The sequence below is a fragment of the Sus scrofa genome, chromosome 2, assembly GCF_054392235.1.
Source record: "Sus scrofa isolate SSC_HxYL_T2T_F1_AM1 chromosome 2, Sscrofa_HxYL_maternal_Yorkshire_Landrace_v2.0, whole genome shotgun sequence".
NCBI classification, from domain to species: Eukaryota; Metazoa; Chordata; class Mammalia; order Artiodactyla; family Suidae; genus Sus; species Sus scrofa.
The window spans coordinates 70,978,046-71,037,716 of record NC_139384.1 but is presented as its reverse complement, the minus strand read 5'-3'; the positions used below and the strand labels follow the sequence as shown (position 1 = coordinate 71,037,716).

The 59,671-nt window shown below is 45.5% G+C and overlaps 2 protein-coding genes across 24 annotated transcripts in view; both read left to right on the top strand.

Annotated features, from left to right (window-relative positions):
- Nucleotides 1-16,073: 16,073 nt before the first annotated feature.
- On the top strand, nucleotides 16,074-43,834 carry LOC110255237 (cytochrome P450 4F3). 5 transcript variants are annotated; one of them, XM_085012577.1, is made up of 13 exons: nucleotides 16,074-16,198; nucleotides 16,488-16,686; nucleotides 22,081-22,225; nucleotides 23,828-23,881; nucleotides 23,978-24,105; nucleotides 27,227-27,348; nucleotides 28,091-28,361; nucleotides 28,704-28,770; nucleotides 28,981-29,110; nucleotides 38,321-38,454; nucleotides 38,535-38,599; nucleotides 38,721-38,803; nucleotides 43,432-43,834. In XM_085012577.1, exons 2-13 carry the CDS (start codon nucleotides 16,489-16,491, stop codon nucleotides 43,433-43,435), a joined length of 1,401 nt encoding a protein of 466 aa, XP_084868703.1. In that variant the 5' UTR covers nucleotides 16,074-16,198; nucleotide 16,488; the 3' UTR covers nucleotides 43,436-43,834. The 5 variants fall into 5 exon arrangements, with proteins under 5 accessions (XP_084868703.1, XP_020939262.2, XP_084868706.1 ...); XM_021083603.2 differs by lacking the exon at nucleotides 43,432-43,834 and adding an exon at nucleotides 39,013-39,706; XM_085012579.1 differs by lacking the exons at nucleotides 22,081-22,225; nucleotides 43,432-43,834 and adding an exon at nucleotides 39,013-39,706 and having other exon boundaries at nucleotides 16,087-16,198.
- Nucleotides 43,835-49,011: 5,177 nt separating this feature from the next.
- The window catches only part of LOC110259329 (cytochrome P450 4F3), a 20,089-nt gene continuing 9,429 nt past the window's right edge, over nucleotides 49,012-59,671 (top strand). For 4 of the 19 annotated variants that reach the window (XR_014837489.1, XM_021083609.2, XM_021083606.2 and 1 more), the window contains exons 1-9: nucleotides 49,012-49,176; nucleotides 49,443-49,641; nucleotides 53,292-53,436; nucleotides 54,491-54,544; nucleotides 54,636-54,763; nucleotides 56,876-56,997; nucleotides 57,788-58,058; nucleotides 58,750-58,816; nucleotides 59,000-59,129. Coding sequence is in view for 15 of the 19 variants with exons in the window: in XM_021083609.2 (XP_020939268.1) it covers nucleotides 49,142-49,176; nucleotides 49,443-49,641; nucleotides 53,292-53,436; nucleotides 54,491-54,544; nucleotides 54,636-54,763; nucleotides 56,876-56,997; nucleotides 57,788-58,058; nucleotides 58,750-58,816; nucleotides 59,000-59,129 (1,151 nt within the window). In the remaining 4 variants the exon portion in view is untranslated. Of the gene's footprint in view, nucleotides 49,177-49,442; nucleotides 49,642-53,291; nucleotides 53,851-53,994; nucleotides 54,545-54,635; nucleotides 54,764-56,875; nucleotides 56,998-57,787; nucleotides 58,059-58,749; nucleotides 58,817-58,999; nucleotides 59,130-59,671 lie in introns of all 19 variants that reach the window. The other 15 variants (XR_014837491.1, XR_014837492.1, XR_014837490.1 and 12 more) reach the window with 10 other exon arrangements.

The window sequence follows — 59,671 nt, the reverse complement described above, 5'->3', positions numbered from 1 at the left end:
GGGCAGGGACCAAACCCCTAACCTCATGGTTCCTAGTCGGATTCATTAACCACTGTGCCACGACGGGAACTCCTAAAAACTTTTTTAAATGTTATTTTTCAATGCAATTTTTTCTACCGTACAGCATGGCGACCCAGTTACATATACATGTATACATTCTTTTTTCTCGCATTATCATGCTCCTTCCTAAGTGACTAGACATAGTTCCCAGTGCTCCACAGCAGGATCTCATTGCTAATCCATTCCAAAAGCAAGAGTTTGCGTCTATTAACCCCAAACTCCCAGTCCTTCCCACTCTCTCCCCCTCCCCCTTGGCAACCAGAAGTCTCTTCTCCAAGTCCATGATTTTCTTTTCTTTTCTGTGCCATATATTAGATTACAGATATAAATGATATCAAACAGCATTTGTCTTTCTCTTTCTGACTAACTTCACTCAGGATGAGAGTCTCTAGTTCCATCCATGTTGTTGCAAATGGTATTAGTTTGTTCTTTTTTTATATTACTCAATGGATCTATTACCTTTATAGTTGTACAATGATTATCACAACCCAATTTTACAGCATTTCGGTCCCAAGCCCCCAGCACATCTTCCACCCTCAACCTGTCTCCTTTGGAAACCATAGGTTTTTCAAAGTCTGTGAGTCAGTCAGTATCTGTACTGCAAAGAAGTTCATTGTGTATTTTATTCAGATTCCACATGTAAGTGATATTGTATTTGATATTGGTGTCTCATTGTCTGACTGACTTCACCTAGCATGGTAATTTCTAGGTCCATCCATGTTGCTAAAAGTGTCGTTATTTTGTTCCTTCTATTTATTTATTTAGTCTTTTTTTTTGCCTTTTCTAGGGCCACTACCCGTGGTGTATGGAGGTTTCCAGGCTAGGGGTGGACTTGGAACTGCAGCCACCGGCCTACCCCAGAGCCATAGCACCGCGGGATCCGAGCCGTGTCTGCAACCTACACCACAGCTCACGGCAACGCCGGATCCTTAATCCACTGAGCAAGGCCAGGGATAGAACCCACAACCTCATGGTTCCTAGTCAGATTTGTTAACCACTGCACCACAATGGGAACTCCCTTTTGTTCCTTTTAATGGCTGAGTGATATTCCACTGTGTATATGTACCACATCTTCTTGATCCACTCCTCTATTGATGGACATGTAGGTTGTTTCCATGTCTTGGCTATTGCAAATAGTGCTGCAATGAACACTGGAGTACACGTGTCTTTTTGAGTCATGGTTTTCTCTGACACGAGTGGGATTGCTGGATCAAATAGTAGTTCTATCTTTAGTTTTCTGAGGATTCTCCATACCGTTTTCCACAGTGGTGGCACCAACTTACAATCCCACCAACAGTGCAGGAGGGTCCCCTTTTCTCCACACCCTCTGCAGCATTTATTGTTTGTAGACATTTTGATGATGGCCGTTCTGCCTGGTGTAAGGTGGTAGGTACCTCATAGAGCGTTTGATTTGCATTTCTCTAATGATGAGGGATGTTGAACATCTTTTCATGTGTGTTTTGGCTATCTGTATATCTGTACGTCTTCTTTGGAGAATTGTATGTTTAGATCTTCTGCCCATTTTTTGATGGGGTTATTTGCTTTTTTGGTATGGAGCTGCAGAAGGTGTTTGTAAATTTTGGAGATTAATCCCGTGTCAGTCGATTCCTTTGCAAATATTTTCCTCCCGTTGTGTGGGTTGTATTTTCATTTTGTTTAGGGTTTCTTTTGCTATGCAGAAACTTTTAAGTTTAATTAGGTCCCACTTGTTTATTCTTGTTTTTATCATCATTGCTCTAGGAGGTGGATCTGAGAAGATGTTGCTGTCATTTATGTTGGAGAGTGTTTGGCCTATGTTTTCCTCTGAGAGTTTTATAGTATTTGGTCTTATAGCTATGTCTTTAATCCATTTTGAGTTTATTTTTGTGTACGGTGTAAGGGAGTGTTCTAAAATTTCATTCTTTTACATGTGGCCGTCCAGTTTCCCCCCAGTGTTTTATTTTTGCTTTGATTTCTGTTGCTTTGGGAGACTGACCTGAGAAAACATTTGTAAGGTTGATGTCAGAGAGTGTTTTGCCTCTGTTCTCGTCCAGGAGTTTGATGGTGTCTTGTCTTATATTTAAGTCTTTAAGCCATTTTGAGTTTATTTTGTGCATGGTGTGAGGGTGTGCTCTAGTTTCATTGACTTGCGTGCTGCTGTTCGGGTTTCCCAGCACCACTTTCAGAAAAGACCGTCTTTCCCCCATTTTCTAATCTTGCCTCCTTTGTCAAAGATTAATTGACTGTAGGTGTCTGGGTTTGTTTCTGGGTTCTCTGTCCTGTTCCATGGGTGTGTATGTCTGTGTTGGTACCAGTACCACCCTGTCTTGATGACTGTGGCTTTGTCATATTGCCTGAAGTCTGGAAGAGCTATGCCTCCTGCTTGGTTTTTGTTCCTCAGAATTGCTTTGGCAGTTCTGGGTCTTTTGTGGTTCCATGTAAGTTTTTGGATGATTCGTTCTAGTTCTGTGAAAAATGTCATGGGTCATTTGATGGGGATTGCATTGACTCTGTAGATTGCTTTGGGCAGTATGGCCATTTTAACAATATTAATTCTTCCAACTCAGGAGCATGGAATATCTTTCTGTTACTTTACATCTTCTTTAATTTCCTTGATTAATATTTTATAGTTCTCAGCACATAAGTCTTTCACCTCCTTTGTCCTGTTTATTGCAGGTATTTGATTTTTTGGGGTGCAATTTTAAAAGGTATTGAATTTTTGTATTCCTCTTCTAACAATTCCTTGTTAGTGTACAGAAATGTGACCGTTTGCTGAATGTTAATCTTATATCCTGCTCCTTTGCTGAATCTGTTGATCAGTTCGAGTAGATTTTGGGTTGAGTCCTTAGGGTTTTCTATGTATAGCATCATGTCATCTGCACAGAGTGACAATTTTACCTCTTCTCTTCCATTTTGGATACCTTTTATTTCTTTTGTTTGTCTGATTGCTGTGGCTAGGACTTCCAGTACTCTGTTGGATACAAGTGTTGATGGTGGGCGTCCTTGTCTTGTTCCAGATTTTAGTGGGAAGGCTTTCATCTTTTCTCCACTGAGTATTATGTTTGCTGTGGGTTTGTCATAAATGGCTTTGATTATGTTAAGGTATGTTTCCTCTATACCCGCTTTGGTAAGCGTTTTGATCATGAATGGATGTGGACCTTGTCAAATGCTTTTGGCTAAAATTTTGTTGAGAATTTTTGCATCTATATTCATCAAAGATATTGGGTGATAGTTTTCTTTTTTGGTGGTATCATTGTCTGGTTTTGGAATTAGGGTGATGGTGGCATCATAGAATGTCATTGGGAGTGTTCCGTCTTCTTCAACCTTTTGAAAAAGTTTAAGGAGTTTGGGTATAAGTTCCTCTTTGTATGTTTGGTAGAATTTGCCTGTGAAGCCATCTGGTTCTGGACTTTTATTTATAGGAAGTGTTTTTTTATGACATATTCGTTTTCATTTCTAGTGATTGGTCTGTTCCGTTGATCCATTTCTTCTTGATTCAGTTTTGGCAGGCTGTAAGTTTCTAGAAAGTTGTCCGTTTCTTCTAGGGTGTCCAAAGTGTCGGCACACAGTTGTTTGTAGTATTCTCTTATGGGTTTTTGTGTTTCTGCAGTATCCATTGTGATGTCTCCTTTTTCATTTCTTATTTTGTTTACCTGGGTTTTTTCTCTCCTCTTCTTGGTGAGTCTGGCCAGAGGTGTGTCAATTTTGCTTACCTTTTCAAAGAACCAGCTCTTGGTTTTGTTGATTTCTTCCATTGTTTTTTGAATCTCTGTTTTGTTGATTTCCTCTCTGAGCTTTGTGATTTCCTTCCTTCTGATGACTTTAGGTTTTGTGTGTTCTTTTTCTAAATCATTTAGGTGGTGGGTTAAGTCGTCGTTTTGAGATTTTTCTTCTTTTTTGAGGAAGGCCTGTATTGTTGTGAATTTCCCTCCGAGCCCTGCGTTTGCAACATCCCATAGATTTTGAGTGGTTTTTGTCTTCGTTATCGTTTGTCTCGAGGTATGTTTTAATTTCCTTCTTGATTTGCTCATTGACCCATTGGTTTTTTTTTTAGTAGCATGTGGTTTAGTCTCCATGTGGTTAGTTTTTTTCTCATTTCTTTTCCTGCGGTCGATTTCTAGTTTCATGCCGTTACGGTCAGAGAAGATACTTGAAATAATTTCTATACTCTTAAATTTGTTGAGGTTTAGCTTTGTGCCACAGAATGTGACCGATCCTTGAGAATGTTCCAGGTGTGTTTGAGAAGAATGTATATTCTGATTTTTCTGGATGTAATGTCCTGAAAATGTCGATTAAGTTTAAGTTTTCTATTGTGTCATTTAGGATCTCTGTTGCCTTATTGGTTTTCTGTCTAGAGGATCTGTCCATTGATGTGAGTGGGGTGTTAAAGTCTCCTACTGTGATTGTTTCCCATCAATTTCTCCTTTTATGTCTGTTAGTATTTGTTGTAGGTATTTGGTTGCTCCCATATTAGGGGCATATATATTGACGATTGTAATATCCTCTTCTTGAATGGATCCTTTTACCGTTAAATAGTGTCCTTCGTTGTCTTTCTTCATGGCCTTCATTTTAAAGTCTATTTTGTCTGATATGGTATTGCAACTCCTGCTTTCCTGCCTGGTTCACTGGCATGAAATATCTCTTCCCATCCCTTCACTTTCAATCTATATGTGTCTTTTGCCCTAAGGTGAGTCTCCTGTAGACAGCAGACTGTAGGTTTTGGCTTTTGTAATCCAATCTGCCACTCTGTGTCGTTTGGTTGGAGCATTCCGTCCATTGACGTTTAAGGTAATTATTGATAAATATGTACCTATTGCCATTTTAAACCTTGTTTTCCAGTTGATTGTGTGTTTCTCCTTCCTTCCTTCCTTTTTTTGGTTGGATGTTTTCCATTTATTTTATGCTTGAGTTCTTTTCTTTTCTTTTTTCTTTCCTTTTCTTTTCTCTCCTTGTCTTTTCCTTTTTAGGGCTGCGCTTGCAGGTGGCATGTGGAAGTTCCCAGGCTAGGGGTAGATTCAGAGCAGTGGCTGCTGGCCTACGCCACAGCCACATCAATGCAGGATCCGAGCCGCGTCTGCAACCTACACCACAGCTCATGGCAATGCTGGATCCTTAACTCACGGAGTGAGGCGAGGGATGGAACCCACAACCTTATGGTTCCTAGTTGGATTTGTTTCCAGTGCACCACGCTGGGAGCTCCTGCTTCTTCATCTTGCTTATGTTTTTCTTTTTCTGTGAGTTTAGGGAAGCCAACCTGTAGTCTTGGACGACTACTTCTATGCAATAGCACCCCTTTGTATTTTGTGTGTGTGTGGGGTTACTATTTATTTTTGGTGTGGGAGTTTGAGTATTTGCTGTCTCTTTCTTTGGTGTGAGCAGGCCATTATCCCCAGGGTGCTGAGTGTGTTTCTAGGGAGAAGGAGGCAGTGGGTGGGGCTAGTAGTCAGTGCCTGGTTGCTGGTCTCTTAATAGCAGCAAGGACATGCAGGAAGGTGGCACAGACTCCTCCTAGTTGCAGGACCCTGGGAAGTGGTAAGGAGCCTCAGGCAGATTTATAAGGTGCCTAGAGCATTTGGCAGTGGGAGCAGCAGGGTTTGTGTTTTACCAGTGGGGTGAGAACAACAACAGGTAGTTTTCAACTGCAATGCCCTCCTCTGAGGTGAATGGAGCCCCAAGTGGTTCCTGTTCAGGGACCCCTAGTGGTATCGGGCCACACCCACCTCTGGAATCAGTGATACCTGCGGTGGTTTGCCTGTGCCAGCTGCAGAAGCACCCCGACTCACTTAGCCCACACAGGAAGTGCTGCACGGGCTGCTCCTAGTTGCAGCATCCTGGGAAGTGACAGAAATCAAGAATGTGGACACTGCCCAGAGCATTTGGCAGTGGCAGCAGCAGGGCCAGTGTGCTCCCAGGGGTGTGAGAGCAACAACCAGTGGTGTTCAATCACAGTGCCCTCCTCTGTGGTGCCCTTGAGGTGACTGGGGCCCCAAGCGGCACCTGACCATGGACGCCTAGTGGTGGCGGGCCACACCTGCCTCTGGAGTCAGAGATAACTGTAGTGGTTTATCCCCGCTACCTGTAGACCATGCAAGAAGCACCTTGTCCCGGTTAGCCCTCACAGGAGGTGCTGCACCGGCTGCTCCTAGTTGTAAATTCCTGGGAAGGAAGAGTGATCAAGCATCCGGGAAGTGCCCAGAGCATTTGGCAGTGGCAGCAGTAGGGCCAGTGTGCTCCCAGGGGAGAGAGAGCAAAAACAGGTGGCATTCCATCACAATGTCTTCCTCTGAAGTGTCCTCTGAGGTGGTTGGGGCTGCAAGTGGTTCTTGTTCAGGAATCCACAGTGGCAGTGGGCCATGCCCACCTCTGGAGTCAGAGATAACTGCAGTGGTGTGCCCCCACCACCTGCAGGCCATTCAAGAGGGACCTCATCCCGCTTAGCCAGTGCAGGAGGTGCTGTACCAGCTGATCCTAATTGTAGGGTCTTGGGAATGGACAGTGATCAAGCAGGTGGGGGCTGCCCAGAGCATTTGGCAATGGCAGCTGCAGGGTGGTTGTATTCCCAGGGGGGTGAGAGCAATAACGTGTGTTGCTTGGTTGCAGTGCCCTCTTATTTTTCCGATCCCTGAGGTGACTGGGGCAGCAGGTGGAGCCCACTCACAGGCCCCCAGTGGTGGCAGGCCACGCCTCCCTCTGGCCTGCGAGAAGACTGCTGTGGTCTGTCCCTGCCACCTGTAGATCACACAAGAAGCACCACATTGCACTTAGTCCCCTGCTGCCCTTAGTCCACACGAGAGGTGCCCAGCCACCCATAGCCTGCACAAGAAGTGCCCAGTCTCTTGTGGCCCGAACAGTGGCTTCTCACCACCCATAATCTGCACCAGAAGTGCCCTGCCCTCTGAGAGCCTGACCATGTGCATGTGTGTGGGGAGAGGCCTATGGTGGTCTGCCCCTCCTCTTGCCCTCCCCAACAATGTCGCCTTGCTTCTCCTGCGGGCCCAGAACTTCTCCTGGGTTCTCTCTACCGTGGCGTTCCACTCACCAGCCCGTAACACACTGCTCCGCAGCCCATAGCACACCACTCCTTGGCCTGTGGTACAAAGCTCCTTAGCCCCTTAGGCTGTCCCCACACAGCCAACCCTCGTCCTCTTCCTGGAACTGACCTCCAGAGGCTGAGTCTCAGCACACATCCCCTGCCCGAGCATCTCAGGCTGTGGTGTCCTGGGCAGCGGTGCAGATGATCTGTGTGGCTCTCCCTCTACTTTGCCCTCCTCAGTCCAGCTGCTGCACTTTTCTCCGTGATTTTGAGGTCCCTCCATCTTGGCTGGTCTCCCTGTTGGTTAGGTGGCTTCCCAGGGTGTGGGTTCCTTTTCTCTTTCACAGCTCCCTCTCAGGAATGCTAGTCCCATCCTGATTCTCTCTCTCTTCCTTTGCTCTACCCAGTTATGTCAAGAGTTTCTTGCTCTTTTTGGAGGTTTATGTCCTTCTGCCAGCATTCAGTGGATGTTCTGTGTGAGTCGTTCTACATGTAGATGTGTTTCTTTGATGTGTTTGTGGAGCAACGTGAGTGTGGCGTCTTAGTCCTCTGCCATCTCGATCTGCCTCTAATATTTTGTCTTTGTCTTTGAGTTTGGTCAGTTTGATTACTGTGTGTCCCAGAGTGTTCCTCCTTGGGTTTATTTTATATGGTACTCATTGTGCTTCCCGGATTTGAGTGAGTGATTCCTTTCCCACGTCAGAGAAGTTTTCCGCTCTTAACTCTGCAAATATTTTTTTCTGGCCCTTTCTCCCTCTCTTCTCCTTCTGGCACCCCTATAATACCAATGTCAATGTTGGTGTGTTTAACATTGTCCCAGGTTTCTCTTAGGCTGTCTTCATTTCTTTTCCATCTTTTTTTCTCTTTTCTGTTTCACATCAGCGATTTCCCCTAGTCTGTCCTCCACCTCACTTATTTGTTCTTCTGCTTCCTGTATTCTGCGTTGGTGGCTTCTAGTGAATTTTTTTTTAATTTCAGTTATTGTATTTTGCATCTCTGCTTGCTTAATCCTTAGATCTTCTGTTTCTTTGTTCAGTCTTTCTTGTAATTTATCAATAGTTGCCCCCGGTTTACTGCCAAGATCTCGAATCATCTTCACTATCATCAGTCTAGAGTCTTTCTATGGAGGTTGATAATTTCCAGATCACTTAGCTGTTTCCCTGGGGTTTTTTCTTGCTCCCTTATCTGGGTCCTAATTCTCTGCCTTTTTATTTTGTGCAGATTTGTGTGTGTGTGTGTGTGTGTATGCGGTCTTGTTTTTGCAGATGATAGAGTTGTAGCCTCTCTTGCTTCTGATGTCTGCCTTCCTTGTGGCTGAAGTTGGTACGGGGGATTGCTGTAGGCTTCCTGATGGGAGGGACTGGTGCCTGCCCACTGGCAGGTGGAGCTGATTCTTATCCCTGTGGTGGGTGGGGCTGTGTTTCTGGGTGAGAATAGAGGCAGCTGTGTGCCTGGGAGGTTTTTAGGCAGATGGTTTTGCTGATGGGTGAGGCCGTGATCCCACCTGGATTATTGTTTGGGCTGGGGCTTCTCAGGCCTGGTGGGTGGGGCCATATTTTCCCAAAATGGCCACCTCTAGAGGAGCACACACTGGTGATTATTCCTTGGACTTTGCCTCCATTGTCCTTCCACCACAATGAGCCACAGTCACCTCCTGGTTTCCCAGGAGACCCTCCAAGAGCTGCAGTCATGTGTGACCCAGATTCCTATGGAGTCTCTGCTTTTCCCTGGGGCCCAGTGCACATGAAACCCTGTGCGTGGCTTTCAAGAATGGGGTCTCCCCTTCTCCCAGTCCCGTGGAGCTCCTGTGCACAAGCCCCACTGGCCTTCAATACCAAATGCTTTGGGGCTCCTTCTGCCAATGCCAGATCCCCAGGGGTGGGAACTTGACGTGAGGCTCAGAAGTCTCTCACCTGTAAGTGAGTCTCTGTGATACAGTTACTTTCCAGGCTGTGGGTTGCCCACCTGGGGTGGGGGAGGTTGGGGGTTGCTTATATAACATACTCCCCCCCTTCTACTGTCTTGATGTAGCCTCCCCTTTGTCTTCTGGAGTAGCATATCTTTTTTGATAGTTTGCAGGCTATTTGGCTGAAGGTTGTTCAGCATTTGGTTGTAAATTTGTAGCTTTTAGGAGAGAAGGTGAGCTCCAGTCCTCCTACTCTTCCATCTTAATCCTGTCTCTCCTAAAATGTTTTTCTTTGCCCCAAATGACACCTCATCATAGAAGAATATACATATAGGAAAAAGTAAGAAAAAGAGTCATATCTGTAATCCAAACGTGTCAACTAATCATCATTCATATGATCCCAAATATCCTGCCACATGTGACCTCCCCCCCGCATTTCTTTCAGGCCACACTGGTTGCATATGGAACTTCCAGCCTAGGGATAGAATTGGAGCTGCAGGTGCTGGCCAGCACCCCAGCGACAGCAACCCAAGATACAAGCTGCATCTGCGACCTATGCCACAGCTTTCGGCAAAGTCGGATCCTTAACCCACTGAGCGAGGCCAGGGGTTGAACCCACGTCCTCAAGGATACGAGTTGGGTCTTTAACCCACTAAGCCACAGTGGGAGCTCTGTGAGCTATCTCCTTTGTAAAATGCCATTTTACTGACTGTCAATCAGCTGGAAAGATCCTCAGCTTCCTTAGTTGTCCAGGAAATGCAAATCAATGCCACAGTGTGATACTACTTCACACTCTCAAGGGTGTCGAGAATGTAAGAGATAATAGGTGTTGCTGAGGATGTGGGGGTGATTGGAATCTTCAAACATTGCTGTGTGGGATGTGAAATGGTGAGCCACTGTGGAAAACTAACAGCCTGGCATTTTCTCCTTAAATTAAACCTAGAATTACCATATGATCCAGCCACCCCACACCTAGGTATGCACCCAGGGGAATTGAAAACGTGTACAAACAAAAATCTGCACACAACTCTTTAGAGTGGTAGAGTCCGCAATTGGTATAGTTGGATATTTGGGAAACAATCCAAATATCCATTAAGAGAGGAATGGATGAATAGGGTGTGGTATATCCATAACAAAACATACTATTGTGCCATATAAAGGGTGACGCCCTGATACATGTGACAACGTGAATGAATGTTGAAATCATTATGTTATGTGAAAGGAGCCGGACACAGAAGGTCACATAGTGTGTGATTCCATTCAAATGACGTGTGCAGAATAGATAAATCCATAGAGAAAGATCTTGCAGGAGCTGCAGGATAGAAAGGGAATCAGAGAGTGACTGCTCATGGGTATGAGGTTTCCTTTTCAGGTGCTGAAAACATCTTGGAAGTAGAGAGAGTTGGTGGTTGCACAACACTGTGAATGTGCTGGACTCATGGAATCGAACACTTGCTAATGGTCAAAAAGGTGAATTTATGTTATGTGAGGTGTACCTCAACCCCAAAGTGCTATTTCATCATACATTTTTTCTTGTTAACCTGGCTTTTCCCATAATACTATATTGGGTGTTTTTTTTTTTTTTTTGGTCTTTGTTTGTTGGTGGGTGGGTGCACCTGTGGCATATGGAGTTTCCCAGACTAGGGGTCCAATTGGAGCTGTGGCTGCCGGGTTACATCAGAGCCACAGCAAAGGGGGATCCAAGCTGTGTCTGAGACCTACACCACAGCTCACAGCAACACTGGATCCTTAACCCACTGAGTGATGCCAGGGATTGAACCCGCATCCTCATGGATGCTAGTCGGGTTTGTTATCCGCTGAGCCATGACGGGAACTCCCCCATAATACTGTATTGCGAAAGTCCTTCCACAACATAAACCCATCAACTTTTTAACATCTTTCAGTGTTAAGTATTCAAGTCATTATTTTAAAAATAGCATTATGTTAGAAAAATAATTTAGTTTTCTCACTTTGCGAGAATTCTCTTCATGCAGCTCGATGACTTGAGACGTCACCACCAATTATAAATTGAGTTATTCTTAACCATATAATTTTGGTGCAGAAATTTCATTTTTAGCAATAGCTACAGATACACCCACGGAAGATGTGGGTGTAGTCAAACACTTTTCCTACCACACTTAAGGCTTGGAGATTCCACTGGTGATTTTGGTCCTATTAACAGACGTCAACCACAGGAAGGAGAAGGTGAAGACACTTCAGCTCCCCCAGGCAAACACCGATTTCATCCTTTCCCCAATCTTCAGGATTGGAGAGATTGACTCACTGGTCACTCAGTGGATGAGTGGTGGGGTTGGGGTAAGTTTGGTCAGCCTGGCTTCAGAAATAATTTCTTACCTTCCAAGGAGGTGTTTCAGAACCCGGGTGCCTCAGATCGTGAGGAGAACTGCAGGCTTACGAGATGAGATTCTCTGATGAGCAGTGCCTAAATTTTTAAGTGTAATAATTTTGACAGAGAATACATTCATTCACTCATTTAAAAAATAAACCCTCAGTGGCAAATATTGGTCTTCCACATGTCCTTTGTTTTCCCATTTTTTAGGCAGACACTTTACTTTTTGCATATTGTTTTATTGTATATTTATGCAAAAAATGTATGTGCTTAGTTGCCCTCTGCCTCATCTTAAACCTGCATGTAAATTTACAAAATTCACAACAGTAAAGTTTGTTCTCTTTGGGGTAGAGTTCTGAGTTTTGAAAAAAGCATGGAGTTGTGTCACCACCACTAGCAGTGGCAACCTTATTAGTCAAAAATCCCTCTCAGCCCAATTCCTGCCAAAACATGCATCTATTCTCTATTCCTAGAGTGTGGCTTCTTTCACTTAACAGTGCATTTACAATTCATCCATGTGGCAAGTATCAATTGTTAGTTTCTTTTATTGGTAACTAATATTCCATAGTATGGGTGGACCACATTTTCTTCACCCGTTGGTGGAGATGCAGATTGTTTTGTGTTTTGTGCTGTTCCGACAAAGCTACTCGGACTCTTTGTGTATATTTGTACACACATTAGCATCTGGTGGTGTCAGTTTTCCCCAGCCATTCTTATAGGTGTTCAGTGACTTATCACTTGGAGTTTAGTTTGTGTTTCCTAATGACTAATGATGTAGAATGTTGTGTTCTTGTGCCTATTTGCCATCCATATATCTTTGGTAAGGTGCCTATTCGAATCTTTTGCCCATTAGTTTTCCTTCGATTCTTTACCTTTTTAAAAATTATAGTTGTGTTGCAATGTTGTGCTAATTTCTGATATACAGCAAAATGACAGTTTTATATATACGTATCTTTTCAAATATTATTTTTTTAACATGGTCTGTCCCAGGAGGTTGACTATAGTTCCCTGTGTTATACAGTAGGACCTTGTTTATCCTTCTAAATGTAATAGTTTGTATAAACTAATCCCAAACTCCCAGTCTATCCCTCTCCATCCCACCTCCCCTTGGCACCTACACATCTGTTCTCAATGTCACTTGGTCTGTTTCTCTTTTGTACAGAGTTTCATTTGCTTCATATTTTAGATTCCACATATAAATTGTATGATATCCTTTTTGTCTTTGATTTCATGTTGTATGATAATTTCTAGTTGTGTTCATGTTGCTGCAAATTGCATGACTTCATTCTTTTTCATGGCTGAGTAGTGTCCCACTGTATATACGTACCACTTTTTCCTAATCCATTCACCTGTTGATGAACTTTGAGGCTGTTTCCAGGTCTTAGCTATTGTGAATAGTGCTGCAATGAACATAGGGGTTTTTGTATCTTTTTGAATTATAGCTTTTTCTGTATATATACCTAGGAATGGGATTGCTGGATCTTATGGCAGTTCTATATTTAGTTTTCTGAAGAACCCCCATACTGTCTTCCATAGTGGCTGAACCACATTTCATTCCTACCAATTTACTTCCCTGGATTGTTTACCGTCTGATTATTGGATTTTGTCTACAAGTCCTTTGTCAGATAGATGATTTGCAAGTCTTTTTTTTCCCCTAGTGGGTGGTGGCTAGTCTTTACATTATCTTAGATGTCTTTCACAGAATTGCATTTTATAGTTTTTATAAAGTACAATTGACCGTGTTTTTCTTTTTATGATACTGCTTATCAGGCTTATATTATTATATACAAGAACTCTTTATCTAACCTAAGGCTATAAAGAGTCTCTTTTTTCCCAAAGTTTTTACATTTTTTACATCCTTTATTTCTTTTTTTTATTACTTGAATTGATCACATCTGTAGTTGTATAATGATTACATCCTTTATTTCTATGATCCATATTAAAGTTTGCATAAGGTGTGAGGTTTGAGTTGACATTTTTTCCTGCATATAGTGTCCACGTTTTCAAGTATCACTTATTGAAAAGAGTATGCTTTGTACATTGACCTGCACATTTCTTTAAAGTATTCTGGACTCTCCATTCTGTTCTATTGACTTATGTGTCTAGTCTTTGGCCAATAACACAATGTCACAATTCCTGTCGCTTTAGAGTGTGTCTTAAAAGGGATTTATCAGGGAGTTCCCGTTGTTCCTCAGTGGTAATGAACACAACGAGTATGCATGCAATGCGGGTTTGATCTTTGGGCTTGCTCAGTGGGTTAGGGATCCAGCAATGCTGTGGCTGTGACTGTGGCTGGCAGCTGCAGCTTTGATTCAACCCCTAGTTTTGCAAATTCCACATCTGGGGTGGGGGGGGCTCGTATCAATCTTTCAACCACATTTTTTTCTTTTCAGAAAGATTTTGGCTATTCTAAGTTCTTTGCACTTTCATGTAAATTTTATCATTAGCTTATCTAATTCTCTAAAAAGTCCTCCTGGGATTCAGTTTCCTAGAACTTATAGATTAATTGATCAATTTAGTGAGACAACATCCTAACACCATTGAGTCTTTCACACCATGAGCATTGTATATCTCTCCTTTAATCTGGGTCCTCTTACATTTCTTTTATGAAAGGTGAAACTGCAGCCAGCAAGCTGCCCTACATATTTGTTCTAGAGAGACCCCAGGCTGATTCTAGGGAGGCGTGTTCTTATGGTAACAAAATAAGAATTACGCATCTGATTTGTGTGCAAGCTATGTGCCACTCATCATGCCAAATCTTTATTTATTTTCAAAATTGAGTTTTGGTAATAAAAGTTACAGCAGCTCAGCATGGATGGAATGCATTAGAGACTACAATTCTACTTCCTCCAATTCTTCTGTGTTGTGTGGATTCTTCCTGATTTTTTCCCAATGTGTATACAAACATGTGCACAATACAAATATTTGTAAGTTTTAGTTATCAATGGAACCTTTACCCAAATACTATTTTGAAACATACATTTCTCTCCTCTCTCTACCTGCATCTTTTTTTTTTTTTTTTGGACATGCCTATGGCATTGGGATGTTTCAGCCCAAGGATGGAGCCTGCACCACAGTAGTGACCAGAGCTGTGGAAGTGGCAATTCCAGTTCCTTAACCACAAGGCAGCTCCCTCTACCTATGTCTGACAGGATACTTGCAACTCTCTGTGAGGTTTTATCAGCCCATTTTGCTGATTATAGACTGAGGTTCAGAGAGGTGACGGCATGTACCCAAGGCTGGTGACTCACAGTGACCACCACCTCGGATGTGACACAGGCTTGCCTGTTGCCTATTGCCTGGCTCTGGATGGGGGGGAAGGGACTCAGGAGAAGGAGCAGGGTGGTGAGTGGCTCCACTCCTTCCAACACTGGCTGGAGACCTTCCATAAGCCAGGCTTGGGTGATTTGGCAGCTGAGATGCTCCTTGTTTGCAGAAAAACCATCGGGGATGCTCCTGAACATCCCCAAAGATGAACAGAAAGTCTCCCCCTGAGGCTTCTTGCCCTCAATGCTGGCTCCCTTTCTCCTTCTACCACCTGACCCAGGAATCCGGGGAGCCAGGCCCTTTTGATTGCAGGCCCAGATCCTGCCCTTCTGATTAGAGCAGAGACCTGTGGGGGTTTGAGTATTGGTCATGGCTAATGGAAATTCCACATCTGCTTATAGATTCCATATGGGGCCAGAATTTACTGCTCTGGGTGGCCTTCCAAAGGAGAAGTTGCATGATGCTGTTCTGCCATAGTGGGAAGTGCTAGATGCACTTTGGGTAGCACACCTGGAACACAGTAGGTATACTTTATATAGAGCAGCTGCCATATAGTAGGCATGCTTTTTGAGACACCCAGCACACAGCAGGCACTAATTACCCACAGTTCTCTGCACAGAGTAGGTTTTCTTTGTTTGGTGTAATGGCACACAGTAGCATAAGTATTATTGGCAGCCCATTTTGTGCACGCCATCATTTTTGAGTCTCCTGATGGGCCTCATGCTCCTGTGGAATCCTCCTCTGTCCCTGTCTCAGGGTCTCATCCAACATCCCATTTCCCAGATGGGAAGGCTGAGCCCAGAGAGGGTTTGCAGAGCCCATAGCCAGAGCGAGGGCGGGGCCGAACTCCACTCAGGATCTCCCAACTCTGCTTTCTCCTGTGTGGACCTTGTTCTCTCTTGGCCCCTCCTAGCCTTACCCCTCACGCCTCCAGGTGCCCTCTTCTGACTGAGCCCTTGACCCCTTAAATCTGCTATGGTAATCCCCAGCCAGGCTGTTCTGTTCCTGCTCCCAGCACTCCCATCTCAACCCAAGGCCTGGGTTGCTTTGTGGTTCGGCTTGAACTCCTGCCAGGCTGTGTGCCGCGGAGGCTAGAGGTTTCTTGTCTCTGGGCTTCCTTATTCTGTGCCAAGAAATGGTGCATGCTGCCCTCCTGGCTCACGCATGGTGAGAGCCACATAGATGTTTTGGGACATGGTTGGCACTCAGACATTCATAATTTCTTACCTGCTACACCCTGGCCTTGGAAGGGCAAGGGCATCTGTAAACATAGGGGCACAGAGTCACCTTTGTCTGCATTCCAACGAGCTGAGTGGCAGGTGCTGAGTCCTGAAAGCCAGCATCTGCACCACGTGAATCTGAGCTGTTGCAAATCTGGAGCCAGCTACTCGGGTTTCCAAGTCTTGGGCAGACTCCAGGTGGGGAGGAGGCAGCCAGGGGAGCAGGGATTGGCTGACCCACTCAAAGCCCGCCTCTCTGCTTTCAGAGGTCAAGACAGGGAAGAAGTCTCCCCAGGAAGAGGACAGAAGAAGTTGTGTGAGACTAGTTGTCCAGACAGAAGGTGCAGCGCTGGCGTTGGTGGGGCTGAAAGTTCTGGTCCAGGGTAGGCAGGGGCACTGCCCAAGGCAACTTTCCACTGATTCCAAGTGGGCATTTCTTCATTCTCTTCTCTCTTGTCTTTCCCTGTCTCTTCCTCTTCCTCTGGATTTTCCTGGGTCTCCTCCCCTCTCTGAGCCTCAGTCTGCTCATCTCTGAGCCCTTCCTTCTCCAGCACTCACCCCCTTGTTCCTCTCCCTGTATTTGTTTGTCTATTTGTCTCTGCCTCAGAGCTCACCCTCACTGTCCCTTTGCTGAGTCTCAGGAGCTCACTCTCTACCCCGTCTGCCCTGCAGGATGTTGCAGCTGAGCCTGTCCTGGCTAGGACTGGGGCCTGTGTCAGCCTCCCCGTGGCTGCTCCTGCAGCTGGTCGGTGCTACCTGGCTCCTGTCCCGAATCCTGTCCTGGATCTATGACTTCTATGACAACTGCTGCCGCCTCCGGTGTTTCCCGCAACCCCCAAAACGGAACTGGTTTTGGGGTCACTGGGACCTGGTGAGTGTGGGCAACAGGATGGGTCTGAGGGATGATGGTGTGCTGAATTCCCAGGGGTTAGGGATTGGGCTCAGGGAGGTTGGGGTCTGGGGTTGAGCTGGGGTCTAGGGCAGCATAGAAGCAGGGAGAGCATTTTCCTCACTTCCCCACTGGGTCGAACCCTCTCCTCTCCGTCCACCTTCTGCCCCCTCTCTGCCCCAATACTCTTCTTGTTCTTAGCCTTCCTCTGTCAAGGCCTGTTTGGGCTGCCTGTCTTCCCTACACTAGTTCATATCTGAGGACTTCTCAGGATGGCCTACAGAGAGCTGGGTCCCCTAGTGACCCCATGGTGTCCACTGCTGGTCTTGAGGCCTCCTCAGGGCCACTGTCCAGGGTCTGTCCCTGCCTGGCCCATCTCTGTTGGTTTCAGGTCAGTGTCTGCTCCTCTCTGGGCTTCTGCTTCCCAGAGGAATCAGCTATGACTTCCACCCCTCTTATGCCCCTATGGGGGTACAGCAGGAGCTGAGGAGATGTGTGGTCAGTCTCTCCTCCTCCTCCCCTTCCTCTGGCGTCTGTCTCTTCCAAACTTGTCTTCCACCCTCAGGATATATCGGTGGGCCTCTCTGCTCAACTTGGATAAAAGTGGACCCTTCCCTCTTTCAGAAGGAATCACTCGGACCTAATGGCCAAATTTCCTGGGAGGGTGGGAGGGGGCTCCTGGCCCACCTTCCTAGCCTCATCCCCAGAGCCCCTTCCTCTGTGCTGTGTCAGCTTCCTTTGGCTCTAATCCCAATAAGGACTTTGTCATCACTAGCAAAGGCACAATGTCCAAAACCATTGATTCCAGATTGCATTCTCTGACCACAACTTCCTTTCCTTCTAGCTTCTTTTTTTTTTTCTTCATCTCTCATCCTAGACCTTGCCAGGCTGTCCATTCCCCTGTGCACCCTAGTCCAACAGCTTCTTTTCAATCTGATTTCCTTGGGTACATCAAGTTTAGATTCTCATCCTTTGCACATGGGCTGAAGTCTCTTACCACCTGGGCTTTCCCTCATGGCTCTTTGGAAGACTTTGGCCTTGTGTGAGCTCAAACCCCGACGCCCCCATCCTCTGATCTCTCCTCTATGGTGATGCTAAGGAAGGTCACAAAACAGGACAGAGGGGTGACATGTACATCCCTACCTGCCTGTTTCCAACGGGGCTCATTCTGCTCTCTCTTTGTACACAGAGCTGTTTTCACGCATTGCCTCTATTTCTTTGCTTGCTCTCACCTGCTCCAGTGTGGTTCCCACCCCCACCATGCTCCCACCAGATTACTGTGAGCTCTAGGACTCCAAATCCCATGGACTCCATCCAGCCCCATCTCATCCACCTGCTCACAGCTCTTTGAGCTTGTGGATCCCCTTGTCCTCCTGGACCTCTTTTCCTCTTGGTTCTAGGCCACCCTCCTTCCTTGGTATCTCCTATACCTCCTCATGGCCCTTCTGTCTCCACTTGGCTCTTCCTTTGCTCCACCCTTCCATGTGCAGAAACCCCAGCATCCTACCTCTTTCTTCGTTCTCTCTTAAGACCACCTCCTTACCCCAGGGCTCCAGCTCCTAAGTGGACCATCAGTTCCTTGCATAAGTGACTTCCAAATTCACACCTGACCTGAGCCCGAGGTCATCCTATCCAGCTCCTTCCTCCTCCTCTCATGGCATGGGTGTCTCCTAAACACCAGATTCCTTGGTCAGAATCTGAACTCCTGGCTCCGTCCCCAATTCTGTCCCCACCCTTGGTCTAGTCCATCCTTTCAACACATATTTGGAGCCCTTGAGCCTGCCTTTTTCTCTCACCTGTGCATCTGGCCCTAATGTGCTGCCTCCATAATCTGTCCTTAATCTGTGTGCTCTCTGCATCTCCTCTCACCCTTGGCCCCATCCACCTTCATCTTTCTCCAGGAAGTCTCTCCTAATCTACTCTCTGGCCTCTTTTTAAAAAAAAATTAAAATTATGGTTGATTTACAATGTAGTGTCAATTTCTGCAGTACAGAAAAGTGACCCAGTCATGCATATATGTCCATTCTTTTTCTCCTACTGTCTTCCATCATGTTCTGACACAGAGATTGGATATAGTTCCATGGTCTGTACAGTGGGGCCTCATTGCTTATCTATTCTACATGTAATAGTTTTCACCTACTAACCCTCCAATTTCCCATCCATCTCACTCCCTCCCCCTTGTCTGGTCTCTTCATTGCCACTGTTGTCTCCTCATCCACTGACTCCTTGGCCCTGGAGAAATTCTTCTGAAATTCAGTTTAGACCATGCAACTTCTCGGATGAACACTGTTCAATGAATGCTTATCCCTCAGAAAATAAAGGCTAAGTGTTTCTTGGCCGGGCCCTGGTGTCCTCCTCAGCCTCATGCATGTCATAGTCACTCTGAGCTTCTTGGTTCCTCAGTGAACCAAGCCCTTCTCACCACAGGGCTTTTGCTGTGCTGTTCTTTTGCCTGGAGGCTCTTCCCTTCCTGCAGTTACCCAGTGGATTCCTCCTTATTCTCCCATTTAGCTCAAATATAACTAATTTCTAAAAGCCTCCCTAATAACTCCTCCCACCCAGTCCTTGACCTCTTACTTGGCCTGGCTCTTGCTTACACAGTTAATTATCCAATCATTTGCTTTTTACCCAACTCTACTGAGTAGATGGTAGGTCTGGGAGGCACAGATTAGATCTACAGTGGCCCATCCCAGGGGCTGATATACAGTAGGCACTTAATAAATATTTGCTAATGTGATGGAGGAGGCCTGGGTAGCTTGCCATCACCTCCCTTTGTTATCCAAGGCCAAAATCCTGATTGTCCAGCTCCTCTCCTCTCCTCCCCCAGACCAGCTTGTCACAGAACAGGATGTCCCAAGCTCATTGTAAAGGTTTCCCTAGGTTACATGTCTCAGCCAGCCCCTGAGGCAGCAGGAATGTTACAGAGTTACTGCAGTTCTGGCTCCCCATCCAAGGGCTTGGCATTGGAGGCTTGTGTTGACCTCTCTTCTCTCCTTCCGTGTTTGTTCCTGTGTGATCTTGGCTGAGTCCCTCTCCCTGTCTGGACTGATCTCATCAAGTGTCTCAGGGTCATCAGGGAGCAGGGAGTGGGTGACAAAGGCGAATAAGACTTATATTCCCTTGACTGGAGCACCTGGGACTATTTGTCAGGCTTGATTGGGTCCTCATGAGGGTGAGAATGCTTGACCAGGAGGGGACCCATGCTTCTTCCTCTTGTGGGGTATGTGGTTTCAGCTTCCTCATTTGTAAATGGCATGATTTATGGGAGTGTCCATAGGTTCAGGAGAGATAGCTGGCTTGCTGGGAGATACTATGATAAATTGATGGATAGACAGGATGTTTTAGATAGCTAGATAGATAGATAGCTAGATAGATAGATAGGTAGGTAGACAGATAGATAGACGGATAGATAGATAGACTGTCAGACAGAATGCACTGTGCACAGAGCCTGGGCAGTAGAACAGACTCATAGGTGGGAGAGGCTGCCCTAGTTGATAGGTAGAGTTCACATCTGTCCTGTGGCATCTTCCAGGGCTGGAAGGTCCCAGAACTTTAGACCCTTCACCATCCAAGGACATAGAAGCCATATGGAAAGATGTGGGACCCAAACCCAGAGACAAGTCCTTGGGTCACTGTACCACCCACAAATCTCCCCCATAGGGATCTATTCCTGTGGCCACTCTTAGGCTGGGACCACTCCCGGCATGAGAAAAATCTGTCTTCTCCAGCCAAGGTCAGCTTCCCTGTGGGCAGAGTGTGTCTTCTCCCTGTGCCCTGGGATGCACCCTTGGGACCTGGAGATGTTCCAAGATGCTCCGTCCCCTGGAGAGAAAGAGCAAGAGGAAGCTGAGATTCTCTCTGTCTGTGAACATTCTGACACAGTGTCCACTGCAGGGGCTTCTTCTGGGGTGATGGCCCTTGCCTTGGCTGCCTGTGCCCCCATGGAGCAGGGCTTGAGGGACTTAACTCAGCTGGTGTCCAACCACCCCCAGGGATAGAGGATCTGACTGGGCAGCACCATCTTCCTCATTGTTTTTGCCACTGTGACATTGCCTGGTCTGTCACTGACACCACAGGTGGGTGCTGTGCCAGTATCTGAGTGCTGCAAGCCCCTACCCACCATGCTTCTGCACAGCCCCTCAGGTCCCACAGCCCCTTCTTCTCTTGGGCTCCCATGGTCATATCTTTCTTGCTTTCATTTATTTGCCAACCCCCAATTCTGGACACTGTTTGAAGGTTCTTGGGGAGATAGCCCCAGACTCTGCCCTGGAGGAACCCCAATCTTATACACAGAATTAGAGACACCCCAGTCCTGTGTGGTCAGCGTAGGTCTGAGGGAGAGGTTGGCTGGGAAAACCTAGAGGAAGCAAGGCTTCTGCCATTCAGTCAGGCTGAAAGGCTTCTTGGAGGAAGAGTTGATGCAAGTGCGTCTGGAATAAATAGCAGGCATTTTTTTTTTTTTTTTTTAGCAAAGAAAGCAAAGTGTATTCTGTGGAGAGGACTAGTGCACTCAAAGGCCTGGAGGTGAGAGAGTGTACTCCTGGCTTTTGAGCAATCAGAAGAAGTTCCATGCAGCTAGGATGATGGAGGTGAGAGGCAGGGAAAAGGTGGAGAGGGGTGTAGCATGCGCAGGACTTGAAGAACAAGTAGGGGCAGGAGATTGATTCTGAGAGTGATGGGGAGCTGTGGAAGGTGTTGAGATGAAGGGAAACAGAGATGTTGAGTTGAAGAGTTGAGGAGTTGACAGAGAAATCGGGGCAGAGAGAGATACAGAAAGAGTAAGGGAGAGAGAGAGGACATTCAGAGATACATAATTGAAGGAGAAGAAACTTACATACACAGGTGTATATATGTTACCCATCTATCTGTCTATCCATCTATCCATCCATTTTCCATTCATCTCTCCACCTCTCATCTATATCCATCTAGTTATACATCCATCTATAATTTATTTATCTAGTCATCATCTATCATATATCCATCCATCCATTCATCTATCCGTTCCTCTTTCAATCCACCCATCTGTCCGCCCATCAAATCATTTTCCTATCCACCCACCATCCATTTATCTACTATCTATCTATCCATCTTTCCAAAAATATCTATCTACCCATCCATCTATTATCTCTTCATATTCCCCACCCCCTGTGTTTTTCTGTTTACAATTCAGATACGAACAGAACAATGGACAGAGAGAGGCACATAGGTAGGTATGAAAAAAGAGAGACCAACAGAGAGAATCTGACTTGGTGAGATGGAGGGAAGTATAGAAAAATAACCCAGGTAGTAGGGGAGAAGGGGGTGAGTGGGTGTGGTGGGTTGGGGGATAGAGTTGGCAGTTGTAGTTTCTGAGGCCTCATCCCCATCCTTTCCCAGGCGAAGAGCAATGAAGAGGGCTTGCAGCTGATAGAAGACATGGGCCGCTTATTTTGTGATGTCTACCTCTGGTGGCTAGGGCCCTTCTATCCCATCCTGCGGCTTGTCCACCCCAACTTTGTTGCTCCCCTGCTCCAGGCCCCAGGTATCTCCTGGTAGCGCTCCCTACCCCAGGCTCCCCCTGCTCCTGCTCCAAGCCCTTCCCATTCCTCCACAGACCAGGTTGTGCAGGGGAATGCGCAGCATCGACAGAGACCTGCTGGTTCCTCTGGGCAGGTCCTTGGCTCTCTCTGGTTGCCAAAAATCTCTTCCAGTTTTGGGTGGTGGTGTAAACTCAACCCTGTTGGTCTAAGAAAGGGGATCTCTTGAGTGAAAAGCTCAGGGAGCATTGCCTTCAGGCATGGCTGGATCTAGGTTTTCAAGCAGTGTCATTGGGAATCTGTCTTCATCTCAAAGCTGTGTGTTCTTCTTCTTCATGCTGGTAAAGATGAATCCCAGAAGGTCAATCCCCGCTGACAAGTGAGCTCACGCCCCACAGACCCAGGAAAAGTTGCAGAATTCCCTTAAAGTGGAGTGGCCTGGGTCACAGGGACCACTTCATCACCTAATAACTGCAGCTGAATTGGTGAGGCTGAGTGTCATATGGTCGGCTCTGGAGCAGGGGATGGGGTGGCACAGCTGCCCTCATAACTACTTGGGTTGACGGTGGAGGAAGTATGGGGTGCTGGTCCCAGGAAAAGGAGATAGACATTGGACAGGCAGATACTGCAGCTATTCATCCACCAGCCACCCTGCTAGGTGGGCATTTCCAGGGTGGGGAAAAAGAGGTTCAGGGAAGCATAGTAACTTCTCAAGGCCACGTAGCATGTGAAGCTTGCCTCCTAGTTCTGTGTATTCTCTGCTGCCTGAGCTGCCTCTGATGGAAGGAACCCTAAGCCAGAAGGTGATGTGGGGGTAGGGAGATGGCCAGAGTACTGTGTGTGTGGGGCAGGGATACCACCCGACCTCAGGTTGGCCCACTGTGTCTGATTGGTCCTGGGGGCCTCTGGAGGCTTAAGGGGACAGGGAGAGCTCTTCATGGTGGGTGGAGCTCAGTATCTGAGTGGGACAGCATCTTCTGGTCCCTTTCAGCACAGAGGGTCCCCTTGAGCCTAAGCACCTGATGCTAAGGGTAGGGTGAAGGAGGATACTGAGGAAGTCTAGGTCACGCCCAGACTCTGTCTGTGCCCTTAATGGGACAGTGTTTAAGTCCTATCTGGGGCCTCTCTGTGGGACATGCTAAGATTGTGTCATGTTGCCTCAGGCCCAGGTCAGGGCTATGCCATGTTAGGACATATCATGTATGCTGTTTCATGTTAAGGCATGCTAATATATATTGGGGTGATGTTGGGTGTTCTAGGAGATGTCAGAGAGTGATGGGGCAAATGTGGTGTACTAGGTTCCTGATAGGTTCCTGTGCTTGGGTGTGTAGAACAGATTAGTCCTCCTAAGAACCGCGTCAAGGTGTGCCGAGACCTGTTGTGCCATGTTGGATTGCATCTAAGTATGTAGGAGTGTGTGTGTTGGCTCTGCCTTTGTTCTACTCTGTGCTGCAGCCTGGTCTTGTCCTCTCTTACCTCCCCCCTCCTCCCTGTTTCCCCTGCCCTTGGTCCCATTCCTGCCATGCTGGGATTGGAGGGGGAATGTAGAGCAAAAGTCCCTCCCTTTCTCCTCTCCATGGTCCCTGATGTTCCATCTCTCATGTCAGCCACCATCATACCCAAGGATATGCTTTTCTACAGCTTCCTGAAGCCCTGGCTGGGTGAGTAACGGGGAGTGACGGAGGTTGGGGACAACCTTGGGGGTCTGGGGGAAGGTACTGCCCTTCTTGCTCACTCCCCATGGTTGCCCCTGCTAGGGGTTGGGCTCCTGCTGAGTGCTGGTGAGAAGTGGAGCCACCAGCGCCGCCTGCTGACACCTGCCTTCCACTTTGATATCTTGAAGTCATATGTGAAGATTTTCAACAGGAGTGCAGACATCATGCATGTGAGTTTCTAGAACCCAGGTTCCCAGCTGGAGCCTTGAGAAAGGCGGAGTGGCCTCGGACACAAATAGTCTGGAATCCTGCTCTGCTGAATGGCTTTTTGTCGGGGGTGGCATCACTGATTTTCCTCTCGAAGCCTCAATTTTCTCATCTTTAAAATCAGGATAATAATCCCTTCTGAAAGGGTGGTCAAGATGATGTAAAGGAATCATGTTTCTAGCCCATAGTAGATGATCAGATGGCTTTAGTTTCTAGTGTGCCTCATGCAAGCTCTGTAATTTCAAGATAGAAATAATAAAGATTGCAAGTTCTTTTTTTTCCTTTTTATAGTTGCACCTGTAGCATATGGAAATTCCTGGGCTAGGTGTCGAATCTGAGCCGCAGCTGCCAATCCACTCCACAGCCACTGCAACACCAGATCTGACCGGTGTCTGAGACCTAAACCACAGCTCATGATAACGCTGGATGGTTAACCCACTGAGAGAGGCCAGGGATTATACTCATGGATACTAGTTCCTGCTGAGCCAGAATGGTAATTTCTGCACTGTAATTCCTTATGCTTTACATACCACCTTAAATTCTCTTGCTTGAGTTAGGGTTTATTATCATTCATGAGATGCTGTGTCAGTTGTTTTGCTCAAATCAGAGGTATACCTGCTGGCCTACACCACAGCCACAGCAACACCAGATCAAAGGCTCATCTGCAACCTATACCACAGCTCACAGCAACACCAGATCCTTAACCCACTGAGCAAGGCCAGGGATCAAACCCACAACATCATGTTTCCTAGTTGGATTCCTTTCTGCTGTGCCACAATGGGAACTCCTGTTTTGCTCTTTTTATCCTAGCTGGAATCACTCCTGTGTCTGTGGTCATGTGTGGGTTTGGCAGACAGCTCTGCTGACTCAGGTTCAGCTCTGTTGCATATTTGGAGCTTGGCTAGCTATCGGCTGATCTAGGATAGCCTTGGTGGGGAAGCAGACTCTTGCTTTTGTCCCTCATCCTCCAGTAGGCTAGCCTGGGCTTGATTACATGGTGGAGACTTTTCCAAGAGAACAATTAGAAACATGTAGTACTAGAGTTCTCGATGTGGTGCAGTAGGTTAATAATCTGGTTTGTCTCTGTGGAGGTGCCAGTTTGATCCCTGGCCCAGCCTAGTAGATTAAGGGTGCAGCATTGCTGCAGCTGTGGCTTAGGTTGTATTTAATTCCTGGCTAGAACTTCCATATGCCCCGGGGGTGCCTGAAAAAACATGTGACACCTTTTGAAGCCTAGTTTCAGAACTAGCACACCATGGTTTTCTGTTCGCTGATCGAAGCAAGTTGCATACTCAGCTCAGACTCAGGAGACGAAGAAAGAGGTTCCGTCTCCTAATGGAAGAGCCACACAGTCTTATTGCAAAGATAGGGAGAGACAAAGAAATGGTGACTTTTTCGTAGTTGTCTACCACTATGGTAATGACGAAGATGATATGGTAGTTAATAGTTATTTTTTTTAAAGCAACTTAAGTAATTTAATAATTGGAATATTACCCTAAAGGGAAAACACAAAGCGGTAGTTCTAGTTAAAATGAATTCTTGGAAATTAGTCTGGTATGATCATATAACTTAATCTTGATTTTATGACAATTTTAGCAATTCTAACACTATTCTAGATGATGCGAAGGCTTTAATTTCTCAAAAAGTCCAATTACTGTAGTTTGAACATCCTGTTTTCTATACTAGCTTTATTGGTCAGAGAAGCTAACATTGCTTTTATGATGACGACGACGATGATGATGATGCTGGCCATACCCACAGCATGCGGAAGTTCCCGGGCCAGGGAATGAACCCATGCCATAGCTATAACCAGAGAAACAGCAGTGACAACACTAGTCACAGGGATCTCCTCATTATTATTCATAAAAATATGAGCCTATGTGTACCACTAAATTAAATGACAATAACTAATGTTTTCCTAAAAAGATAGGTTTTCGTAACTTCAGACGCTACTGAAATAACAGTTATTTAACACATTGGAAATCCCAAACCATGTGCCAATTCTTTGGCATGTGGTGTCTAATTTATTTTCACATTCCTATGAAGTAGAGATGATATAATTGTCACACTATAATGGATGAAATGGGAGGCCAGTGAGGTTAGGGCCTTGCCAAGGATCACACCCTAGGAAGGATGCTATGTGTGGTGGCACAGCAACTCTAACTTGGTTTGTCCAATACCAAAGCAAGTCATCTGAAGTGTTACTAAATATTTGACACTGGAAAAGCCCAGTGGAAAGCAATGAATTGACCAAGGGTGCTGGGACCAGCTCAGCAGGTGAGGGCCAAAGAATGGGTGCTGTGGAACTTAAGAAAAAGTTAATGTAAAACATGACACAGGGACATTTATCTTAATTAAAGGTGGGAACCGGGGGACTCAAGGTCTCAGGGACCAAGAGTGCTGCCTCAGGAAATGACAATGCTTTTATTGTGCTCTTTAGGATTACCACAAGTGAAAAGGGGGTTGTAGGTACAGGATACAGGTTTTTTTTTAAAGAACTTTTTTTATTTTAAAAGTTCTTTTATTATTTTAAAAATCACATAGCTGGTAGATGGTTAAGCTTTTATTCTGACATTTAGGCATTTAACAATCATTAGCATTTGAGGAAACTTGGCATTAGCTGTCTATGCATATCATCTAGAGAATCATCATTGTGCTTCCACAAATGGCTTGCCTATCTGAGGCAACCTGACATGCCTAGGTTTGCACCTTGTTCTCCTTGCTAATGCATATTTTGCTAACAACTGCTCATAAACAACTTGGGACCATGAGGTTCCTCTTCCTCTTATTTTAACAGGACATATCATGCTGTGGAAATGGCGTGCCAATCTGCACAGGTCTGGCATTATGTCCTCATTCAGCTGACCACATGAATAACTTATGCCTTTAGGTCTTTGTTCTTAAGCTTAAGTCATTTGTCAGCACTGTGACTGTTTTTCAAGCAGGAATATGGGGTAAAGTAAAGCAGGACAAGGACAGAGACCAAGAGACAGGGTCTGGGGGAGTGCATCTTGGTGTTTGGGGTTGGAGAGGGGCTCAGGGGAGGCAATACCCAGCCCAAGCTCTGCCCTCTTCTCTGTCCAGGCCAAGTGGCAGCGCTTGGCCTCAGAAGGCCACACCCGTCTGGACATGTTTGAACACATCAGCCTCATGACTCTGGACAGTCTGCAGAAATGTGTCTTCAGTTTTGACAGCAACTGCCAGGAGTGAGTCTTGTCCCAGGGCCTGGAACCATGAGCCATAGACCCAAGGGAGTGGATGGGGTAGGGGGAGGACTGAGCAGGGTGATCAGAAGGGCCCTCCTGGAGGAGGTGGGTGAGGGGTGGACACTGAAGGTCAGGAAGGGGAAAGAGAAGGTGAGATCCTCTTGGTCAGGCAGAACTGCTTGATAGAGGCCAGGAAGCTAGTGTGAGCCAAGTGGGTGTAAGAGTGAGGAGAGACATTGGAAATAAGGTTGGAGGAGTGGGCAGGGGCTATAGCTTAAGGACATTCCAAAGCCAGACAAAGAGGATATGAACTTTTTGCTGAGGTTTCCAGGGAGCCAGGGAAGGTGCTCAAGCAGATGTGGGTTGTGGTCAAAGCGGAGTTTGGACATCTGACTTGGGCAAAGCCTGGCTGTCATGTGGACAGAGGATGGAAGGAGACCCCAGAGAGGAGGAAGCTTGACGTTGGTGGGGAAAATGGGGCAGATTTGGGAGAAGCTGAGGAAGAATGGCAGGGGCAGATATTGTGTAGGAGCGAGGAGAGATGAGCGTGATTCTCAAGCTCCGCCCTGAGATCTAGGACATGAGGCAGTTGACAGAGATGGGAGGCAGCGAGAGAAACCTGATGGGAGGGCACTCTTTTCTGGCTGGGATGTGGTCCTGGGTTCCTGACTGGAAGGGCTCCCAGGGTTTCCTGTGTGTTAAGGAGCTGCTTCTCAAGGCTCTCTCTGGTGTGACTGTGTAGGAAACCCAGTGAATATATTACTGCCATCTTAGCACTCAGTGCCCTGGTGATAAAACGGTGCGAGCAGATCTTCCTGCACAAGGACTTCCTGTACTACCTCACCCCCGAAGGGAGGCGCTTCCGCAAGGCCTGCCGCCTGGTGCACGACTTCACAGATGCCGTCATCCAGGAGCGGCGTTGCACCCTCATTAGTCAGGGTTCCCAAGACTTCCTTAGGGCCAAGGCTAAGGCCAAGACTTTGGACTTCATTGATGTGCTCCTGCTGGCCAAGGTAGGCTTCTCTGGGATCTAAATTCAAGAGGTAGGTAGACTGGATCTTGGTTTCACATGTCAGAGCAAAGAACATGGACTTGATCGAGAGAGGGCTAGGGAGTCACAGAGGGTGCTTGAGGAAGGGAGGGACAGGTCGGTGAGCAGTTTCAGACGTGGCTGTGTAGAAGGCTGCCTGGAAGGAGTAAACAGGAGGCAGGAGACCAAGGAGGAGGGCTGTGGGGTGGGCTCTGGAGCTGACGAGGGGATGATCCTGTTTGGATGGTGGAGCTTCAGGGACAATTTCAGGTTAGGCTCAGGTGTCCTCTGAGCTGATGTGATTTGGGGGGTGCTTTCTCTCCAGGATGAAGACGGGAAAGGACTGTCAGATGAGGACATCCGAGCCGAGGCTGACACCTTCATGTTTGCGGGTGAGGGTCCCGGTGTGGGACTTCGGAACAGGCAGGGGTCTCTTCATGTGAGGGACTTGGCTGGTGGCCCTGGATCACCCCGTTTGGCCATCTTTCCCATGTTATTTGAGGTGGTGGGGGTGGGGTGGGGGGCGTCTTACCATGAGGGTGCTGTCGACCCTTTGGTGCTGAAGTATCCCAGAGACCCAAGCCTGTTTGGCTGCCCTTCAGGCCATGACACCACCGCCAGTGGCCTCTCCTGGGTCCTGTACAACCTGGCAAAGCATCCGGAGTACCAGGAGCGCTGCCGGAAGGAGGTGCAAGAGCTCCTGAGGGACCGTGAGCCTAAGGAGATTGAATGGTGAGTGCATGTCCACATGGTGTCTTCCTGAACCCTTCTTATTGGCTCTAGTCCCCAGCTGGGAAAGGGGAAACAAATATATATATATATATATATATATATATATATATATATATATATTTATTATTCTGTCATTATTGCTTAGTGGGCATAGGAGCAGAGCCCATAGGCAAAGTGTGGTGCCCAGTCTGAACAGCTGAGGCTTTGGGGATGAGAAGATCTGAGTGTCTTCATTAATGCCCCACTAACTGGCTATGTGACTTAAGAAAATCAGTCCCCTTTTTCTGAATAGTGTTTTCTCCTCTATGAATTGGGGGGTGGGGTGAGGAATCTCCCCTCCACAGGTGCTACTTGGAGAATTGTGACAATGCAGAACAGATGCAGCACAGTACATGTTCAATATATTAACATCCTCTCTCCTCCCTTGCTCTTCTGCTTGAAGTTGCATTGTTTCTCCAAAGACCCCCATTGCCCTGAATTTTTGCTCTTTCCTCTAATTCCCATCTAATATTCTATCCCAGGGGTTCCGAGGAAATCTCTCGGGGGTCCACCTCTTTGCTCAGGAAACATATCTATACTTCCCCTTTTCCAGTTCAGAGTCTAGTCCCATTTGAGTCCTACATGGTCCAGCCTGGGGCAGAGAGGAAAGGAGGTGAGGCTTCATAGTGAAGAAGTGAATATCATTTTGCCACCTGGGTGTGGGCATTGTATGGTGCTGCAAGCCAAGGGGTTAACTTGTGCAAAGGCCAGGATGGAAGCATGCAAGAGTGAGCCTGGGATGTCTGGGAGGAGATAAAGGTGGTTGGCTCCTTGTGAAATCTACAGTGTGAGGATCAGAGAGGTTCCTGTTAAAGCTGGAGCTGGGAGTGGAAGCCCTTTTTGGACTGCTTTGGAAAGCACATCAAGCGTTTTCAAGCGTTTGGGAATTTAATATCGGAGAAAAGATACAAATGGGCAGGATGCCACCCTTAGGGAAGTGTCACATGGGGCAGAAATGCTCAGGCAGTAGTGGCCTTCTGTGCTGAGTCATTGGCTGTAGGCTGCCAGGGAAAGTGTGGCCTTGCTATGAATTTTGCAGCAGAGCCCAGGGATCGTATAGCTGGAGGCTGTCAGGTAACAGCACTCCTTGAAGTTGTACATCAAGGTCCTTTCTTTCTTTTCTTTCCTTCCTTTCTTTCCCTTCCTTCCTTCCTTTCTTTCTCTCTCTCTCTTTTTTGTCTTTTTGTCATTTCTTGGGCCACTCCCGTGGCATATGGTGGTTCCCAGGCTAGGGGTCAAATTGGAGCTGTAGCCACCGGCCTATGCCAGAGCCACAGCAACACGGGATCCGAGCCGCATCTGCAACCCACACCACAGCTCACAGCAACGCCAGATCCTTAACCCACTGAGCAAGGCCAGGGATCGAACCCGTAACTTCATGGTTCCTAGTCAGATTCGCTAACCACTGAGACACTACGGGAACTCCTCTTTCTCTCTTCTTTCTTCTACCTTCCTTTATCTCTCTTTCCTTCCTTTCCTTCCTTCCTGCCTTTGTTCTATTCTTTCTTTTTTCTTTTTAGGGCCAAACGCATGTCATATTAAGTTTCCAGGCTATGGGTTGAGTCTGAGCTGTAGCAGTCAGCCTTTGCCACAGCCATTGCAACTCAGGGTCCAAGACATGTGACCTACACAACAGCTCACGGCAATGCTGGATCCTTAACCCACTGAGCGGAGCCAGGGATAAAACCCTCATCCTCAAGTATACTAGTAGTGTTCGTTACCACTGAGCCACAACAGGAACTCTAGGAAATTTTTTCTTAAAGGGAGATCTATGACCAACATGGAGAGCACTGGGAATCCATGGAAGATGTTTGAACATGGGTGGGAGCAGTTCAGATATGGGTATTAAAAATATCTCTTTGGAGCTCCCATCATGGCGCAGCGGTAATGAATCTGATTACTAACCATGAGATTGTGAGTTCAATCCCTGGCCTCACTCAGTGGGTAAAGGATCCAGCGTTGCCGTGAGCTGTGGTGTAGGTCGCAGACACATCTGGGATCTGGCATTGCTGTGGCTCTGGTGTAGGCTGGCAGCGACAGCTCCGATTAGACGCCTAGCCTAGGAATCTCTATATGCTGCAGGTGTGGCCCTAAAAAGACAAAAAAAGACCAAAAAAAAAAAAAAAAAGAGAAATATCTCCTTTTAGCTACAGGGGCAAACTGGAGGTGAATGAGATGCAGTCTGGGGGACAAGGGGGAAGATTCTGGGCCAAGGACTAAAGGACAGAGAATAAGTGTTGGACTGGAGAAACATTTTGAAGATAGTACCCTCAACTTGAAGGCTTTGCTCAGCACAGCAGTCCTTGAGGTGGAAAAATGTTTTTGTGCTTCTTCCAACTTCAAAAAAATTAGTCCCTTGGTAAAATCTAAACAGTATGAAAGGGTTTACAATATAAGCTTCCCATCAACCCTCCCAGGTTTATTGAGATATAATTGTTTTATAACATTATGTAAGCTTAAGGTGTACAACATGATGATTTGATATATGTATATATTGCAAAATAATTACAATAAGGTTATTTAACACATCCATCACCTCCCATAAGCCTCTGTCAGATGCCAGCATCCCAATCCCATTCCTTCCTTCTATGGTTTCCGGTGTCCTTCCAGACTTTGTTCAGTCTGTCCCTACATTAATCTGTTCACTGTCTCTCCTGCCTTATTCATTCTATCTTATGTCTCTACAGCACAGAGTATGTACAGAGCTTTCAGGCATGATCCTTGACAATATAGCTTCAAGATCCTTTCATTTATTAAGTTTTGGAAAATTAACTTTAAGTTTCAAAGTCAATAATAGAGTAGGTGGGGTTTTATTTTTGCACCAAATGAAACATCCTGATAAGATTAGGTTATTAGAGTTTAATATAAACAGACACACACATTTGGTCATTTGTTCTTTTCAGTCAATAATGCATCTTAGAGCTCCTTCTCTTTGAGTGCTGCATAGCATTTCTTACTCAAGCTGCTTCTGTTGGGGACATTTATGTAGACATTTTCAGTTATAATAAATTTTGTCAAGTTGCCTTTCAGCATCTCTGTACTAATTTACTGTGCACAGTGGGACAGGACTAGTTAATCCCTGTATTATTCTTCTTGATAGCTATATAGTATTCTATTATATGTATGTACCATAATTTATCTAAATGTTTCCCCATCAATTTGTATCTTTTCCAAGCCTTTTGCTATAATAAACCTGAGGCAATGAACATCCACTTTGCTTATATGTGTGGATGTTTTTCTTGGACTAATTCTAGAAGTGGTGTTCCTGGAACAAAGACCATTTGAGTTTTGCAATTTAATTAGCAAATTCGTTTCTACAAACAGATTTTAAGAGTGGCAGTGTCCTCATATCCTCACCAACAGTGTGCATTATAAAATTTAAAAATTTGCCAATCTCTTAGGTGAAATATACTTTATTATTTCAGTGAATATCTCTTTAAATATAGGTAAAGTTGAGCACTGTTTTCATATTTATTTTATTTTATTATTATTTTTAAAATTGTAGTCAATTGTTATTTCCCCAATACATTTTTTTTCTACTGTACAGCATGGTGACCCAGTTACACATATATGTATACATTCTTTTTTCTCACATTATCATGCTCTATCACAAGTGACTAGACATAGTTCCCAGTGCTACACAGCAGGATCTCATTGCTTATCCATTCCAAAGGCAACAGTTTATATCTATTAACCCCAAGCTCCCTATCCATCCCACTCCCTCCCCATCCCCTTTGGCAACCACAAGTCCATTCTCCAAGTCCATGATTTTCTTTTCTGTGGAAAGGTTCATTTGTGCTATATATTAGATTCCAGTTATAAGTGATATCATATAGTATTTGTCTTTCTCTTTCTGACGTACTTCACTCAGTATGAGAGTCTCTAGTTCCATCCATGTTGCTGCAAATGGCATTAGTTTGTTCTTGTTGATGGCTGAGTAGTATTCCATTGTATATATACCACATCTTCTTTTTTTTTTTTGTTTTTGTTTTTTTGTTGTTGTTGTTGTTGTTGTTGTTGTTGTTGCTATTTCTTGGGCCGCTCCCGCAGCATATGGAGGTTCCCAGGCTAGGGGTTGAATCGGAGCTGTAGCCACCGGCCTACGCCAGAGGCACAGCAACGCAGGATCCGAGCCGCGTCTGCAACCTACACCACAGCTCACGGCAACGCCGGATTGTTAACCCACTGAGCAAGGGCAGGGACCGAACCCGCAACCTCATGGTTCCTAGTCGGATTCGTTAACCACTGCGCCACGACGGGAACTCCTTTTTTTCTTTTTTTTGTCTTTTTTGTTGTTGTTGTTGTTGTTGTTGTTGTATATCTTCTTAATCCATTCATCTGTCAATGGACATTTGGGTTGTTTCCATGTCTTGGCTATTGTGAATAGTGCTGCAATGAACATGCAGGTGCATGTGTCTTTTTCAAGGAAAGTTTTGTCCGGATATATGCCCAAGAGTGGGATTGCAGGGTCATGAGGTAGTTCTATGTATAGTTTTCTAAGGTACTTCCATACTGTTCTCCACAGTGGTTGTACCAGCTTACATTCCCTTTTCTCCATGTCCACTCCAGCATTTGTTATTTGTGGAATTATTAATGATGGCCATTCTGACTGGTATGAGTTGGTACCTCATGGTAGTTTTGATTTGGATTTCTCTAATAAACAGTGATGTGGAACATTTTTTCATGTGCATGTGTATATCTTCCTTGGAGAAATGTCTATTCAGGTCTTTTGCTCATTTTTCCATCAGGTTGTTGGCTTTTTTGCTGTTGAGTTGTATAAATTGTTTGTCTATTTTAGAGATTAGGCCCTTGTCAGTTGCATCATTTGAAACTATTTTCTCTCATTCTGTAAGTTGTCTTTTTGTTTTATTTTTGGTTTTCTTTGCTGTGCAGAAGTTTGTCAGTTTGATTAAGTCCTATTAGTTTATTTTTGCTTTTATTTCTGTTGCTTTGGGAGACTGACCCAAGAAAACATTCATAAAATTGATGTCAGTGAATGTTTTGCCTCTGTTCTCTTCCAGGAGTTTGATGGTGTCTTGTCTTATAGTTAAATCTTCAGGCCATTTTCAGTTTATTTTCATGCATGGTGTGAGGGTGTGTTCTAATTTCATTGATTTGCATGCAGCTGTCCAGGTTTCCAAGCAATACATGCTGAAATGACTGTCTTTTTCCCATTTTATGTTCTTGCCTCCTTTGTCAAAGATTAATTGACCATAGGTGTCTGGGCTTCTTTCTGTGTTCTCTATTCTGTTCCATTGTTCCGTATGTCTGTTTTGGTACCAGTACCACACTGTCTTGACGACTGTGGCTTTGTCATATTTTTTGAAGCCTGGGAGAGTTATGCCTCCTGCTTGGCTTTTGTTCCTTGGAATTGCTTTGATAATTCTGGGTCTTTTGTGGTTCCATATAAGTTTTTGGATGGTTTGTTCTAGTTCTGTGAAAAATGTCATGGGTCATTTGATAGGGATTGCATTGACTCTGTAGATTGCTTTGGGCAGTATGGTCATTTTAACAATACTAATTCTTCCAACTCAGGAGCATGGAATATCTTTCCGTTACTTTACATCTTTAATTTCCTTGATTAATATTTTATAGTTCTCAGCACATAAGTCTTTCACCTCCTTTGTCCTGTTTATTGCAGGTATTTGATTTTTTGCAGTGCAATTTTATTTATTTATTTATTTTTTGTCTTTTTGTCTTTTGTCTTTTGTTGTTGTTGTTGTTGTTGTTGCTATTTCTTGGGCCGCTCCCGCGGCATATGGAGGTTCCCAGGCTAGGAGTTGGATTGGAGCTGTAGCCACCGGCCTACGCCAGAGCCACAGCAATGCAGGATCCGAGCTGCGTCTGCAACCTACACCACAGCTCATGGCAACGCCAGATCGCTAACCCACTGAGCAAGGGCAGGAACCGAACCCTCAACCTCATGGTTCCTAGTCGGATTCGTTAACCACTGCGCCACGACGGGAACTCCTGGGGTGCAATTTTAAAAGGTATTGAATTTTTGTATTCCTTTTCTAACAATTCCTTGTTAATGTACAGAAATGTGACCGTTTGCTGAATGTTAATCTTATATCCTGCTCCTTTGCCGAATCTGTTGATCAGTTCGAGTAGATTTTGGGTTGAGTCCTTAGGGTTTTCTATGTATAGCATCATGTCATCTGCACAGAGTGACAATTTTACCTCTTCTCTTCCATTTTGGATACCTTTTATTTCTTTTGTTTGTCTGATTGCTGTGGCTAGGACTTCCAGTACTCTGTTGGATACAAGTGTTGATGGTGGGCATCCTTGTCTTGTTCCAGATTTTAGTGGGAAGGCTTTCATCTTTTCTCCACTGAGTATTATGTTTGCTGTGGGTTTGTCATAAATGGCTTTGATTATGCTAAGGTATGTTTCCTCTATACCCACTTTGGTAAGAGTCTTGATCATATATGGATGTTGGACTTTGTCAAATGCTTTTTCTGCATCTATTGAGATGATCATGTAGTTTTGGACTTTTCTTTTGTTAATGTGGTGTATGATGTTGACTGATTTACATATATTGAACCATCCTTGTGAACCTGGAATAATCCCACTTGGTCATGATGTATGATCTTTTTTATAAGTTGTTGGATTCGGTTGGTTAAAATTTTGTTAGGAATTTTTGCATCTATATTCATCAAAGATATTGGCCTAAGTTTTCTTTTTCAGTGGTATCTTTGTCTGGTTTTGGAATTAGGGTGACGGTGACATCATAGAATGTTGTTGTGAGTGTTCCTTCTTCAACCTTTAGAAAAAGTTTAAGGAGGATGGGTATAAGTTTCTCTTTGTATATTTTGACCAACCATGTATATTTCTTTTTCTGTAGAGTTTCAGTTTTCATATTTTTTCCTTTACATTTTGAGTTTTTCCTAGTTATTTTTCCTTATTGATTTATAACAACTCTTTAAATGTAAAGAAAATTCATTATTTTTTCTTATGCAAGATTGTTGTTTGACTTTATTTTGGTTTGGTTTCATTTATTTGTAGTCAAATTTATTAACTTTTTTCCTCTTTTTTTTTCTTTTTATCTTTTTTCCTTTTCTAGGACCCCACCAGTGGCATATGGAGGTTCCCAGGCTAGGGGTCTAATCAGAGCTGTAACCACCAGCTTATGCCAGAGGCACAGCAATGTGGGATCCAAGCCGAGTCTGTGACCTACACCACAGCTCACAGCAACACCAGATCCTTAACCCACTGAGTGAGGCCAGGGATCCAACCCGCAACCTCATGGTTCCTAGTCGGATTCATTAACCACTGAGCCACGATGGGAATTCCAACATTTTTTCCTTTACAGCCCCTGTATTTAAAAAAGAAACAAGTCCCTGCTTTGCCTCAGTGGTAACAAGCCCGACTAACATCCAAGAGAATGCATGTTCCATCCTTGGCCTTGCTCAGTGGGTTAAGGATCTGGCATTGTCCTGAGCTGTGCTGCAGGTCACAGACATTGTTTTAATCCTGCTGTTGCTGTGGCTGTGGTTATGGTTGCCAGCTGTATTTCTGATTCCACCCCTAGCCCAGGATCTTCCATATGCCACACGTGCGGCCCTAAAAAGGAAAAAAAAAAAAAAAAAAAAAAAAAGAAAAGAAAAAAAAAAGAAAAAAAAGAGAAAAAAAATCTTGCTTAGAAAAGCCTTTCATACTTTGAGACTAAAATGTAAAACTCTTTGTTTTTCTCTAATGGATTTAATCTATTCAAAAAGGTTTTATTGGATCATGATGTTAAGAATCAAAGTATCCATGAGGATGTGGGTTTGATCCCTGGCCTCACTCAGTAGGTTAAAGGATCTGGTGTTGCCTTGAGCTGTGGTGAGCTGAAAGGTGGTTGGATCTGGTGATGCTTTACCTGCAGCGTAGGCCAGCAGCTGCAGTGCTACTTTGACCCATAGCTTGGGAACCTCCATATGCTGCAGGTGTGGTCCTAAAAAGACATCAAAAAGTATTTTATATATAATTTTAGTTTATTTCATATTTTTGTTATTATTTTTTTATTTAATCCTGTATTCCATATGAAATCTATATTGGTATAAGTATTGAGGTAGGAATTTATTTTTTTCTCTAAATAGCTAACTAATTGTCCCAACAGAATTTAGTGATTATTACATATTTGTCTTAGGGTTTGTGTGTGTGTGTGTGTGTGTGTTTCTTTTTAGGGCCATACCTGTGGCATAGGGAAATTCCCCGGCTAGGGGTTGAATCAGAGCAGCAGCTGCCAGCCAACACCACAGCCACAGTAACACCAAATTCACGCTGCCTCTGTGACTTACACCACAGGTTATGACAACGTGGGATCCTTAACCAACTAACTGAGGCCAGGGATGGAACCTGCCTCCTCATGCATACTAGTTGAGTTCTTAACCTGCTGAGCCACAACAGAAATTACAAATTGACCTAGCTTTAGGTGATCTTTAATTCTTTCAAATTGAATAAGACTACCAAGTTCCTTTCCATCTTCCTCCAAAACTCGATTTTTATTGGATTACATTGATTATATTGACTGATTTAGAAAGAATTGGCACCTTAATTAGGTCATCTTACCCCAGAGAGTGGAGTAGATCTTATTCATGTAAACCCATAAATTCATTATAGAGAATTGTTTTTGCTTTTTAAGCTAATTATATAATTCAAAAAACTTTTAAATGCAAATATATTAATACTTTTAAGAATACCAGTAACTGCTGTGTTTTTGCTCAGAAATGCTTCTAAGGTCTGTTTTCTTCTAGTGACTTTTGTGATTTTTATGATCTAATGCTTAAATTTTTTGGCCATATTGAATTTATTTTATTTTATTTTTAGCAGGTTTCTTTTTTTGTTGGCCCCCACATGGAGCATATGGAAGTTTCCAGGCTATGGGTCGAATTAGAGCTCGGCGGCCGACCTACACTACAGCCACAACAATGCAGAATCCCAGCCCCGTCTGCAACTTACACTAGAGCTCATGGCAATGCTGAGCAATGATAGGGATCAAACCTGTGTCCTTACGGATAATAGTTGGGTTCATTACTTCTTAGCCTCATGGGGAACTCCCTTGAATTTATTTTATTATAGGAGTGAGGGTCAGTGGGGGGTGGTGAGAGTGTCTCACAGGACAGAATCAGGGCCCAGGGGTGTCTCTGTTTTTGCTCCTTGGATAATTGATTTTGGGGGGCTCCTTAGGGACGAACTGGCTCAGTTGCCCTTCCTGACCATGTGCATCAAAGAGAGTCTGCGGCTGCATCCCCCAGTCCCTGGCATCTCCCGTTGCTGTGCCCAGGATGTTGTGCTCCCAGATGGCCGGGTCATCCCCAAAGGTGCCCAAAATGACAGAGGGAGGAGGGAGGTGGTCCTGTCAGCTGAGACCTCGTCCTGACTGCCTCCTCCTTCCCCACAGGGAACATCTGTGTCATCAGTATCTTTGGGATTCATCACAACCCATCCGTCTGGCCAGACCCCGAGGTGCTGCCCCCACTTGGGGAAATCAGACACTTCCCCTCTACTCTATCTACATCTGTCTTTTCTGGGGGTGTCCGGGTGTCCTGAGAAACCCCACCCAGCAGGCCTGTCCTCTCTGCCCCAGGTATACAATCCCTTCCGCTTTGATCCAGAAAGTCCCCAGAAGAGGTCACCTCTGGCTTTTATTCCCTTTTCGGCAGGGCCGAGGTAAGGCTGGTGGGTGTGTGAAGCGGGGATGGTGTGAAGACAGGGGTGGGGTACAGGGGACATGCAAGCCCAGGTTGGGGTGGTCTCAGGCATGGTTAGCCTCCTTCTCTATCCCTGCAGGAGGGGATAGGTGTCCCAGGTAGTTTCTGGGCCTGATGGGGCCTGATGGGGACCTGGGTGCAGTCAGAGCCCCTACTCTCACCCCGCAGGAACTGCATTGGGCAGACGTTTGCCATGACAGAGATGAAGGTGGTCCTGGCACTCACACTGCTGCGCTTCCGCGTCCTGCCAGATGAGGAGGAGCCGCGCAGGAAGCCAGAGATAGTCCTGCGGGCAGAGGGCGGCCTTTGGCTGCGGGTGGAGCCGCTGCGTGGAGGCCAGCAGTGACCCACCACCTCCTGGCCTGGGGTCTACCCTAACCCTAGACACTTCACTTTGTGGAGTCCCAGGAATAAAACTGTGCTGAACCAGCAGGGGGCTCTTGGGTCTCATGAGGATCCAGGGGGGCGGGTGTAGCTGAGAAGGTGGAGGACTGGGATGGAGGGCAATACTGACATGGGAGTGGGGTCAGGAGGACAGAACTACTCTTTAGGGAAGGTGGAGCAGAGAGCTAGATACAGAGGACCTGGATCCACCGCTCCTTGCCATTAGACTACCAAAGTTACCATCCCTGTCTGCCATTTACTAGCTGTTTTGCTTGGGGAAATTGTTTATCTTTCTAAGGCTTAGTTCCTTTATTACAGAATGGTAGCCACCTTCTTGCACTGTTGTTGGGATTGAATAAGCAAGCCTGTCTCAAACGACTGAGTCAGTATCTGATAAATGTCAGTACTCAATAGGGGTGAATTTCCTTCCTATTTCTTGCATTGCTTTCTCAAATTAAAATGTTTTAAAACCCTCAAAGTTGTGTTTAAATTTTGGAAAATGTGGAAACCTGTTGTTGAAGAAATCTATCTTTAGAAGATAGATTCAGTAGATTCAAAGCCTCCACAGTTGCATCTGTGACATTGTTCCAGGGGTTTTTATGTGAAGCTGGCCAGAAGCTAGGAACTAAATTTTTATTTTTTTCTCCTCAGAGCATGGCCCTGGACTTCATTCTGATCTAGGTATTCTCGCCAATTGGGGTCATGTGGGTCCACACTAGTGAGAGGAATAGTGAGAGGGCACGTGTGGGGCTGCTCCTTCAGAACTTGGCACAGCAGCTGCCCCAGGCTTTGCCCCATTCAGCCCCCATAAATCACAGTGATATTAGTGGCACCTGTGGCATCATTGCCCATAGAAATCACAGATATTTTCACATCACATTAGTTATTGCAAATACCTTAAAATATCATTATACTCATCACTACTTCAAATTTATCCTACTAGCTCTTATAATTTAAAAAATTCATTGGAAGCATATATTGCCATGTAACAAATTTTAAAAATATTTTGAGGCGTTCCCACTTTGGCACGATGGGATCAGTGGTATGTCTGCAGTGCCAGAATGCAGATACAGTCTCCAACCCACTGAAATACAGTCAGCACAGTAGGTTAAACGATCCAGTGCCACTACATCTGTGGATCAGGGCACAAGCGCAGCACGGGTTTGACCTCTGGCCTGGGAACCTCCACATGCTGTGAGTGGGCCAAAAAAAGAAAAAAAAAATTTGAGAGTTGCATTTCAATGTAACTGGTTTTCTTTAGAGTTTATGAAGCTTATTTTATGGATTTAAAGATATGATACTCAAAAGGAGCCCACAGGCATCATGGACTGCCGCAGGGGTGGAAGTAGAGAGAGTTGGTGGTTGCACAATATTGTGAATGTACTGGATACATGGAATCGAACACTTGCTAATGGTCAAAATGGTGAATTTATGTTATATGAGGTGTACCTTAACCCCAAAATGCTATTTCATCATATATTTTTTCTTGTTAACCTGGGTTTTACCATAATGCTATATTATGAACATCCTTCTACAACATAAAACCATCCACTTTAACATCTTTCAGTGTTAAGTATTCAAGTCATTATTTTTTAAAATAGCATTATGTTAGTAAAATAATTTAGTTTTTCTCACTTTGCAAGAATTCTCAGAGTTCCCATCGTGGCTCAGCAGTTAACAAACTGGGCTAGTATCCATGAGGACATGGGTTCGATCCCTGGCCTTGCTCAGTGGGCTAAGAATTGGATCCTGAGTTGTTGTGGCTATGTTGTAGGCGGGCAGCTGTAGCTTGAATTCAACCCCTAGCCTGGCAATCTCCATATGCTGTGGGTGAGGCCTTGAAAAAAAAGGAATTCTCTTCATGCAACTTGATTGCTTGAGACATCACTACCAATTATAAATTGAGTTATTCTTAAGTACATAACTTTTGCTGTAGAAATTTCATTTTTAGAAATGGATACAGATACATCCATGGAAGATGTGGGCGTGGTTAAACACTTTTCCTACAACACATAAGGCTTGGAGATTCCACTGGTGTTTTTGGTCCTGTTAACAGATGTCGACCACTGGAAGGGAGAAGGTGATGACATTTTAGCTCCCCCAGGCAAACACTGATTTCATCCTTTCCCCGATCTTCAGGATTGGAGAGATTGACTCACTGGTCAGTGGATGAGTGGTGGGGTTGGGGTAAGTTTGGTCAGCTTGGATTCAGAAATAATTTCTTACCTTCCAAGGAGGTGTTTCAGAACCCAGGTGCCTCAGATCATGAGGAGAACTGAAGGCTTACTAGATGAGATTCTCTGATGAGAAGTGTCTAAATTTTTAAGTATAATAATTTTGACAGAGAATACATTCATTCACTCATTTAAAAAATAAACCCTCAGTGGCAAATATTGGTCTTCCACATGTCCTTTGTTTTCCCATTTTTTAGGCAGACACTTTACTTTTATATATTGTTTTACAGTACATTTATGCAAATTATGTATGTGTTTAGTTACACTCTGCCTCATCTTAAACCTGCATGTAAATTTACAAAATTTACAGAAGTAAAGTTTTCTCTCTTTGGGGTAGTGTTCTGAGTTTCGAAAATTGTCAAGAGTTGTGTGACTACCACCACCACAGTCACCCTTAGTAGTCAAAAATCCCTCTCAGCCCAATTCTTGCCAAAACAATGTTCTATTCTCTATTCCCATAGTCTGGCTTCTTTCACTTAACAATGCATTTACAATTCATCCATGTGGCAAGTATCAATTGTGAGTTTCTTTTATTGATAACTAATATTCCATAGTATGGATGGGTTACATTTTCTTTGCCCATTGTAAGAGATGTGGATTGTTCTCAGTTTTTTTCTCTTATGATAAAGCTGCTATGCATATTTGTGTATATTTGTACACAAATTAACATCTGGTAGTGTCAGTTTCTCCCCAGCCATTCTTACAGGTGTTCAATGATATATCACTGGGATTTTAGCTACTGTTTCCTAATTACTAATGATGTAGAACATGTTTTCTTGTATCTATTTGCCATCCATATGTATTCTTTGGTAAAGTACCTGTTCAAATCTTTTGCCCATTAATTTCCCTTGGATTCTTTACCTTTTTTAAACATTAAAGCATAGTCGATTTGCAATGTTGTGCCAATTTCTGCTATACAGCAAAATCACTCAAGTATACATCTATGTACATATGCTTTTTTTTTCTTTTTAGAACCACACCCATGGCATATGGATATTCCTAAGCTAGGGGTCAAATCAGACCTAAAGTTGAGGCCTATGCCACAGTCACAGAAATGCAGGATCCAAGCCATGTCTATGACCTATACCATAGCTCATGGCAATGCCAGATCCCCGACCCATTGAGCAAGGGCAGGGATCAAACCCACATCCTCATGGATACTTGTTGGATTTGTTTCTGCTGTGCCACAATGGGACCTCCAATATATAAACACTTTTTAATATTATTTTTTATCATGGTCTATCCCAGGAGATTAAATATAGCTCCTTGTGTTATACAGTAGGACCTTGTTGTTTATCCTTTTAAATGTAGTAGTTTGTATCTAATAATCCCAACTCCCAGTCCATCCCTCCCCCTCCCCCCTTCCCTTGGTAACTATAAGTCTGTTTTCAATGTCAGTGGGTCTGTTTGTCTTTTGTACATCGGTTCATTAATTCCGTATTTTAGATTCCATATATAAATGACATAATATGGTATTTGTCTTTGCTTGACTTACTTCACTTAGTATGATAATTTCTATATGAGTCCATGTTGCTGTAAATGGCATGATTTCATTCTTTTTTATGGCTGAGTGGTATTCCACTGTGTGTGCGTATCACATTATCTTAATCCATTCATTTGGTGATGAACATTTAGGCTGTTTCCAGTTCTTGGCCATAGTGAATAATGCTGTGATGAACATAGGGGTGTATGTATCTTTTTGAATTATAATTTTGTCCAGATATATACTTAGGAATGGGATTGCTGGATCATATGGTAGTTTCTATCAGTGACCATCTACCAAGATGTATATTGAATTGCACACACCCCTTAGCCAAAAATTATATATATGCTGACTTCCCTCTTACTTCTTCAGAGCAGTTCCTCAGAGCTATCTGAGAGGCCGTCTCCCAGGCTATAATCCTCAATATGGTCCTGCAATAAAACTGAAACTCACTTCTCTTACATTTTGTGTTTTTTTTAATTTTAGTTGACAACAGGATCAAGAGAAACCCTCAAGGCTAGTGTAGCATCCTGGGGCAAGCATCAACCTAAAGCCAGGGATTTGTTCTTCTCGGAACACAGAGGGATTAGCTGAAGCTGAAAGCAACAGCGACCTTTGGCAGAGGACAGATGTCAATCTTCTAATCCCCTCTGATTGCCTCCAGGTTCTTTCCACTGACTACACATATTTTATTTGGTTCAGAGAGGCTGCAGGTTGGTGACCAAAGACTCCTGTTGTAAAGGGGAAAAACAAACCTAATCCTGTATTGGATCTATTTCTTTTGCTCTAATCTTTGTGTTTTGTTGCCTGTGCCTAGTTATGCTGGCTCTGCACCTTTGTGGACAAATGTTGCCTGTACCCTTAAATATACATAATATCCATTTCTCAAGGCTCTGCCTCCAAGCTTAATCTTTATAAAACCGTAATGCTTTTCATTCATATAGAGAGAAACAATTGCAGAACAGAAAATAACATTTTCTTGTTGGAGGTTTACAGAAACATAGTGACTAGACTTATGTGGACTGCTGCAAGACCAAAGGATTATCAACATCCCCTCCAGCGTCTGACCAGCACCAAGAGGTCTGCAACAACCAACTACACTCCTTCCCTTTTAGTATAAATAATTCTGAATTGAAATTCAAGTAAGATGATTCTTTGGGAAAATAGGTCACCATAGGTCACCATCTACTCAATGTGCTGGTTTTCTGTATAAAGTACTTTTCCTTTCCCTAATACCTCTCAATAGTCTCTTGATTTGTTGTCTTGTTGTACAGCAACCAGTATAAACATGGACTTGGTAACACTGTGGTAGCCCATTTTCTCAACCCGGGTCAATGTCAGCTCTATATGTCCCTGCAGACAGGCAGTCACTCAGCTCCTCTATACCTGGGCAGCCTCTGGACCACTGACCAAACAGATACCTGAATGGGAAGAAAAATTCTGCCTCTCTCCTTGTAGGCTCTTTGGTCTTCTTTTGAGCAATGTTCTTGGGGCCAGCGTCCATCAGTTTTTGGATGAGAAACACCCTTTTCCTCTACATAGGGATGTTCTGTTGATCCTTCCTGAGTACCCTCATTTCTTGGTAGTGGGAGTGGTCAGGCTAATTTTCAGAGTGGGTATCACCCAATCAGTCCCATCCAGAGCAAGTTGATACCAACTACTGTTTGTCTTTTGGACTTGTTTTTCTGTGCTTTATTTTTTTGGAATCTGGCTCATTTGTTCTTCTGGTTATCTCTGCCAAGATTGACAGCCCCAGCTTACAGATCTGGTCTGGTTCAGTCTTTAAGGGGCTGGTTAGATTTCTTCCACCCTCTCTTCCTCCCTTCCTTCCTTCTTTCTTTTTGCTTTTTAGGGCCACATCTGCAGCATATGGAATTTTCCAGGCTTGAGGTCGAATTGTAGCCACAGCTGCTGGCCTGCACCTCAGCCCCAGCAATACAGGATCTGAGCCCTGTCAGACCTACACCACAGCTCACAGCAATGCCAGATCCTTAACCTACTGCACAAGGCCAGGGATCGAACCTGAGTCCTCATAGATCCTAGTCAGGTTCATTAACCACTGAGCCACTAAGTAAACACCCTGGTTAGATTTCTTGACCTTAATTATGGTGATTGAAAGTCAGCAACCACTTGCTACTTGAGAGTTTGGCCAAATTTCACCATTAATGTGTCTCCAGCAGTTTCTGCTTCACCCACAGATGGACATGGAGTGAAATTGCCTCACTATTTATCTCATCACCTTTGAGGAAGGAAGCAAGAATGACACACTTTTTAGCCCATGTGATTGCCCCACCTAGTGCTGGGTCTTTACAGTCCTAGCAAGACTTCAGGGGTGGGGGGTGATCTTTAGCCACTACCCACTTCTCCCTGTCATTCAGGTTTCTGCTCAAAGGTTCTAACATAGAAAACAAAAACTTGACTCCATATTGGGTCCATTCCTTTATCTCTTTGGGCTCTGTTTTTTTTTTTTTTTGTTTGTTTGTTTGTTTGTTTTTGCTTAGTCATGCTGGCTCTGAACTTTCCTAAAAGAATGTTGTCTATAGCCTGAAATATGCATGAGAGCCCATTTTCAAGGCTTTGCCTCCCAGGCTTGACCTATAAAGGTGTAATGCTTTTCATTTATACAGAGACAAAAAGTTGTAGCACAGAGAATAACATTTGTCTTATCAGAGGTTTACAGGAACATTATGACTGGACCTTGTGGACACTTATAGGAACATAGGAATCTGGTACCAAGAAGCTTGCAACAACTAGTCACACCCCACCCCCCACTTTTAGTATAGAAGATGTCTGAATTTCAACTTAGGTGAGATTGTTCTTTGGAACACTAGTCCACCATCTTTTTGGCCTGTTGGCCATCCAAATAAAGTCAGCATTCCCCAACACCTTGTGTCTCCAGTTATTGGCCTGTCATGCAGTGAGCAGTATAAACTTGAATTCAGTAACAAGGCCACCTCCTCAAGAAGACCTTCTCTGATGACACCATCCAGAGCATCCCCCTCAGTCGCTTTCTAGCACATCTCACTCTGTTAATTTCCCTCATTACTGCCACAGTCTGACTGGTTTGATTTCCAGTTGGCTTCTTCCATCAGACATGACCACCATGATCCAGAGACTGTCTTGTTCATCTCAAGTCCTGGGTCCTGCCAATGTGCCTGCTACAGAGTAGGGGATCAATACAATTTGTTGTTAAGGAATGAACTACCTGGGAGGTATAAATCCACTTTTCCATTTACAGAGGAAGACCTGAAGCTCAGAGAGGGTAACTGACTTGCCCAAGGTCACACAGGCCTTGAGTGGCAGAGCTAGGATTTGAACTCAGTTCTGATGAATCCAGGACTTGATTTTTCCCAACAGCTGAGGAAATGAAAGGTGTATCTGCAGCCAATAGGCAGCTATACATACTTGTTCAAGAGAGAACCCAGCTGATTCCAGGGAGGTGTATTGTTATGGTAACTAAATAAGAATTGTGCATCTGTTTTTTGTACAAACTTTGTGCCCCTCATTGTGCCAGATCTTTATTTCTTTTCAGAACTGAGTTTTGGTAATAAAAGTTACAGCAGCTCAGTGTGGATGAAATGCATTAGAGACTACAATTCTACTTCCTCAAATTCTTCTGTGTTGTGTGGATTCTTCCTGATTTTTTCCCAGTGTTATACAAACATGTGCACACACACACACATTTGTAAGTTTTATTTATCGATGGAACCTTTACCCACATACTATTTTGAAACATACATTCCTCTCCTCTCTCTACCTGCTTTTTTTTTTTTTTTTGGCACACCTATGGCATGGGGAGGTTTCAGGCAAAGGATGGAGCCTGCACCATAGCAGTGACCAGAGCTGTGGCAGTTGCAATGCCAGATCCTTAACCACAAGGCAAGTCCTTCTACCTGTGTCTGACAGGATACTTGCAACTCTCTGTGAGGTTTTATCAGCCCATTTTACTGATATAAAGACTGAGTTCAGAGAGGTGACAGGACGTGCCCAAGGCTGGTGACTCACAGTGACCACCACCTCGGATGTGACACAGGCTTGCCTGTTGCCTGACTCTGGATGGTGGGGGGGGAGCGGGGGAAGGGACCCAGGAGAAGGAGCAGGGTGGTGAGTGGCTCCACTCCTTCCAACACTGGCTGGCAATCTTCCATAAGCCAGGCTTGGGTGATTTGGCAGCTGAGATGCTCCTTGTTTGCAGAAAAACCATCGGGGATGCTCCTGAACATCCCCAAAGATGAACAGAAAGTCTCCCCCTGAGGCTTTTTGCCTCCAGTGCTGGCTCCCTTTCTCCTTCTACCACCTGACCCAGGAATCCGGGGAGCCAGGCCCTTTTGATTGCAGGCCCAGATCCTGCCCTTCTGATTAGAGCAGAGACCTGTGGGGGTTTGAGTACTGGTCATGGCTAATGGAAATTCCACATCAGCTGATAGATTCCATATGGGGCCAAAATTTACTGCCATGGTTGTCTATCCAAAGGATTAGTTGCATGATCTCACATGCTAGTCCAGGTGTTTTTTTCCCTTTCTTTTGAATGCTTTGCTTGTGGCATATCTAAGGTCCAGGGCCAGTGGTAGGATCAGAACTTCAGCTGAATGTCTATACCAGCCACAGCAATACCAGATCCAAATTGAATCCATGAACTATGCTGCAGATAATAGCAATGCTGGATTCTTAACCCACTGAGAGAGGCCAGGGATTGAACCCACATCCTCACAGAGACATCAGGAAATCCATATGCAAGCCCAGAGGTAGAAGGAAAAAAAACAAAACAAAACTTGCTTTCTTGTGTAGCCTGTGTTCCACTCAGTTCCTGCTCTTGGAGGCTCTCCCTTATCATCCATATCTCTGCCCACCCTGATCCTGGATGAAGGTAGGACCTTTCCCCGGACACATCACTCACCACTGCCTGGCATGTCCTTGATTATGTAGTTCATCATCACCCATGTCACCATAAAGTGTGAGCCCCTTGACAGCAGGGACTGCAGTGCTCACTGCTGCATCCCTAGTGCCTAAAATAGTGCCCATCACATAATTTAGGTTCAATAATTATATGATTGTATGAGCAGCCCAGGATATATAGATTTTTTCCTTACTTTATAACTGAAAAAAAAAAAAAAAACTCTCCGAGAATCAGAGGCATGAAGATACTGTGTTCCCCGCATGCCTTGCAGAATCCAGACTCAGAAGTCTTAAAGCAACACTTCCTAAAAACTTGAAGGAGTGTCCACAGTTCCCCTGTGGATCTTTTGAAATGCAATGCTGACTCTGTATTTCTGGGCAAGGGTATGAGATTCGGCATTTACTGCCATCTCTCAGGTGATAAAGATGGTGGGATGGTGGAGTGTTGTAGACCACAATTTTAGCAGCTGAGCCTTAGAACTCACTGCTGCAAATGTTTATCTCTCCCTCAGATATTTAAAGAGCATCTACATTGTGCCAGGCTTTGCTGTCACCTGTCCTGACATATTTATCTAATTTTCTGGGGGGCTGGAGAAAATTGCTTCAATTTTTGGAATTTCTGGCTCCTCTTCTGTAAAAATGGGTTCATGAATTTCGTCTCACAGAGCTGTTGGATGATTACAATAACAGCAATAACAACAGTAATACAATGACTTGCATTTTTAGAGCCCTTCCTCTGTCCTATGTGTTTTAGAAGCATTGTCTCTTTTAATGATTCCCACCATTGAGAGGTAGTACTAATTAAATGTCTCTTTATAGATATGGAAAGAGAAGAGCTTAGGGGTTCAGAGTACCCAGTGTGAGGCATGGGGCACAGCTGTGTGACTTTGGGTGAGTCACTCTTCAGTCTCAATTTCCTTATCTGTAAAATGGAGAAAAAAGGGGTTAATGTACTTAAAGGGCTTAAAAAGCTTCAGTGACTTATGTTTGGGACATGCTGGTGTGGTGGCTGCTGTTCCTGCTCTAGTTCTCTCTCTGTGACACTGTTGCCTCCCCCACCCCATTTGGGCAACTTCCAGGTAGGGAGGAGTTAATGGGGCTGTGGGGATTGGCTGACTTGTCTGGGCCCCTGGTAGCTTCCTCTAGGTCAGAGGACAGGGGCAGACTTTCCAGGAGGAGGGGAAAGAAGTTGTGTGGGACAAGCCACTCTTGACAGAAGGTGACAGGCTGGGGGTCAAGGGCTTGGGGTCCTGGCCTAGGCTAGGGGAGGACACTGCCCAAGGCAGGGTGGCTCCAGGGAATGAGCTGGCCTAAGGAGATGAGTGGACACCATGGGTAACTAAGTCTCCCTCTCTGTCCCTTTCTGTCTCTGTCTCTCTGTCTTTTTCTCCCTTTGCCTCTGGATTTCCCTGGGTCTACCTCCCCTCTCTGAACCCATGTTTTCCCATCTCTGAGCGCTTCTTGTTCCATGCCCAGCACCATCCCACCCCCATCCCCTTGCTCCTCTCCTTCTATCTGTCTCTGCCTCAGAGCTCACCCTCAAGGCCCTTTGCTCAGTCTCAGGAGCTAACTCTCCATCCTGCATCCTGTTTGCCCTGCAGGATGCTACAGCTGAGCCTGTCCAAGATGGGACTGTGGCTCATGGCAGCCTCACCATGGCTTCTCCTGCTGCTGGTTGGGGCCTCCTGGCTCCTGGTCCAAGTCCTGGTCTGGACCTACACCTCCTATGACAATGCTCGCCGCCTCCGAGGTTTCCCGCAGCCTCCAAAACGGAACTGGTTCTTGGGTCACCTGGGCCTGGTGAGTGTGGGCAGCAGGATTGTTCTGTGGGGTCAGGTGGATGGACTTCAGGAGTGGAGCTCAGGGGTTGGGCTGGGGTCTGGTACAGCAGAGAATGAGGGAGGCCAAGGAGTCCCCTTCCTCATTCATTCCTCTGTTCTACCATCCCAGGCTTTTCCCACATCCTGTCCTTTCACCCCTAGTCTGTTTCTAGGTCTATTTCCTGCCTGTTCCACACATATCTGAGGCCAGGCTGCACAGAGCCTAGTCCCCCAGCCTTTCCAGTCTCCATGATGGCCTTGAGTCCTCCTCAAGGGCAGTGTCCAGGGTGCCTTCTGCAAGCAGCCCTTTTCCTTGGGTCTTCTCATTCTGGGCTACAGCTTCCCCACAGGAATTAGCTAGCTGTCTATAGGGTCATAGCTCCCTACTCCCTCCCCATCCTGAGCACCTTCCTCTTCTCTTACTCCCCTTCCCCCTAGATGTCCCAACGGGCCCATTGCCCAATCTGGGTGAAGTTGGCCCCTCACTTCCCCTTTCAGAAGTTTCCTTAGATCTTCTGCCACCCTCTCTTATCCCCGTGGGCCTTGTGCCCCAGACCTTGACCTTGGACTTGGCCCTGCTCATGATTAAATAAATAGCTAACTGTCCAATGACTTATTGACCATCTTTCCCATTTGAGGATAGTTCTGGGGAGCAGACAGTACAGTGTCCAGTCCAGGGCTGGTGTATGGTAGGCACTCAAAATAAATGATTCATGACCTAGGTAATGAACTTGCTATCACCTCCCTCCGTCAAGGTCAAAGGAATGGGTTTCCAGCTCCTCCCATCTCCCAGTGCTGTTGAGAGAGGAGCACAGTTTTCCTTTCCTGCCTGGGAGGAGAACTACAACTTGGGAAAGGACTTACTGCAATTTTCGTGTTTGTTACTGCAAAGTTCAGAATGGGGGCATGCTGAAGCTCACTGTGAAGATTTCCTGAGACTCAGGGTCTTGAAATGGCCTCAGTGAGCCTTGTAAGCAGCAGGAAAGTTACAAATTTGCTGTTGTTCTGCCTTCCTCTCCAAGGGCTTGCCTGAGGGGACTGGTCTTGGAAGTTTTCCTCCCCCCAGCTCCTCTTGCTGTGTGACCTCAGCTGACTCACTCTCCCTCTCTGGACCAATCTCATCAAGTGCTTTGAATCCTTACCTCGGTGTCCTTGGGGAGAGGGGACTGAGTCACAAAGGTGAATATGACTTATATTCAGCTTCCCAGAGCACCAGGGAGTATTTGTCAGGCTTGAATGGGGTATTATGAGGGGGAGAATGTTTCACCAGGAGGGGACCTTCCCTCCTCTCACTTTTGGGGACTATAGCTTCAGTTTCTTCATTTGTAAATGCACAACTGAGTGACAGGTCCATAGGTTATGGAGCGATTAATAGACAAGATGTATCTGCACAGAACCTGGCCAGCAGAGGGAGTTCATGTGTCAGAGTTGCTGTCCTGATTGATGGGCATAATTCACTATGCCCCTTGGGGTCTGCTGGGACTGGAAGGTCCCAGGTCTGCAGAACCTTGAGCATGCATGTTCTAGTTGTGTGGAGTGACCAGAACAAGACAGGATTTGGGGACAAAACCCAGGGACAAGTCCAGAGCAACCATCTTACCCACAAACTCCACAAACTTCCCTCATAGGGATTTCCTCCCTGGGATGCCCCAGGGGCATGAACCACTCCCTGGAGGAGAAAAATCTGTCTTCTTCAGCCAAGGTCAGCTTCGCTGTGGGCAGAGAGGGTTTCTTCTCCCTGTACCCTGCGATGCACTTTTGGGAGTTGGAGAGGCTCCAGGATCCTCCCTTCCCCCGAGGGAAGGAGCAGGAGAAAGCAGAGATTTCCCCTCCATTTGTGCAGATTCCTACACTCTGTCCACTGTAGGGGATCCTTCTGGGGAGTTGTGGCCCTTGTCTTGCTTGCAAGCCCCCACACACCAGCCAGAGCAAGGCCTGAGGAACTTAACTCAGCAGGTGGCCAACTACCCTGAGTGATTTATGATCTGGATGGGCCCCATCACCCCCTCATCATTTTGTGCCACCCTGACTTGATCCAGACTATGGACAATGCCTCAGGTACCCATGCAGAACTTGTGGTAGTGAGTGCAGCAGCACATCTGATGACTTCCAGCCCTTCCCTGACACTTCTATCTGGCCCCTCCAGGACTCCTACAGCCCCTCTTCACCTCTTCTCTTTCAGCCATCTTTCTCATGTATTCAAACCCTGTTTCATTATCCTTTTTCTCACTCCACTCCTGTCTGCACTATAACCTGGTGTCCTGGGTGAAAGACTTCCTCTCCCCAGTCTTGAAGAGACAAAGGTGGATAGAGAGATCCCTGCCCTAGTGTGGTCAGAAATTGGCCAGAAGAATATGAGATGTGGCAAATCAGACTGAAGCAACTTCATCTGCTATGGTATGCTAGAAGGCTTCCTAGAGGAGGAATTGCTGGAATTGGGTCTGGAATAATGAACAAAAATTTTTTAAATCAGAGGGTAGAGTAATGCAGTGGGAATTGACAGCATTCCAGGCCCCCTATCAGGCATGCCCTCAGTCCCACCCATCCCCCAGGCACAGAGCAAGAAAGGCTTGTGGCTGGTGGAGGGTCTGGGCTGCTATTTTCATGACATCCACCTCTCTGAGGGGTCGACTTCTTTTACCATATCCTGTGGCTCAACCACTTCTAGTTCAGTGCCCTCTTCTTCCAAGCCTCAGGAATCTCCCTGAGGAGACTCTACCCCATCCTGGCTCCCCTCCTTTTCCCTCCAATTCCCAGACAAACCAGGAAAGCAGAGGAATGGGCAGCATCTATCAGAGATCTTGGCTCCAACACCAAAATGCTGGATGCCTCTGGGAAGGTTTCTGGCGCTCTCTGTCTGCTGAAGTCTCTTTCAGCTGTTAATGGTGGAAATGCAACCCTGTGTGGTCTAAGGAAGAAAGGGGATTGATTGACTGTCCGGTTCAAGGAATTTTGTCTTCAGGCACAGCTGGATCCAGGTCTCAAACAACCAGTCATCAGAAATTAGTCATTGTTTTTCAGTTCTGTGTTAATCTGTGATAGCTTCACTCTTATCCTCGTAAAGATGAATCCTAGAAGATTGACCCCCATGGAAAAGTGAGCTCATTCACAAAAGTTCCAGTAAGAGTTGTTGGATTCCTTTTCATTTGCCTCACCTGGGTCACTGGACTGTTTCCCGAGTCTCTGAGAATCTGAGTGCCCAGTCTCAGCCAGCATAGGGTCATCAGAGCTGTTGTTTGAGGGCTCAGAGTAGTTTGATTGTTAAGAACTCAGGCCCTGGATTCATACAGACCTGGGCTCATGTCTTAGGCTTGCTTATGTGGGAGATAGTGGACAAGTGACTTCATCATCCAGAACCTCAGTTTCCTTATCTGGAATATGGGGATGGAAGAAAAGTCAGGAGAACATGGTGTTTAGGATCCAAACAGGGAGAGACCCTTTTCTATCCTTGTAACCAAGGGACCCAAATTGTTGTGTATGGAGGGTGAGGGAAGGTGGCCCATGAGGAGGCTGAAGACAGAAAGCAGCTGTTGTGGGTAATTCATGGGTCAGGTCTGGATCACTTCATGCCAGTCCTTCTCTCTGGCAGCCTAGAAGAGTGTCACCTGGGTCCTTTTTGTTCCTCTCCAGATTCAGAGCTCAGAGGAGGGTCTCCTGTATACACAGGACCTGGCCAGCACCTATGGGGATGTGTGCTGCTGGTGGGTGGGACCCTGGCATGCAGTCATCCGCATCTTCCACCCCACCTGCATCAAGCCTGTGCTCTTTGCTCCAGGTAGGCACCCCATGGCCCAGGTTGCCTGCTTCCATGGTCTCTGTGCTGCCTCCAGCTGGGCAGGTGACCAGGGTGCAGGCAGAGGGGGCTGTGGCAGAGATGTTCCTGCTTCTCTCTCATGTTGACTCTCACCTGCCTTACCTCTAGTCATGTCTGTGTGATGTCTGTTGTGTGGTCATATCTGGTCAAGTTTATATTTCTACCTGGATTCTGGTTATTCCTCTTATATGTTATACCTGGTGACCCCTGACATATATTTACACCTGGGATCAAATGGAGATGGTCTCAGTTATGTCCGGGCATCAGCTGTGTGTGTTTGAGGCATGTCAGTGTCTGTCTAGTTCTTATCTGAGATGCCATTGAAATTGTCTTCTTTTTCTGCTGGTCATGTCTAGGCCATGTTTGGTCACTGAGGTGTGGCACTCAGGGTGACTCTGAGAAATGCCTGGGACATTATGTGAGTCTTACCTGATTCAGGCCTTAGAGTATGTCTGGGTCGTACCTGGTTCATGTTTGTGTATTGAAGTCCTGTCTGAGGCCCATCTGGGGCACCCTGAGGTCATGTTAGATTGCCTTCAAGTCCATGCCAGAGAATCTCGTGTCATGTAAGGTTTTGTCATGCATGTTGGGACCTTGTCAGGACAAAACACATTTGGTCAATGAGATGTCTCAGGAGATATTTGAGTCCTGGGGCATATGCAGTGTCCTAGGTCCTTGCAGAAGTATTTTGTACAGTGCTGCACTATGCTTGGGGATTTAGAACGTGTTGGATTGTGTAGGAGCCATTCCAAGGCATGTTGTGGTCTGCTGTGTCATGCTGGGTGAGTCTAAGCACATAGGGTTATGTCTATGGGCTCTATTCTGTGTGCAGCCTTGTCTGGTTCTCCCCCCACCCTCAATTCCCTCTTCTTCTCACCTTTCTTTGCTCTTGGCCCCATGCTTGCCATGTTGGGCTTGGAGGGGGAATGCAGATTCCTGGCTGGAAGCCCCCACCCTCCACCAAAAGTCCTCCCCTCTTCATCTCCTTGGCCCTGATGGTCCTCATTCATGTCAGCTGCCATTGCACCCAAGGCCTCAGTCTTCTATGACTTTCTGAAGCCCTGGCTGGGTGAGTAACTGGGAGTGAAGGGGATTGAGGACAATCTTGGGGGCCCAGGGGAAGCGCTGCTCTTGACTACTCCTCATGGCTGTCTCTTCAGGAGATGGGCTCCTGCTGAGTGCTGGTGACAAGTGGAGCAGCCACCGTCGCATGCTGACACCTGCCTTCCACTTCAACATCCTGAAGCTCTATATGAAAAATTTCAATGACAGCGTGAATGTCATGCATGTGAGTCTCTTGAACCCAGAGTCCCAGCTGGAGCCTTGGGGACGAGGAGGACTCAGAGACATGTTGTCTGGAAATCTGGATGTCTTGAGGCCATTGCTCTTCCTTTGTGAGCCTCAGTTTTCTGGGCTGTATAATGAGGATAATGTGATCCCTGCTTTGTAGGACAGACAAGATGATGTAATGGGGTTATGTCTCTGGCCCACAGTAGGTGCTCAGAAAGTATTAGTTTCTACATTTTCCTCACAGAAGCCTTGGAATCTTGTGAAACAGTTGATGATGATGATGATGAACACTGTGTAGTAGTTATTCCTGAGTAACAAATCACTTCAAAACAATAAGGGTTTTATATTGACAACAAGTCTAGAATGAGTTGGTGGTTCTACTGGATATGGATGGGGTCACTCATATCTATGATCAGCTGTGTTTGGATAGCATTGGGCTGCACCACACAGGCTGGCAACCCTCAATACAGAAGAAAGAGCCTAGAATCAGGAACCGAGACATCAGTTGTTTAAAGGACAGGGGGGATTTTTTTCTGTTTGAAGATCCTGGAGCAACACTACACCCCACCAAGCAGATGGTAGGCAGGATATGGAAGAAGTTTTTACTACTGGGGTTTTGGGGTAGGAGAGTGAGTTTACCAGTTATAGGGGAGGGAGACTGGGTCATTGGTCACCAGAGAAACTGGATGAGGAGTTTGCCCCTCACTACTCCCTTTGATAAGCTATCATGGTAGGGATGTTGTGATCTGAAGATTAGAACTCTCACTATCTGGGCTGGGGGCAAGTACATAGGCATTTACTGATTAGGCTCTGTAATTAAGATGAAAGTTCAGTCATGTGAATAGGACATGAATAGGGTGTAGGTGAAACAGGAACCGGTCAAGTAGGGGAGGTACAGAGAGTAAGAGGACAGCCATCTTGGGTGGCCTGATCACACAAATAGGAAGTTTTGCTGTGTTAGGGTCAGTACTCTTAATAGTTTTGGACTTAGATGGCTGCACCTGATCTAGTATGGCCTCAGCGGAGGCCTGGGACTTCCTTTCCTCCAGAAGTCATCTCAGGCTTGTTCACATGGCAAGGCTCAGTTCCAACAGACTGAGAGGAACCTGCAACACCTCTTGGGATCCAGGTTTGGGATGATCACCTTATCATTTTCACTCTATCTAGATTGACCACTCTAGTGGCCAAATCAAGTCCAAGCCCAGCTCAGAATCAAGAGTTGATGAAATAGGCTCCGTTTCCTAATAGAAGTTGCAAAAAATCACAGTGCATAGGATTTGGATATATATATATATATAGGGAAGGGAAGATTTGGAGGTAAGGACTTTGTGAAGGGGCTGGGATTTTTCCATACTCACAAGCCTACAAGGGTCTTGTTACTGTTTTGTGGATTCTGTGAGAAGACATGAAACTCCTGGGTCAGAAAAGGACAGTTTATTACTCTTGGCATCGTAAACAGCATGTGCTTCTTGTTGGTTTGCATTCTTCCTCCAAGTCACAAAATCCCATGATGATATCATAGATGGGCCTCAATAGATGCTGCTCATGCAGTATGTTGTACTACATTGTGGGAATTACAAGGTTAAAGGACATTATGTCTTTTATCTCAACTAGAAGCAAGCCTGATATTTGTCTAGGGGGAGATATAACATCCTTATCCCTCCTCAAGGTTCTTTGCTGCAAACATAGCTCTGAGAAATGGACCACTGAAGGAATACCAGGACGTTGCAATTTTTTTTGCATACCCTGCAAAAAGTGCAAGGGTACTCAGGGCCCATGGAGGAATATCTCTCTCAACATAAGGAATATTTTTCTAATCAGTTTATAACAATGAAGATGATGAAAGCTAGTATTTGTTGTGCCCTTACTTTAGGCAACAAGTTGACCAAGGATACACAGAATGTAGGAGGCAGAACAAAGATTTAAATCTTCTGGCTCCCAGCCATGGGGACTTCCTGTCCTAATAGTAACAAGAGTTCATTCCCATCCAAGGCTGGTCCTCCCTGGGTGCCTGGAGACAGGTTCTTGGGGGCATGTTTTGGTGTTTGGGTTTTGGGAGGGGCTCAGGGGAGGCAGTACTGATCCCCAGCTCTGACTCTTCTCTATTCAGGCCAAGTGGCAGCACCTGGTCACAGAGGGCCACAACCGTCTGGACATGTTTGAACACATCAGCCTCATGACCCTAGACAGTCTACTGAAATGTGTCTTCAGTTTTCACAGCAATTGCCAGGAGTAAGTCTCAGCCTAGGGCCTGGAAACGTGAGCCATAAAACCAAGGCTGTAAATGGAGGAGGTAGGACTGAGGAGGGCAATCTGAATGGCATTCCTGGAAGAAGTGAGTCAGAGCTTGATACTGAAATACAGGAAGAGGAAAGAGAAGGAGAAATCCTTTCAGGTAGGTAGAACAGTTTGATAAAGGCCAGGAGGCTATGTGTGAGAAAAATGGGTGCAATAGTGAGGAGATGCATTGACAATAAGTTTGGAGGAGTGGCCAGCGTTATTCTTAAGGACACTCTGAAGCCAGACAAAGAGGATATGAACTTTATCCTGAGTTTTCCAGAGAGCTATGGGAGATGTTTGAGTAGGTGAGGGACTTGGTCAACACTGAGCTTGTATATCTGACTTGAGACAAGTTCAACTGTTATATAGACATTGATTAGTGTTGACATTGGATGTAATGAGACTAAGGAAGAGGCTAGACTCATGGACCAGTTGAGAGAGGATAAGGTCTGAGCTAAGAGGACTATTTTGGGAAGGAGAAGGGGCAGATACAGAGTGTAAAAGAGAGGGAGGAGAGAAGCATGATATCTAAGCTGTGCTCTGGGTACATGGGGCATGGAGGCAGCTCACAGAGATGGAATTTAAGGAGAGAAGTGTCTGGAAAATCACATCTCCTGGCTCATCTCAAATGTGTATCCGGGCCATGTGTTCTTAGACACTCAGTTTCCTGATGGGAGGTAGCTCCTGGCTTTGGGCTTCAGGTGTTTTATTTGTTCCTACCCTTCATGATTTCATCCTGCAGGAAGCCCAGTCAATATATTGCTGCCATCGTGGAGCTCAGTGCTCTTGTGGCAAAACGGCACCAGCAGATCTTCCTGCACCTGGACTTCCTGTACTACCTCACCCCTGATGGGTGGCGCTTCCATAAGGCCTGCCGCCTAGTTCACGACTTCACAGATGCCGTCATCCAGGAGCGGCGCAACACCCTTCCCACAGAAGGCATTGATGACTTCCTCAAGGCCAAGGATAAGGCTAAAACTTTGGACTTCATTGATGTGCTCCTGCTGACCAAGGTGGGCTTCTTTGGGATCTGAGATCAGGAGGTAGAATGGACTGTGACCTGATCAAAGAGCTTGGACTTCATGCAGAGGGTATTAGGAGCCATGGAAGGTGTCTGGGGAAGAGAGAGATGGGTCTGGGATAAGTTCTAGAGATGGATGAGTGGAATGCAGCCTGAAGGAGACCGCTAAGCCTGAAACTTTGGAGGGCCTGAGGTTGTATTTACAAGTTAATAAGTTAGTCTAACACGGAGGTAGACTGTATATACCTTTATGTATATATCTGGGACCCTGTATCAGAACAGCCCACTTATTAAGCTAAGGAATCTCTGGATTTGCTCTCCTACTCTGTGAGCAAATGTCTTTGGGGCAATGCTCAATCTTTAGCTTCCAAAGCAAGTTGCCATCCAGTTATCCTGTAACCCAGGTTGCCAGTACATTTTTTCTCAGAAATCCCTCATTATGTAGACACATGCAAATATTTATGGGTCATGAATTCCTTTCACCAGAGACAACATAGGAGGCAAGGAGGTCATGGAGTTGGCCTGTGGAGTGGGGCCTTTTGGTGGTAGTGAGCAAGGGAGGTCTAGGAATTTAGGGTGGGCTTGGATTTCTGGATGGATAATGGAGCTTCAGAGATTGTCTTAGTTTAGGCTTGAGGGCTCTCAGAGTTGATGTGATTCTGGGGATCTTGCTTTCTTTCCAGGATGAAGATGGGAAGAGATTGTCAGATGAAGATATCCGAGCTGAAGCTGACACTATCATGTTTGGGGGTAAGGGTCCCAGTGTGTGACTATAGAGAGCACAAGGGTCTATTCATCCCAGGGATGTAGCAAGTAGGCCCTGGACCAACTCATCCCTTCCGTTCCTACCCATGGGCCTTACTGGGAGGATGCTGTCCCACCCTCTGGTGCCGAAGTAGCCCAGAGACCTAAGCCTGTCTCGCTGCTTCTCAGGCCATGACACCACAGCCAGTGGCCTCTCCTGGGTCCTGTACAACTTGGCAAAGCACCCAGAATACCAGGAGTGCTGCCGGCAGGAGGTGCATGAGCTCCTGAGGGACCGTGAGCCTAAAGAGATTGAATGGTGAGTGCAGGTCCTCGTGACCTTTTGCTAAGCCCTTCTCATTGGCTGGGGAAGAAAAAAAATCTTTTTTTTTTAATTCTGTCATTATTGCTTAGTGGGAATAAGAGTAGAGCCCAGAGGCAGGGTCTTGTACCCAGCATAGATAGCAAGGGAAATTTGCAGGCCTTTGGGACAGAAAGACCTGGACTTTTGAGAGAATTAGTGACAATTGCAAAGGTAGGTGCTGCTACTCAGCACATATTCAGTAAGTGAACTTCCCTTCAACTCTGTTGCTTTTCTCTCTGAATTCACATTTTCGAACATCTTCACTCCTCAAGTGTTTGCTCATCTCCTTCCTCCTAGTTCCTCAAATTATTTATCCAGGACTCACAGGGAACACATGGGGATTAAAGTCATTCAACTCCTTTCCTGAAACACCTGCAGCTCCATCCATACTGTCCCTTTTCAGGAAACACAGCCACACTCTCTTCCTATCCCCAATTTTATGCTATCTCCAATTCTTCCCAGACCCATTTTGTGTCCCAGAGACTCAGGAAGGACTT

Coding starts and splice junctions, on each gene's coding strand:
- LOC110255237 (XM_021083603.2), top strand. CDS start 16,489: ATGTTGCAGCTGAGCCTGTCCTGGCTAGGACTGGGGCCTGTGTCAGCC. Junction 24,106..27,226: donor GGAGTGCAGACATCATGCAT/GTGAGTTTCTAG, acceptor TTCTCTGTCCAG/GCCAAGTGGCAGCGCTTGGC. Junction 27,349..28,090: donor TTTGACAGCAACTGCCAGGA/GTGAGTCTTGTC, acceptor GTGACTGTGTAG/GAAACCCAGTGAATATATTA.